This window comes from Spinacia oleracea, chromosome 3 (assembly GCF_020520425.1).
Source record: "Spinacia oleracea cultivar Varoflay chromosome 3, BTI_SOV_V1, whole genome shotgun sequence".
Lineage (NCBI taxonomy): Eukaryota > Viridiplantae > Streptophyta > Magnoliopsida > Caryophyllales > Amaranthaceae > Spinacia > Spinacia oleracea.
The window spans coordinates 67208892-67280980 of record NC_079489.1 but is presented as its reverse complement, the minus strand read 5'-3'; the positions used below and the strand labels follow the sequence as shown (position 1 = coordinate 67280980).

Genomic DNA, 72089 nt, shown 5'->3' with positions numbered 1-72089 from the left:
CGAAGCATTTGTGATTAAGCGCGCTTTTAGACGCTTCATTGTTTTTTTTAAAAAAATTACTTTATGTTGAAAGCTTTTTTTATATGTTGTTATTCTATTTTGGACCATACCCTATTAATCCTTAACAACAGAAAGTGGGCCATGAGTCCAAAAGAAAAAAAGAAGAAGAAAACAATAACAACAGCCAGCCCTAACTTCCTGATAAACACTATGTTATACTTCGTATGCTTTATTTTTGTTAAAACAAAGAGTAGCCTATTTTTGGAAGCAAATCTAATGTTTATATATTTTTGTGGTTATTTTAGTGAGATATATATGCATAATAGTTAAAAAAACATCTATACTAATATATTAAAAGGCGTTGCGAAAAATGTTTATGTGTCACATAGAACTCTCCTGCTTACGCCACATCATCCACTCACCAAGGTTATGTGATGTTATTGACAACCAAAACTCAATACAATAAGGTTCGAACACAAGACCTCAAGTTTGGAGAATAACTTTCATTACCATCTTAACCAACCACTAATTGTTGTTTATCCATGCACGTTAATTTATAATACATGTTAACATGAAGTCTAAAACAACTAAATTTTTATGTTACATCTTATTTCGTATGGACTATATTAGAATAAAATTAACCGTTACAATATTAGGAAAACCGTGAATTAAACAATTAAAACATTAGGAAAATTACTTAGCATGGTGCAGGTAATGTACATGTGTAGTTGATGAACTTAATGAATCTTTTCACTTTTATGCTCTACACGTATCTTAGTCAAATATTGAGTTGAAAAAAAAATCGAATTTTAATTATTCAAAGTAGCAACCGGGGCATCGCTCGGGCTACACACTAGTTTAATTCTTAAAAAGTGCGCTTTACTTTGATGAAGCGCACCTTGCTCTTTGCGCTTAGGCTCTAAGACTCATATCGCTTTGGTGCGCTTTGCACTTTTTTATACACTGGTGTATATTTCTGGGATGCACTTTATGCCTTTGCTTCATCTGGAATACATCCGTGATTGGTGTTGTGTGGTCTATTCCTGTTTTTGTCATGAGTTTGAGTGAAAATATGTTGTTTGCCTATGTTTCATGCCAGATTCACACAATTATCCATATTTGATGGCATACACATGCAGACGTGCGGGCAGCCTGAAGCCCCAGCTTCTATGTCTACATCTGTGAAATATGAAATAGATGCTTAGCTTTTAGCATGACGTACAACATTAATCGTCTTAGGATTGTTGAAACTTGCAAGGATTGTTGCTTTGTCATTTCTGCTGAAGGAGTAGTATCTTTACTAAGTAGTGTGTTCATTTTTTAACTATTCCATCTTAGATTTGGTAGCATTCCAGGAGTTGACTCTTAGCTTATTAATTGGAGCCTCGACTTGTGAATTTTTCTCTAGTTTAAAGGAGATTCTTCTACAAAAGCGCAAATACTCATCTTTATCCTTCAGTTATCAATTAGGCTTTTTATGAATTAGTGACAAAGTTGCGCAACAACCCAATCATTTTATTGTTGTTTTAGAGTAAAGTGTGCTAGTGGCTACATGTCTCTTGCTAGTATGGAAAACGCTTGATCTCCAAGAGTTTGACCCCTTCCTTATCCCTTGTCTACTATCCCTTGTGTAGTGTCATAGAATTGAGTCAAGAGGAAAAAAAAGTATCGCTTGTGTATTCTCCCATGATTAACGACTAGTTGGAGTGCATCATAAGCCTCCAAACAATTTTCGAGGGTATTTATTTCCAAACGAAATATAGCTAGAAAATCGAGGGCAACGAGGGCAGCAACGCTGCATCACATCACAGGCCCATGGCTGTGTGGCTATGTGCGCGCGCGGGACAAGCAACATGGGAGGAACAACAGCGCAACGGCACAGCGCGGCCCATGGCCCAACACCTGCGCCCACGCGCGTGTTCGGTTGCTCGTGCAAGCTGGTCGACCAAGCCCATGGTCGGTTAGCTTGTATACTTGCCTAGGTTTATTAACTTAAATCTATTGTTTTCTAATCCCTAATTCAGATGTTACACACAAACCTAGGAAAAAGTTAGAACCCTAGTTCTACTTTTTCCTCCCAAGTGTATTCTTCCCAAAAGCCTAAAAACCTTGATTAATATCTAAGCTATCAATCATCAAGGCAGATTTGCACTGTTGGTGAACCAAGTAGAGGAACTACAATTGGAGTTCTAGTTCGTGTTCGTAGACATAAGAGGAAAACACGCTACAGACGTATGTACTGCTTAATCCGTACTTTATACATGTTTCCTAACTTTGGGGTTGTTCGGCTAATGATATTTGTTTAACTGTAAACACGTACAGTGGTATCATGAGCTTCATGTGAATTAAGTACTTTTTAGCATATTTTATATGTTTGTGTGCTATCAAAATTTTCTGAATTTTTTGTTACTTATATTTTTATTTTTTCTTGACTAGTTGTTGGACCGTGTGCTAGCGCGCACGGTCCCCCAAGTTATAGTAAACTATTTCTCAAAACTCTATACAAATCACGAGCCTAATTAGTGTATGAAGATAGGTGAAAACATAAATAGATAATAAGAAACATTGATAATTACTTAATGTAGGTTACATACATAAGCCATAAGGGCTCCAAAAGGTACAATGGGTATTCCCAATAATATAAAATCACAAGTGTTGTATATTTCTCTAAAAATAAACATCAGATAAGATAGTTTTAGATGCTAATGTCACCATAAACGATGAGTGCTTGCAAAAGACGTACATGGTTGTGGCACTTAGCTTCCCCCCGCCCCCTACCTATGTTCATGGTTGTGGCACCACTTAAAGGCGTACAATATATTCCATCAACAAGAGTGAATGATCTTAGCTATTAGACTCATGAACCTTGTTTCAAGCAACCCTCAACTGTAACCAAAATCACATTAGACATCTTACATAAATTCAAATGCCTATATAGTCATGTACCGTAACCATAATCACTCAATCATACTTCTCTGCCACTTTCTTCCAAAACAATAAATCTAATTAACTCATCAAAGTTGCACTCTTTCCTCTTTTGGTGATATCTATTAAGAATGCCTCCCACTGGTCATTGTGTCAAGGATATACCTCGTCATACTCCCCATACCCTCCTAAAGCCAATAAAAGTGCTTCAACCTACTGTAATACCTCGTATTTTTATAATATTTACAAATATATTTTATTATATTTATAAAGCATTTTACGATTTATTAGCATTTAAATAATATTTAAATGTATTTAATGTATTTTAATTAATTAGAATATTTATTATTTTAATTAATTACGAAACGAATTTAATTCTTGAGTCGGGAAATTAAATGAGTTGCAAATGATTTTTTAAAGCTTCGGGTTTTAAATAAAAAGTCCAGTTCGTTTTATTAAACGAGCCCAATCCAAACAGTTCAATTTAAATCCTAAACTAGCCCAATTCATTTAATTCCTAAGCCCAACTCAAATATCCTAAGCCTAGCCCATCAAGGGATTAGGGAGCCTATAAATAGGACTCCCCATCATTAAAAAAACCCCTAAAATTTCATAAAACCCCTTTTTGATTTCTTGCCCAACACTCCTCTCTCTCTCCTCTTTGGTTCGATCCGCCCGCACGCACATCACGAGCACGGTCGTGCCTCGTGTGCTGCTCGTGTGTTGCTCGCCCCTTGTTGCTCGCCCCTTGTTGCTCGCCCCTCCCTCTTGCTCGAGCCCAGCCAGCGCGCCCTCGCGTGCTGCTGTGCTGTTGTTGTTGCTGCTGTGTGCGTTGCTCGCGCCAGCCACACCCACACTCCCTCTATCGCCCTCGCGCGCCAGCGCCCACACTCGCCCTCTCTCGCTCTCTCCTCGCGCATAGCGCGCGCCTGCAGCCCTCGCGCCCAGCCCCTGCGCGCAGCCCCTGCTCGTCGCCCCTCTCGCCCGCGCGCGCGCACACACGACGTGTGTGTGTGTGTGTGTGTTGTTCATTGTTCGTAATTCAATTCCTTTTTTCGCCCAATCACCCTAATTCGTGATTGTTCCGTGCTATAGGCCAGATTGGTATAATTCTCTTCTTCCTTACCTATTCTATTTAAATTCCGTATTTTAAATTATTATATTAATATTATTTTGAGTAATTAAAATGCTGGGAACCGGTTATGAATACCGTGGTTTGAGGATTTGTGTGTTGTGATTCATTAGGTTTGTTTTAATTATTAAAGAATGAATTTTCAGATTTGTTTATTTAATAAAGCATGGATTTTTATGATATTAAACTAGTGTTATTGGGATTTTCAAGTAAGGGTTTTAACCTAAACCTAATGAGTCAATTAATTAGCATAATTAGGTGATGATTTTAATTATGATAATCAATTATATTTTCAGATTTGAATAAAGGTTTAAAGTGTTGATTTTTATTGATTTTAAATGCGGAAAAAGTATGTTTTTGTACTAGGGATTGATTTTGCAAATTGAGACGACTTTATTATTGAAAAACGATTGAATTCTAAAGTCTAAAGGAAGTTTTAATTTTTATAAAGTTGCTGGAAATTTAATGAACATGGAAATAATTTAAGTTTCATTATTTTGATGATAGGAGGTGATTTCTAGTTGAGTGCTCGTTATTGCAAAGTGGCCCCTACGCTTAGGTATTCAAGGTACGTACAAGTCTAGGGCGACCTAACCCTTTTGTCAATGACATTACATGATTGTTGATGATGTGAATTACATTATGTGGAATCATGTTTATTTTGATGAACGAGCATGTGATTTGTGATGTTGGATTTGTTGGAATAATTGTTGAACAAGCATGTTGAAATTATTATGAGTATGGATTTCATTGTCAATCATGTTGTTCAATATTTATGCATGTATGGTTTAATTCACATGCAAGGGATAGATTATTTACTTGTATGCTATTGTACGGGATGTCTAGCATACTTTGAGCCATTTATCTGTACCTCGTCGTACTATTTATTTTACCACATGTGAAGGGCTAGCTCACGTAAGCCACCGCACATGTAGGGTTCAGTTGGGAATATTATGTATGAAATGAATTAAGATTTATCGTGCAAGGGCACAACCCTCATGTTAATGTGCATGATGTGGAGTCTCACTTTGGTGAGGAGGAACATGGTAGTAATATCACAAGTGTCTTGCTTGGTTGATCACAAGTCCTAAAGCATTAAAATAAGATTTGTTTTGGTTGTTGTTTATTAATTGCATGTATGCATGTTGTCGAGTCTTGAGTTCGCCTTTAATAAAATATTAATAAACGTAAAGTGCAACCAGAACAAGCTTCAAAACTCTTGGAACGTATATACCTTGAGTATGAACAATGGGGGGAGTCTTGCCGGAAAGCTCGTACTCCTACTAATGATACAAGACGTTGTTTCATTTATATTATGCGCAGGAATTCCGTCGGTATGGCCCGACACTCGGTATGGCCCGATTTTATTGTTATTATTATATTTGGTGTATGGTTGGCTCCCATCACCTTTTTCCCTTTGTGGATTATTCTTTTGGCCCGTTCGAAGCTTATTCTAATTAAATTGTGAGTCAAGAGTCGAGTCACGAGTCGAGTCTTGTATTCATGATTGGTTGTTAATTATTATATGGCTTTGGCATGTTGATTAGTACTTAGTGAGTGATGCATGTATTAGTTTTGTTCCACTCTATTCTTGTAAGTACTCAGCTTTTGCTGACTACGTGCTTTGTGTGTTTCTGGTCATGGCCTTTGCCTTAATGACCCTATGATGATCCATCATTTGCACTTGCATTGTTGGGGAGTAGATTAATATAGCAGGTTGGTAGATCAAGTACGATCGAAATCATGTGGCTTGGGATGATTGAGAGAGTTACATGTTTTCGTTCTTTGAAACTATTTTATTTAATATTTTAATTATGTTTGAATTATTTATACTTTGGGTTTTGGGCCATTATGGTTCCAAATTGTAGGAGGCCTCGATATTTCACTTATTATGTTTTTAAAAGTTAGTTGACATTTAATTCCGCTGCGTAATTCTGGTAATAGCCTTAACCGTTATCACGGTGGCGGTAATGCTTTAGTAATTTCTTTATTTTAAGTTGGAAAATGGTTTTATAAAAGCAAGGAATTATTAGGGTGTTACAAAGTGGTATTTGCAGAGCTCTAGTTTGAGAGCTGCTTTGCATTAATTAATAGTGCAAAGTGGTAAATCCTTAAACTACGATTGCGGAACTTTAGGATTTTCGAAAATTATTTTCCTAAAGTCAAAACGTATTATTTTGAGTACTCAATATTTTAAAGGTCAAATACCAATTATTTTGGGTCGTTTGAAATAAGTTGAAAAGTTTGGATTATTATTTAATTTAATTAATTCTTCCGAATTTATTTTTATTTATTCAAAAAAAAAAAAAAAATTCGAATTAAATTCGAATTTATTTTCTTAATTTCGGAAATTATTTTATTTAATTACCCGAATTATTTTAATTATTTATTATTCTATTTATTTTATTCGAATATTATTTCGAATTTATGTTTAAAAAGTTCGGAAATTTTTCTTATTATTTATCCGAAATTTATTTATTTAATTAATCAATAATTCTTATTAATTTTCGATTTTAATTTAAATAATTTCAACAAAGTTAGGAGTTATTTCTTAATTAATTTCGAAAATTAATATTATTTTCAAGTGAGAAATGGGTAGACTAAGAAGGGCATATTAGTCTAAGAATGCATTTTATGTGATTATGTGGATTATTAATTGCCATGTATATGTTCTAACCATGTTTTATCTTGCTTTATGTGATTAATTGCATCATATTTCATGTTGAGCATATATTTGTGCATTGAAATTGTATGGCTCCACGAACTATTTATTGTATCCTTTTGGGGTTGGAATTTCTATGGAAACGCGTTAGTAAGACTTTTGAGTTGTGAATTTTCAGGAATTAAGGATGCTACCTTCTAAGTTCACCAGTTTAGGATACTTAGAGAAGATGGATAATGAGACTCCTCGCACGTATGTTCAGAAGATCGTGTTTGCTTGTGACTATTTGGCTTCGACCAAGAACATGCCCCACCTTAGGCACAAAGATATGATGGCTAGTATGATTATACATTGTTTACCCCATAAGAACCCCTACATAGACCTCAAGAATAGGTTCAGTGACATGCATTATGGTGATGGTACCCCTAATTGGTACAAATATGGGACTAGTGATGGTAGGTGGAAGTATGATTCTGAGGTTCTTGCTACTATCCTAGAGGTTGCGGAAATTAGCTATGAGGATGGAAAGTATTCTGCGGGTTTTGGTATGGGCTATGGAGGAATAGAAAGTGATGGTGAGGATGGCATGATCCATCATGAGCAAGCTAGTGATGTTGAGGAGGATAGTGATGATGATGTGGTAGAGATTGAGAATCCTAACCCTATAGTTCCTGAACCAACCATTGAGATATCCAGTGGATCTGAAGATGAGCTTGAAGAGAATAATGTGGTTGATAGTGATCCACAGCAAAATGATGAGGCTATGGATGAAGACTCGGATCCGAAAGAAGACTTGGATGATCCTAATGATCAAGACTTTACTCCAGAACAATACAAGGAAAGAAATGATCGTCGTGATGACGTTAGTCTCTAGAGAAATGTAATCCTTAGTTTTATTTTTTGTTGATTAATAAAGTGGCAAAGCTACTACTTATGGTTTTAGTTTATTATAGTTGGAGAATAAATGTTATGGCATTAGTGGATGTAAGACTTATTCATTGGAGTTTTAATAAAAGAATAGAATTTCCTTTTTCGTTATCCTTTAAGTTTAATCCACAATTCTAAGTCTTGTGGGTATCGCAAAAGGGATTATTTGTTATTTCTTCAATGAAATTTTATGTGCAAGGTGGTTTGTAGCAACCATCTAAATTTACTTGCATCGAATAGTGGGATGAGAAGGCCCGAAAGTGGCGCAAACTCTTCCCCTAGGTGGCGCCTAAGTGTGTTATTGTTGTGAGTAGGTTCGTTGTAGAACCAGTACCTTAGTAATGTCGTGTCCAACCAATATTAAAGTTAGCCTTTTTATTTATTCAGGAGAAGGGATATGGCTAGCCAAGAGATTTCTGAAGTGGTTAGACAACTAGCTGAGGTAGTTCGTGACCTAGCTCAAACCAGAGCAAACCCAATGCATGACCCGGCTGGGGAAATGTTTAAGAAAATAGCTCAAATCAAGCCTCCACTCTATAGCGGAGAGATTGAACCAAGTGTGTTGGAGAACTGGTTGAGAGAGTTTGATAAACTCATTGTAGCTGTGAATTGCCCCGAAAACCTTAGGGTGAATAGTGCTGTGTACTACCTGAGAGGTGAAGCTGATTTGTGGTGGCAACGATGTGAAAATACCCTTAGAGCCACACCTAACTTTGGATGGGAAGCATTCAAAACTGCACTAAGGAACAAGTTTTACCCACCCTACCTGAAGAAGCAAAAGGCGCAGGAGTTCATTGAACTCAAAATGGGAAGTCTGTCTGTGACGGAATACTATTCTAAGTTTATAGAGCTGTCTAGGTTTGCACCTGAAGTGGTGGCAACGGAAGAGCTCAGGGCTCAAAGATTTGAGAATGGTTTGACCATGGACTTACAGCTGTTGTTGTCTGGAGAGACCTTTACCTCATTAGACACGCTGTACGGAAAAGCTGCTCACCTGTATGGGTTACAGCAAAGGAAGAATGGTAGTGCTGAAAAGAGAAAGGATGGTGGAAACTCAATTCAAGGAAATAACCATCAGAATCAGGGAATTTTAAGAAGCACAAAGGAAATGGGAATTTCCAGTTTAGGGCTAACAATGGTGGTAATCGCAACAACCAAGGTGGTGGAAATCAGCCTGGAAGGAATGGAGTATGGACCTACGAATGTAGGCGCTGTAACATGAATCACCCTGGAAAAGATTGTGATGGGAATTTGGTGACTTGTAGATTCTGTCAGAAGTTAGGCCATAGGGAGTATGAATGCTATTCTAAGAATGGAAAGCCTAACCAAGGTAACCACCAAGGCAATAACCGGAATAATCAGAACCGGAACGGGGGAAATGGAGGTGGAAATCAAAGGAACTACCAAAGTGGTAACAATGGCAATAGCAATGGCAATCACCAGAACCATGGAAAGCCTGGAGGGAACCAACAGCAAAATGGGAATCGAAACAACAATGGGAACACCAATGGAGGTGGCTATAACAAGGGAGTTGCCCAAGGAAAGTTGAATGTGATATCTAGGCAAGAAGCGGAGACTTCCTCTGACGTCATAGCGGGTACTTTTTCTATTAATTCCGTTTCAGTTAAAGTTCTATTTGATTCTGGTGCGACTTATTCTTTTATATCAGTAGATGCTTTGGGGAAATTAGGGTTGAAAGAGCCTGAATCGATTGAAGTACCTATAGTCATACCTACTGGTAGTATAGTGAAGTGTACCAAAATCCATAGAGATGTGCCTATGACCATAGCCAAGACCGTATTCTTATCTAACCTAATCGAATTCGAGTTAGGAGAGCTAGATGTAATTCTAGGAATGGATTGGTTGGCCAAGTTCAAAGCCAAAATAGATTGTGAGAAGCAGAAGGTTCACTTGAGGTCTAGCCTAGGCAAAGTAGTATCATATCGCCGTTTTGGTAAACCTAAGAACATAGGAATCATCACGGCAATGGAACTCGTGAAGCTAGTCAGTAAAGGGAACCCAGCTTTCTTATGTAATGTAAGGAACTTAGAGCATGTGATCAAGGATCAGCCTGAGGATATTGCAGTAGTCAATGAATTCCTTGATGTATTTCCAGAAGAGATCCCGAGAATGCCTCCCAATCGACGTATTGACTTCACCATAGATTTAGTGCCTGGAACCGCCCCTATTTCAAAAGCCCCTTATCGAATGGCTCCAGCAGAAATGAATGAGTTAAAAGGCCAACTAGAGGATCTATTGGAGAAAGGCTATATTAGGCCAAGTGCAATGCCTTGGGGAGCACCAGTGTTGTTTGTGAAGAAAAAGGATGGGAGTATGAGGCTCTGTATAGACTACAGGGAGCTCAATAAGGTCACAATCAAGAACAAATATCCATTACCTAGGATAGAATACCTATTTGACCAACTAAAAGGAGCGGGAATCTTTTCAAAGATCGATTTGCGTTCAGGTTATCATCAATTGAGAATCACTGACCATGACATACCAAAGACCGCATTCAGAACTAGATACGGACATTATGAGTTCACGGTTATGCCTTTTGGGTTAACCAATGCCCCTGCAATATTTATGGACTTAATGAACCGTGTATTCCATGCCTATTTGGACAAGTTTGTAGTGGTTTTCATATATGACATCCTAATGTATTCAAAGAGTGAAGAAGATCACGCGGAACACTTGAGATCGGTGTTGAGTACCTTGAGAGATAACCAGTTATATGCCAAATTCTCAAAGTGTGAGTTTTGGTTAGAAAGAGTTGCATTTTTGGGACATTTTGTGTCAAAAGAAGGAGTGGCAGTCGACCCTGCTAAGATCAAAGCTGTCAGTGAATGGCCTACGCCCAAGAGTGTGACTGACATTCGTAGTTTTCTGGGATTAGCTGGCTACTATAGACGATTTGTTCAAGACTTCTCTAGGATAGCCAAGCCCATGACTACCTTGATGAAGAAGGAAACCAAGTTTGAATGGAGTGACCAGTGTGAGGAAGCATTCCAAGCCTTAAAGACGCGATTGACAACCGCGCCAGTGTTAACCTTACCAGATGAGAGTGGTGCATACGATGTGTATAGTGATGCCTCTAAGAATGGTTTAGGGTGTGTATTGATGCAAAACGGGAAAGTTATTGCGTATGCGTCAAGGCAATTGAAGCCATATGAATCCAATTACCCTACCCATGATTTAGAGCTAGCAGCTATAGTATTTGCATTGAAGATATGGAGACATTATCTGTATAGTGTGATGTGTAGGATATTTACGGACCACAAGAGTTTGAAGTACATCTTCACATAGAAGGATTTAAATATGCGCCAACGAAGGTGGTTGGAGTTAATTAAGGACTATGATTTGGATATCCAGTACCATGAGGGAAAAGCCAATGTAGTTGCGGATGCCTTGAGTAGGAAATCAAGTCATAGTGTTAATGCGTTAGTAGTTGCTAACGAGCTGTGTAAGGACATGCAGCGTTTGAACCTTGAAATAGTAAGTGGTGAGAGCCTTGTGGGAATAATGAATGCCTTAACCATCCAACCGTCAATATTTGATGAGATTAGAGAGAATCAAGCTGGTGATGTGAAGTTGGAGCGAATCAAGGAAAAGATTTCGCAAGGTAAGGAGGTAGATTTCCGAATCCATGATGATGGAAGCTTGAGGTACAAAGGTAGGTGGTGCGTGCCTCAAAAGTGTGGAGAACTGAAAGAGAGATTGATGAAAGAAGGGCATAATACGCCATATTCTGTGCACCCAGGGGGTGACAAGTTGTATAAGGACTTGAAAAAGGTCTATTGGTGGCCAAGGATGAAGAACGAAGTGGCTGAAATTGTGGCTAGATGTCTGACTTGTCAGAAGGTTAAAATTGAGCATAGGAGAGCTCAAGGGAAGATCCAACCTTTAGAGATTCCAAGCTGGAAATGGGACTGTATTTCTATGGACTTTGTCACTTGTTTACCTAAGTCAAAGACTGGGAATGATACAATTTGGGTTGTGGTAGATAGGTTGACCAAGTCAGCAGTGTTTATACCAATGAAGGAAACCTGGAAAATGGAACAACTTGCTAAAGCCTACATTAAGAATGTTGTGAGGTTACATGGAGTTCCTAAGGATATCGTATCAGATAGGGATTCAAGGTTTCTTTCGAATTTCTGGAAAAGTGTGTAGAAGAGCTTTGGTACAACATTGAAAATGAGTACAGCCTTCCACCCAGCCACGGATAGCCAAACTGAAAGGACTATCCAAACCCTGGAGGACATGCTTTGGGCATGCGTTATTGATTTCCAAGGAAGTTGGGAAGATAGCCTAGATTTGATTGAGTTTTCCTATAACAATAGCTATCATGCTAGCATTGGAATGGCACCATTTGAGGCTTTGTATGGACGAAAGTGTAGAAGTCCACTTTGTTGGAACGATATTAGTGAAACCGTAGTGTTGGGACCTCAAATGATAGAGGACACCATGAACCAAATCCGAACCATCCAATCAAAGATTCAAGCGGCGCAGGATCGCCAAAAGAGTTATGCAGACTTGAAACGTAGGGATGAAGAGTTCAACATAGGTGATAAAGTGTTGCTCAAAGTGTCACCAATGAAAGGTGTCATGAGATTTGGGAAGAAAGGGAAGTTAAGCCCTAAGTACATAGGCCCATATGAGATCTTAGAAAGAATCGGAAAGGTAGCTTATAGACTAGCCTTGCCTATGGACTTGCATAGAGTGCATAATGTGCTCCACATATCTCAGTTAAGGAAATATATGCCGGATAAATCGCATGTGTTGCAACCGAAGACCATAGAATTAGACCAAAGTCTAACCTTTGAGGAAAGACCTGTCAAAATCCTTGATAGCAAAGTGCGTAGTACGCGTACTAAAGATGTGAAAATTGTCAAAGTGTTGTGGTCTAATCAAGAATCTAAGGAAGCCACTTGGGAAGCGGAGGACTAAATGAGAAAGAAATATCCCGATCTTTTTCCCGAGGTTAGTTGAGTTACGGGGTCGTAACTCGTGTCTTTTAAGGGGGGTAGAGTGCGGTAGAATTTCGCGCTTTTTACCTTGTTTTCCCCTATTTTATGCTTAAATTAGTGCTTCCTATTGAATTTGCGCTTATTATTGTCCTATTTAATCATGTAAAGAGTACATCAACTTAAAACTTTTGTAAATGAACGTATTGAAAGTCTCAGAAAGTCTCAAGTTTTGAGTGAATTTTGATTTCCGAACCCAAGTTTCGGGATGAAACTTCTTTTAAGGAGGGTAGACTGTAATACCTCGTATTTTTATAATATTTATAAATATATTTTATTATATTTATAAAGCATTTTACGATTTATTAGCATTTAAATAATATTTAAATGTATTTAATGTATTTTAATTAATTAGAATATTTATTATTTTAATTAATTACGAAATGAATTTAATTCTTGAGTCGGGAAATTAAATGAGTTGCAAATGATTTTTTAAAGCTTCGGGTTTTAAATAAAAAGTCCAGTTCGTTTTATTAAACGAGCCCAATCCAAACAGTTCAATTTCAATCCTAAACTAGCCCAATTCATTTAATTCCTAAGCCCAACTCAAATATCCTAAGCCTAGCCCATCAAGGGATTAGGGATCCTATAAATAGGACTCTCCATCATTAAAAAAACCCCTAAAATTTCATAAAGCCCCTTTTTGATTTCTTGCCCAACACTCCTCTCTCTCTCCTCTTTGGTTCGGTCCGCCCGCACGCACAGCACGAGCACGGTCGTGCCTCGTGTGTTGCTCGTGTGTTGCTCGCCCCTTGTTGCTCGCCCCTTGTTGCTCGCCCCTCCCTCTTGCTCGAGCCCAGCCAGCGCGCCCTCGCGTGCTGCTGTGCTGTTGTTGTTGCTGCTGTGTGCGTTGCTCGCGCCAGCCACACCCACACTCCCTCTCTCGCCCTCGCGCGCCAGCGCCCACACTCGCCCTCTCTCGCTCTCTCCTTGCGCACAGCGCGCGCCTGCAGCCCTTGCGCCCAGCCCCTGCGCGCAGCCCCTGCTCGTCGCCCCTCTCGCCCACGCGCGCGCACACACGACGTGTGTGTGTGTGTGTGTGTGTGTTGTTCGTTGTTCGTAATTCAATTCCTTTTTTCGCCCAATCACCCTAATTCGTGATTGTTCCGTGCTATAGGCCGGATTGGTATAATTCTCTTCTTCCTTACCTATTCTATTTAAATTCCGTATTTTAAATTATTATATTAATATTGTTTTGAGTAATTAAAATGCTGGGAACCGGTTATGAATACCGTGGTTTGAGGATTTGTGTGTTGTGATTCATTAGGTTTGTTTTAATTATTAAAGAATGAATTTTCAGATTTGTTTATTTAATAAAGCATGGATTTTTATGATATTAAACTAGTGTTATTGGGATTTTCAAGTTAGGGTTTTAACCTAGACCTAATGAGTCAATTGATTAGCATAATTAGGTGATGATTTTAATTATGATAATCAATTATATTTTCAGATTTGAATAAAGGTTTAAAGTGTTGATTTTTATTGATTTTAAATGCGGAGAAAGTATGTTTTTGTACTAGGGATTGATTTTGCAAATTGAGACGACTTTATTATTGAAAAACGATTGAATTCTAAATTCTAAAGGAAGTTTTAATTTTTATAAAGTTGCTGGAAATTTAATGAACATGGAAATAATTTAAGTTTCATTATTTTGATGATAGGAGGTGATTTCTAGTTGAGTGCTCGTTATTGCAAAGTGGCCCCTACGCTTAGGTATTCAAGGTACGTACAAGTCTAGGGCGACCACACCTTTTGTCAATGACATTGATTGTTGATGATGTGAATTACATTATGTGGAATCATGTTTATTTTGATGAACGAGCATGTGATTTGTGATGTTGGATTTGTTGGATTAATTGTTGAACAAGCATGTTGAAATTATTATGAGTATGGATTTCATTGTCAATCATGTTGTTCAATATTTATGCATGTATGGTTCAATTCACATGCAAGGGATAGATTATTTATTTGTATGCTATTGTACGAGATGTCTAGCATACTTTGAGCCATTTATCTGTACCTCGTCGTACTATTTATTTTACCACATGTGAAGGGTTAGCTCACGTAAGCCACCGCACATGTAGGGTGTTGGGAATATTATGTATGAAATGAATTAGGATTTGTCGTGCAAGGGCACAACCCTCATGTTAATGTGCATGATGTGGAGTCTCACTTTGGTGAGGAGGAACATGGTAGTAATATCACAAGTGTCTTGCTTGGTTGATCACAAGTCCTAAAGCATTAAAATAAAATTTGTTTTGGTTTTTGTTTATTAATTGCATGTATGCATGTTGTCAAGTCTTGAGTTCGCCTTTAATAAAATATTAATAAACGTAAAGTGCAACCAGAACAAGATTCAAAACTCTTGGAACGTATATACCTTGAGTATGAACAATGGGGGGAGTCTTGCCGGAAAGCTCGTACTCCTACTAATGATACAAGACGTTGTTTCATTTATATTATGCGCAGGAATTCCGTCGGTATGGCCCGACACTCGGTATGGCCCGATTTTATTGTTATTATTATATTTGGTGTATGGTTGGCTCCCATCACCTTTTTCCCTTTGTGGATTATTCTTTTGGCCCGTTCGAAGCTTATTCTAATTAAATTGTGAGTCAAGAGTCGAGTCACGAGTCGAGTCTTGTATTCATGATTGGTTGTTAATTATTATATGGCTTTGGCATGTTGATTAGTACTTAGTGAGTGATGCATGTATTAGTTTTGTTCCACTCTATTCTTGTAAGTACTCAGCTTTTGCTGACTACGTGCTTTGTGTGTTTCTGGTCATGGCCTTTGCCTTAATGACCCTATGATGATCCATCATTTGCACTTGCATTGTTGGGGAGTAGATTAATATAGCAGGTTGGTAGATCAAGTACGATCGAAATCATGTGGCTTGGGATGATTGAGAGAGTTACATGTTTTCGTTCTTTGAAACTATTTTATTTAATATTTTAATTATGTTTGAATTATTTATACTTTGGGTTTTGGGCCATTATGGTTCCAAATTGTAGGAGGCCTCGATATTTCACTTATTATGTTTTTAAAAGTTAGTTGACATTTAATTCCGCTGCGTAATTCTATAATAGCCTTAACTGTTATCACGGTGGCGGTAATGCTTTAGTAATTCCTTTATTTTAAGTTGGAAAATGGTTTTATAAAAGCAAGGAATTATTAGGGTGTTACACCTACGATAATCAAATAATTTAATAATTACTTCCTCCTTTTAATAATCTAAAATATCTAAAACATATAATTCAGATCATACAATAATGGACGAAATAAAAAAAATTGTTGAGCATAATGAATCAGTCTATCTCACCTGAAGGTTACCCTCTCAACTACATCAAAGATGGATGAATGAAGTAATCAAGCTTACTATCAAACTTTTATATCTAAAATAAGTAGGCCAAGCTGATCTAAAGTTAAATTAATGAGTTCTCTTGAAAAAAAATTGTTAAAATAGTCATCTTTCCATAGTTCACACAACCTTTCATACAACTCACAAGTAAGAGACCTAAATACTGATAATAGTTTATCTTAAATTTATGACAACCAAGTTGGTTTATACAGATAGCCATAAAAATCGCAAAATATTTACGTGTTTCCTTCCTTTCCCCTTATCTTATACCAGTATGACACACACATTAACCAAATTCCAAAATAAAAATAAAAATGGATAATAGATCCCAAAGAGTCTAGCTAAACAAATTACTATAAACAAATAAACATGCACTCCAACTTCCCAAATCATAAGTTGCAAAATTAGAAGAACAACATGAGAAAAAAAAAACAGGTGACATACCCAACAAAATACTACCATATATACTGGAAAAACTGATTTGACCATTACCATGTAACTTTTAAATTCAAAAGAATTAAACAACATAATAATTTTTTGCACAAACAGTAGATATCAATAAATTTACCCAACCCAAAGGAGAATTCAAGATTATGAAAGCAGAAAAGTCAATACCTGAAACTTTACAAAGTGGATGATACTCCCTCCGTCCCTTAATACTTGCACCGCTTTCCTTTTCGGGCCGTCCCTTAATACTTGCACCGTTTCTATAAATGGAAATTCTTACCAATATTATATTATTTCTCACACTTACCTACTAACTCACCTACACCACTATTCCCTACATAAAATCATTTAAAAATTCACATACCTCACTCACCACTCCCCATCCCTTACACATTTTCCACTAACTATATTAAAAAAATGTTCCACTATCAACTAACACTATTAAATTAATAAGTCAATTCAAGTGTCTTAAACTCCGCACCGGTCAAACCGGTGCGAGTATTAAGGGACGGAGGGAGTATCTGACAATTTTGTTTCCAGTGCTTGGGAATAATAGAAAAACACATTGACTACATAAATTTCTAGCAACCATGGGACAATAACCCAGCACAAGAGGTGAAAGAGGATAAATAGGTACTTGCGGGCTGTTTATCCCTTCAGGAGTAGCCATGTGCTGGTCGGCTTCTGGAGGTCTTTGAGGGACTTACGGGCTGTTTCAGGCCTCAACTGGGGTAGCTTGGCATATAGCCACCTTTTGTACGAGATGAAGAATGCTTCGAGGATTGCCCCGGAGAGCTCGATTGGCATAACCGCCACGTGGAGAGTGCTAGAGGTTTGGGAACTCCTTGAACTTGTATTTTGTACTTGTATTTTGCATGTTGTATTTCGTATGCATAAGACTGATTAATGTCTCGTTTGCTTTTGTAGATTTGGGCGTATAAGCATTTTCCTGGCTTGGCGCCTGCTCGCCCTAGAGTTGCGGCTTACCAGTTTGCTGCCTCTTGAGAAGGAGTGGAGCTAGTAGGATGACTATAGCATCTTTCGGCGGAGCTTTGCGGGTCACACCTTTTGAGGAGGTGCGTTTGTATCTTGTAAGATCTTGTACCAATTGTACTTTGTATATTGACTGAGCTGCCTGCTTTGTAGGCGCGGTTGCTCCCTTTTTCTAGCGTACCCACACCTTCTTCGGCTATGCGAGCCTACTTCTTGTCTAGGCGGCGGGTGCTGATCCCTGGGATTTATCGCCCCATGTGGTATTTGAGTGAGCGGGTGACTCTTCAACATAGTACTGCAAGTTGGCTCGTTCCTTTGGATCCTTCAGAGTCTATGATGCTGAAGGTTGCCGGGGTTGCTCAAGTGTATGTGGAGGCCATGGAGGCGGATGGTGATTCCCTTTGTCTTCCATGGGAGAACTTTGTAGACAGGGGTGCTAGCTACAGAGACTTCCTGTCGAGGCTTGCTCCGGCCGTTCGCTTTGTGCCACCGGTAAGCTTTGGGTTTGAATCTTGTATTCTCGTATCCTTGTATTCTTTCTCTCTTGTGTAATTTGAATCTTTTATGTGTGCTTGTAGGTCGAGGAGGTCGAACCAGAGGATGTCCCCTATGCTGACATGGTCCTCCGTTACATAGACTCGGAAGGGGAGCAAGTAAAGGTCACTGTCCTGATGGCCTTTCCCTCAGAGCGGATGTTGGCCAATGCTCTTCCTGAGCATTATGCTGTTGTGAGTTCTTTTGTATTCTTGAAATGGTTCTAGTCTTGTATATAGAAATTGACTTTGAATTTTGTATGTATGCAGGCGCCTCGAGCAAGAGTGCATCGTTGAATGCTCGTAATTGATTCCTTGAAGAAGCAGTGTGTCAAGATGACCAGGAAGCTCGCAGGTAGAGATTGAGCTGTAGTTTTATCATTTCTGTGATGTTTGTATCTTGAAACTTGTATATAGATATCTGAAGTTTGAATTTTGAACTTTGTACAGGAGCGCCGTCGGGGCCGTAGAGAATTTGAGGATAGGACTCCTCGGACTGGTGTTTCGATGAAGTAGACCTGGCGAAACTTGGGTTGGGGCCCTGACTCTAGTGTTGAGACTCCTCGGAGGCATTCAGATGTTAGTCAGAGGGATGTTCCCTCTTCTTCTACTCAGACCGTACTCCTTTGGAGATGCAGGGGGTCAGGGCCTTATATGACTCCTCCTGGTGGTCACTTGGGAATGAGCAGCTCTCAACCCTGGGGACCTGGCTATGGTGTTGTGCCTTGGGCTCAGTTCCAGGAAATGGAGCAGATACGCTTGTTTGAGGAGCTGGAAAGACGACGCAGACTTGTCGTGGCCCATGAGTCTTATCAGTTCTTTGTCCGTCAGCAGGAACCTCAGTAGTTTCCCATTATCCTTCTATTCCTGGATGGTAGCGAGTCCTAGCTTTGCCTCATATAGGTTTTTGTATGTGGGATTTTGTATGGATATTTGTAGGTTGTATGGATATTTGTACGGGTAGTATATGAATTTTGGATTTTTACTTGTATGGTTTTTGAATTTCGGATTTTGTATTTGTATGGTATGAATTTTTGCTATGTGTTTTTTTTTGCATGGTTTGAATTTGAACTTGTATGCGTTGTGTCGGAATTTTGAATTTTGTGGCTATATGCATGCATGCAAAATGAAAACAATTGCCCATTTTTTGGGTGTATATACCCAGCATAAGCCCCCACTTTGACTGAGGATTTTTGGTTAGAAAAAGCGCAAGTCAAAGTATATTCAACTTTTTCTTATGCATATGATGACTCGACCTATGACGCCGATCTAGGACTAAAATGCTTGATTTTTTGGACAAATAACCCGTAATTGACTCGATGCTGATTCGAACTGCTTGAATTTGCGCAACTTGCGGCTTTTGGAACATCCGACACAAATCATTGAAGCTGATTCGGTTGTACAATGTAATGAAGGCGTACTCCATGCCATAGTGGGGGAAGTTGGGCTAATCCTTCTGGCAGGTCCTGCGCCCGGCGCAGGCATTGTGCCCAGCGCTGGTGGTACTTCCAAGTACCGCCATAAATGTAGGCTCTTGTATAAATAGAGGGCTTTTGAATCATTTTCTTTGCACCTCGCCTTCCCTGTTACGTCTCGCCTTCTACTTCCTCTCAAAAAAGAAAGCAAATGACTGGGTCTTTTGAAAATGCCTTGAACTCGTGGCTTGGTTCGCTAGGCAAATTGGAGAAAAGAGAGCTAGATGCCATGTATCTTGGAGTGCTTGCCTCTTTCCGGTTCGTGAAACTTGATATGCATTTTGTCTATGGTGCATTGGAGGCTTGGGATCCGATGCACCATGTTTTCCGCTTTGGTAACAACGAGTTATGTCCCCTCCCTGAAGAGTTTAGTGCTATATTGGGCTAGCCGCTTATGATAGAGCCTTGCTTGCCTAGTGTTGAGGAACACTTCTTTTCGACTTTTGAGAGGCACTTGGGTCTTAAGCCCCCACTTTTGAGTGCTGTTGTATATGGGCGAGAGGTGGAGTTATCCCTCTTTATTACCCATTTTATTGGAATGGATATCCCCAAGGTCTACCGCTTGAGGGCTTTGAGTTTTTGTATCTTTGCTCGCTTCCTCTTTTCGAAGCATGGGTTTGGCAAAGGCGATGCCTCCATAATAGAGATCGTAGAGCAGTTTTCTTGTGATAGAGACCCAAAGACGTGCGTGATTGGCGAGACATTTCTAGACCTTGATATGTTGAAGTCGGACCCCTCTTCCATGCCTTCCGGAAGCCCATCTCTACTCCGAGTAAGAATCTGGAGTTTCTTGTATATTGAAATTTGTATTTGTATTTAGAACATCGAATATTGAATTGATTTCTTGTACTCTCTCCAAGGCCTAGTTTATGGAGAGACTCATGTTGGTGGCACCACCAGAGAACATGGAAAGCTATAATAGAAAGGGGTTCATTGTGCGGCCCATGCTGTATGGCCGGCTTTCTTTGGATGAGTGGCATTGCACACTCTCGGGGATTGGATGTTCCATCTGTTGGGTAATTCCGTAGTGAGGAATTGTTTCCATAAGACATGCACTTGGCTCTACTGTTTTGAGGGTGCCTAGCCTTTCTACATTGGTCTTCTACTCTGCTACTCGAGTGATGAGACAATATGGCTTGAGGCAAGAGATTCCGGATTGTGCTATGGAGCATCCGAAGCCCGTTGTACATAACATTGACCGTCTTACACGGTGGAGGAGGTATTGGGTTGCCAAGCCATTCTTGAGCATTCAATTCCTGCCTGAGCCTGTTACTCTGTCTGCGGGGTATGTTGTATGGATGAAAGGTCCAAGCCTGTAATACCCCGACAATTCTCTCTTTTCTAAAATAATCTTTTAATATAAAACGTAGAGAATTATCAAGGCATTATCGCCCGTGTGAAAACGTAACGGCTTATTCAGAATTTTGCAGCGGAAAACATAAAACTAACTTTAGGTTTATAAATAATCCATTACATATTGGGTCCAAAACAATTAACTGAAATAAGGAAATACGAATAGTACGACAAAGTTCGAATCCAAGTTAACAAATCAAATCACTTAATTAAAAACATAGACTACAAGCTCTCTAATCCCGATCCCAATGATGCATCATCTTCAAACCTGTAGATGGGCAACGCTTATTGATCCTTAGAGACTGCTCACCAAAGATGGGTCATCACAGGATCAATAGGCATAGCCATGATCAACACACACAAACAAGGCACATAAAATCAGCAAAGCTGAGTACTACATACTAAAGCAATAATAATCCTAACATAATACTATTAAACATAATTAAGGGCAGACAAAGCATGATAATCTGACGACCATACTTAACTAGACTAGGCTAGACTGGGCTAGACTTTATAACAATAATATTATTTTAATTGAAATAGGCAATGGACCGAGTTTTCTAGCTAGGCGAGGTACGGGCGCGACTCCGTAACCTCAGTGACCTGCGATATCGAGGAACGTTTGACTGAAAATAGGATGCGGTGATCAATCCGGTCCGAATGAAAGGCCATGGGCTACCACCATGAACCCCAACTCCTGTTTGTCCGTCACTTTAGACGTGCACAGTCTAAAGCTATTGCTACTCAGTTTCACTTTACATGATTTACAAATTGACACCCTGTTATGACTCAACAATCACATAAGGCATGCAACTCACATTTATTTATAACTGTTTTTATCTTGGAATTGAGTAAGTGATCACAAGGGCATCAAACAAGACTCATTCCAATTAACTCCAATCTTTTCTTTAATACTGATCAACCCCTGAATATGGGTATAAGGTTTCAACTTACTAAATAAGGTCCTCCGCCCTCATAAAGTAGTGAAAAGCTAAAAAGGGAACAACAATTAACTGATCTGAATTAAATACTAAATAATCTAGTGTTCCCAATCAAACATGTTTGCATCAATATTCCATACTAACATGTTATAATCCTCAAAATGCAATAAAGGTTTAATATGTTCATCCAACAGTATCAAACATGCAATTTCAACCTGACTAAGTTAATCAACAACATTAACATAACCAAGTTTATCAACAATTCAACATGGTTTCAACAATTAGCACACATTCCAAGCACACAGGTATGTACGTACCTTGTGTAAACAAACTGATAGGCCACTTTAACACTTTCAAAAGTCGCCTAAAGAGAATTCTCCGCCTAAAACAACCAACAAGTAATCCCAATCAACTTCTAGTCATTGGCAACCATAATAAAGCATTCTAAACGTATCCTAAACATATTTAGAGCTTTCCCCAATCTCAAAACTTAACCATTTGCTTTCCTAGCATCATAATTATTGAACTAGTGATTGAAATTCGTTGAAAACTTTTGCAAACATCGTACTTTAAATTTTCAGCAATATAAATTCATTTAAAAGCTTCACCAAGGTCAACCTACGTTCCTAGTATCTCAAAACAATCAATTCAATAATCCATACTCAACCTATCATGATTAATAATTATAAAAAGCTTGAATTTCATGCTTTAAACAATCAAAAACCAATATTTCAATGTAACTTGATAATCTGAAAATTAATAACTTTATTATAAAATCCATATAATCTCAAATTTATAATTTAAATCACAAAACCCATAACTTTAATTCAAGAAAACATAATTCAAGTTAATAAATTATGATTAAGCCCTAATCTTAATTTTAATTAATCAAAACTGAAAATTAATTCGTTTTTAATCTCAACATCAAATCTGAAAATCACATTTACCATAAAAATTATAAATTTAATTTAAGAACATAATCTAAATTAACAAACTTTAATTTAAAATAATTAGTTACTTAGGGTTTAAGAAAGTAACCAATTCAAGGAGGAGGAGAGAGAGTTGGCCGGCGGACAGAGGTGGCTTGCGGCAGGGCTGAGCGACGGCGGCACACGGTGGTGCTACCTGCGGTGGCTGCGCGAATGAGTGGTGGTCAGCCACAATCAGTTGAATACACAACCACAACAAAAGAATGAAATAGAAAAGAGAAAGGGAGGAGAGAACTACCGCGCAAGGTGGACGGCGAGGGCGCAGGGCGACGGTTACAGCCAGGCTACGAATGCTCGGCGCGGTGGTGATGCTGTGCGAAACAAAAATCGGCTGAGGAGGAGAGCAAGAAACGAACGAGTGGAGAAGAAGCAAAAAGGAAAAAGGAAGGAGGAGTTACCGGCGGCGGCTGGGCAACCGCAAGGTCGACGGTGAGGAGAGCAGGAGGTGGACGGCAGCGAGAGGGAGGGAGTTCTTGAGGGTTTGAAATCCACGTGAAAGTGAAAGAGAAGGGAAGGGGTTTTGGGTTTTTTTTGCTTTTCACGTGAAATAGAAAGAGGAGGGAGTAAAGAATTTGAGTTTTTGTTATTTGGGCTTTATCAATTTGGGCTAGAACTAGGATTGAGTTTAAGTATTTGAATCCAAAACCAATTAGGATTGTTTTCCAAATTCAAACGGTTTTCGTAATTCGATTTCTTTTCAACAAAAAGTTCTAAAATTATTTTAATTTCATAAATCGTTGAAATATTTAAAACGTATAAAAATAAATATTCGTTACTTAAATATTTATTTCAAAATTCGTAAATTCTATTTTAATATAATTACTTATACGTTAAAATATATTAATAAAATGTATAAAATTACGGGGGATTACAAAGCCAGAGGAACATTTCTTTTTCCGAGTATGTGGGAGTCAGAGGTTCTACAGCTAGACATCCTGCATCAATTGCTTATGAGGAGGGAGATGAGAGTGTGGCCCATTCGTTGCTTGACCGTTCGGGGTTCAGAGGAGGCTCATCATCATCCCGCCTTGGAAGATTTGCTAGTTCCTTCTCCCGCGGCTTGGGTAAGGGGAAGATGGATGAATGATTGCGAGGAGGGCAAGGGGATAGTACTCGAGGTTCTAAGACTCAAGAGTATGGTCGCCCAACCCCAGATCTTTGTAGGCTTGAAGTGTTTGGAATTGTATTTGCAGGGAACGTGTTTTAGAGTGTGTTTATAAATGTGTTTAGAAAATGTGCTTAGTGGAAGTGAAAAAGTCTTTGAATAACTTTGCTTCACTTGATCCCAACCTTGTAATCGAATTAGCTTGGATTGAGGCTTTAGAGCCAAAATAACAGTTATTTGAAAGTTGTGCCAAATTCCGCTTGAACATGCTTTTTATTTGATTTGCACATTTGGAATAATAACAACAACAACATTGAACTTTGAATTTGATTTGATTTTTAGGATGCCCTTGATTGAGGAGACTTTGATTTTTTTTTTTTTTGTATTAAGGTGGTCGGGCCTCGGAATGAGGTTGCTATAAAAGTAGGTAAAAAGCGCGAATTTCTATCGCATTCTACCCCCTTAAAGAAAACGAGTTACGCCCTCGTAACTCATCTCAGGGAATAACTTTGGATACTTCCACTTCATCGAATTATGTCCCCAATACAATATTTTCACTCAAATCATTCCAGCAATGGACTTCTACACTTTTTCCACACAATGCCTCAACATGTGACATCGTAATGCTCGCATGGTAACTATCGATGCATGACAATTCAATCAAATCTAAATGATCTCCCAACTTCTCTTTAAAGTCAATAGTACATGCTCTCAACATATCTCCCATGGTTTGGTTAGTGCTCTCAAGCTGACCATCGGTTACAGGGTGGAAAGCAGTATCATTTTCAATGTTGTCCCCAAGCTTCAACTGGACCTTATTGCCAAAATTTCAGACTTTTGTGCTCGGTAAGGATCTTACATGTTGCCCTATAAAGGTAATGTCTCCGAATATTCGCATATAACACAATAACAGCTAGCTTTAGGTCATGAGTAGGTTAATTAGCCTCGTAAGGTTTCAACTGACGTGACAACGAGTGCGGGGGTCAAATGCTCTTTTACAATCTGGAAAGCTTTCACACATTTCTCCCTTCACTCAAACTTTGATTCCTTTTTCATCAGATTGGTCATTGGTCTTGCTATCTTCGAAAAGTCTCTCGGAAACCTCCTATAATAGTCAAATAGGCCTAGGAAACTTCAAACATTAGACACGTTCTTTGGAGTAGGTCACTCACTCACAGCTTGAACCTTAGCAGGATCTACAGACACTCCTTCTGCTCCACTTTCCTTTTCTACTGAACCTCATCACGCCTTTCATGGATGCATAACTTTTGGGCTTAACTCTTAGCTCTTTCCACCAATTCATATAATTCCTTCCATCTTTTCGAGACACAAATGATTTCTAACAATCCTGGACAATTCAAATCCTCTCTTAAATTTGTCATAGTTTTCAATCAATTTAGTCCTAAAACCCTTTTTTTTCGTCGGTGTCAATCTACACACATGACTTCAAGATTTGTATACTTCATTTAATAAAACTATATTCTTTCTAAGCGTCCCCAAAATAATCCACAAGTGTTTGTCTTGCTCTTTCTCATTCCTTAAAAAAATCAGGATATCATCAATAATATAATAACGAACTTAATTCGGAATTCGTGGAAAATCTTATTCATCAAATCCATAATTATGGCAGGTGCATTGGTTAACCCAAAAGGCGTTACTGTAAACTCATAATGACCATAACGAGTCCTAAATGCAGTCTTAGGTATGTCTTTCTCAGCTACTCTCAACTGGTGATACCTCAAACACAAATCAGTCTTCGAGAACACACTCGCCCAATTCAATTGATCCAATATGTCATCTATCCTAGGCAAAGGGTATTTGTTCTTTATGGTGTTTAGTTCCCTAAAATCGATGCATAATTCCATACTCTTATCTTTCTCCTTAACAAACCACACAGGAGCTCCCTACGGCGATGCACTATGCCTAATATACCCCTTAACGAAACAACTCTGGCAACTATGTGTCTTAATTCGCTCATTTCAGGAGGTGTCATGCTATAAGGTGCCTTGGATATAGGTGTCGTTTCAGGATCTAAGTCTATAGTGAACTCAAAAGCTCTAACAGGTAACATACTTGTAATTTCACTCGGAAACACATCAATGAATCCACTCACAATGGCAACATCCTCGATTGTCACTAACTTCTTTAATCACCTCTGACACACTACAGAAAATAGTTCGTACTCCCTATTCATCAATTTCCTCACTTGCATTACGGAAATAAGTAAAGGTTCTTGGACTTTTCAAAACATCTATATGAGGTCAATTTTCCAATAAGGTTCCTTAAACTTACTTTCTGAACTTCACAATCTACCTTAGCCTTGTACACACTTAGCTAGTCCATCCCCGAAATTACATCTAGGTCCCTCAGACTAAACTTTATCAAATCAGAAGGAAAAACACAATCTTTTGTCTTCAAAGGCAAGTTCTTAAACAACTTGGTACACTTTATGGTTACACCAGTAGGTAGACTAACAGGTAAATCAATCGCCTCAAAATCTACTAACTTCAACTTTTAACAATAGAGGACGAAATAAAAGAGCATGTTGCCTCTGAATCAAACAATGTTTTAACTGGCACGGAGTTAATAGAAAAGTACCATAAACTACATCTGCAAAACGTTCAGCTTCACTTCTACTCATAACGAATAGTTTATCCGGAACCTTATTATGGTTGTTATTCTCATTAGCAGACTTATGGAAGTTCTCTTAGTTGTTCTACGCCCCTAAAGGCTTCGACCCTAATTTCCTGACTGGTTAAATCCCTACTTCACCTGGTTACCACTCCCATTACCATTTTCATTCATATTTCTCTTGAAATTTCCTTGGTTTTCCCAGCATTAAACTCTTTTCTTTTCTCCCCAACAACAATATTTTTCTTGTCCATTCTAGACTGCAACCCATAAATCTGAGCAGCTCCCCCATACACAAAATCCAAAGATGTAGAGGTTTCCCCACCTAATCCTAAGGTGGTCATGCTATAAATCTGCAATAGTATTCATCGATGGTCATGCTCCCCATACTAATGTTTATGAATTCCTAAACTTTCTGCTTTCTCATAAAAGGTAGGGTAAACCTTTCCCTTAAGGCAGTAACAATTGAATCCTAATTGAATCTCTTAGCAACGCTAAGCCTAACTCTATTTCTCTCCACTGTAAATCGGCTTCATCTTTCAAATACATGACAACTTGACCCACTCTCATATTCTCAAGACAATTCAAATCCCCAAACAATTTCTCAAACTCTCCAACCCGGTTTTCTAAAAAGGTAGGGTCAGCTTTTCCGCCAAGAGGCGAATAGCAACAACTAAGTCATTATTGTTGGCCATTCCAGAACGCGACCTGCAATTAGTATACTCTACTTTAGGTTTGAAACATCACCTATACGTTATCCCATACAATTTAATACTTGAATTGACCATAAAGTTCGCCTCAACCAACAATGTTCACATTAATACACATCATTTATGAAGGCACGACAATCGTTTATGAAGGTGCAACGATCGTCTACAAGATGCAATAATCATTGAAAAATAATCATCCTCAATAATTCACGAAAGACATTCACACACTGCACATAAGGCATAACATTTTGAATCATATTGGTCATGAGGGTCTAGATTGGCCCTCACTTCCTTTATGTACTCAAATCATTTAATATTATTGTGGCAATTAAATTGATCCACAATTCACACTGAGTATGCAACCAATGGAAAATTAATCCATGACGTGTTACCTAAAGGTTGGGGTACTATGGAATCCTCAAAATAGAATAAAGAACAATTCCTTGAAAACTTTAACTTTTATTGCTAACTCCATAAAGATTTATTACATCCTTCAAAATAATAAAGAACATTTCAAACTTCAATAAACTTTAACCTTAAACTGTTGTAGCTTTGCTACTTATTCTTTAAAACATAAAAGAGCTAATTAACTATTTATGACTTCAAAATATTTGTGGCCTCTTGCCTATCCATTGCTCCTGAAACTTGCGGAGTGACATTTAGATCTCAAGATCATCGAACTCTTCTTCAGGGTCTTCATCGGGGTCTTCCTCAGGGTTCGCATCTTCTCCCATGTCTTCATCTTGATTAGGCTCACTTGCAATCTCCTGTTCACTTTCGAGCTCTGCATCTGAGTCACTAGAAATTTCGATGGTTGGCTCATGGGCCACTAGGTTAGGATTCTCTGCCTCAACACCTACATTCTCATTCTCCACAGCTACATCATTTTCCTCTAGGTCATTATTTACACTTATTCCCATAGGTTCTTCTGTAACTGAATCCCCAACATGACTCCCTACGATTTTACCGTCTCTAAACCCACTTTCTGCCGCTTCAATAATGGTGGTCAGAATTTCTGAATCATATTTCCATCTACCATCCCAAGTCCCATACTTAGTCAAGTTTGGAGTTCCATTATCAGAATGCATGTCTTTAAACTTTTCCTTGAGTTCTAGATATGGAAATTTGTTAGGTAAGCAATTAATGATAGTGGCTGCTATGATATCCTTTCTCATTAAGATAGGTTGCCCTTGAACTTTAGCATAATATTCACATCCAAACATGATTTTCTTCACGTAAATATCAGGGGTTTCTATATCAAGTTTCTCGAAGGATCCTATGTTGGTATACTTGGAAAGAAACATTTTATTCCTGAAATAAACAATTCAAGGTCTCACTAACGATTTTCCAGCCAAAACATAAACAAGGTTCAATGATCAATAAGTTTGGTGGAATCAAACAATTCTTTATGCACATGTAAATGTAACACTTAAACAATTAGCACACGCACGTACATAACAATCAATTTCTAATGCTAGCGTTGACTAGCCACTAATGCACATATAATTCTATCTTATATGCCCTTCTTATACTACCCATCTCTCATAAGCTAAAGCATTGAAATAATTTAAATAACAAGGTAAAAGGACGCTAATATAATAACATAAATAAAAATATAAAATAAATAAAGTAAAATAAATTAAGGAAATGCGTAGCGAATAAATTAGAAAATAAAGTTATTAATTCGAAAAAGATTTATATTTTCTAATAACGAATTCTAACTCTTGAAACAACTAAAAAAAATGTACTCATTTTTTTTTTTTTTGAATGATTTATAATAAGAAAAATAAAAATGTCGAAAGTATCACTTTAACTTTAATAATAATTTGATTTCGAACTTAAATAAGAAATATTATATACTTTCAAACAGGATAAAAGGAAATCGGCCCCCCAAAAAAAAATACCAATTTTTGAACACTATAATCCGTAGAAGCTCGATTTTTAAGAAGTTGATTTTAAATTACTAGATAGTTAGGCGCCTAAAAATTTATTAAAGTAAAACCTTAGCTTCTAGATACCACTTTGTAATACCCCGACAATTCTCTCTTTTCTAAAATAATCTTTTAATATAAAACGTAGAGAATTATCAAGGCATTATCGCCCGTGTGAAAACGTAACGGCTTATTCAGAATTTTGCAGCGGAAAACATAAAACTAACTTTAGGTTTATAAATAATCCATTACATATTGGGTCCAAAACAATTAACTGAAATAAGGAAATACGAATAGTACGACAAAGTTCGAATCCAAGTTAACAAATCAAATCACTTAATTAAACAAATAGACTACAAGCTCTCTAATCCCGATCCCAATGATGCATCATCTTCAAACCTGTAGATGGGCAACGCTTATTGATCCTTAGATACTGCTCACCAAAGATGGGTCATCACAGGATCAATAGGCATAGCCATGATCAACACACACAAACAAGGCACGTAATCAGCAAAGCTGAGTACTACATACTAAAGCAATAATAATCCTAACATGATACTATTAAACATAATTAAGGGCAGACAAAGCATGATAATCTGACGACCATACTTAACTAGACTAGGCTAGACTGGACTAGACTTTATAACAATAATATTATTTTAATTGAAATAGGCAATGGACCGAGTTTTCTAGCTAGGCGAGGTACGGGCGCGACTCCGTAACCTCAGTGACCTGCGATATCGAGGAACGTTTGACTGAAAATAGGACGCGGTGATCAATCCGGTCCGAATGAAAGGCCATGGGCTACCACCATGAACCCCAACTCCTGTTTGTCCGTCACTTTAGACGTGCACAGTCTAAAGCTATTGCTACTCAGTTTCACTTTACATGATTTACAAATTGACACCCTGTTATGACTCAACAATCACATAAGGCATGCAACTCACATTTATTTATAACTGTTTTTATCTTGGAATTGAGTAAGTGATCACAAGGGCATCAAACAAGACTCATTCCAATTAACTCCAATCTTTTCTTTAATACTGATCAACCCCTGAATATGGGTATAAGGTTTCAACTTACTAAATAAGGTCCTCCGCCCTCATAAAGTAGTGAAAAGCTAAAAAGGGAACAACAATTAACTGATCTGAATTAAATACTAAATAATCTAGTGTTCCCAATCAAACATGTTTGCATCAATATTCCATACTAACATGTTATAATCCTCAAAATGCAATAAAGGTTTAATATGTTCATCCAACAGTATCAAACATGCAATTTCAACCTGACTAAGTTAATCAACAACATTAACATAACCAAGTTTATCAACAATTCAACATGGTTTCAACAATTAGCACACATTCCAAGCACACAGGTATGTACGTACCTTGTGTAAACAAACTGATAGGCCACTTTAACACTTTCAAAAGTCGCCTAAAGAGAATTCTCCGCCTAAAACAACCAACAAGTAATCCCAATCAACTTCTAGTCATTGGCAACCATAATAAAGCATTCTAAACGTATCCTAAACATATTTAGAGCTTTCCCCAATCTCAAAACTTAACCATTTGCTTTCCTAGCATCATAATTATTGAACTAGTGATTGAAATTCGTTGAAAACTTTTGCAAACATCGTACTTTAAATTTTCAGCAATATAAATTCATTTAAAAGCTTCACCAAGGTCAACCTACGTTCCTAGTATCTCAAAACAATCAATTCAATAATCCATACTCAACCTATCATGATTAATAATTATAAAAAGCTTGAATTTCATGCTTTAAACAATCAAAAACCAATATTTCAATGTAACTTGATAATCTGAAAATTAATAACTTTATTATAAAATCCATATAATCTCAAATTTATAATTTAAATCACAAAACCCATAACTTTAATTCAAGAAAACATAATTCAAGTTAATAAATTATGATTAAGCCCTAATCTTAATTTTAATTAATCAAAACTGAAAATTAATTCGTTTTTAATCTCAACATCAAATCTGAAAATCACATTTACCATAAAAATTATAAATTTAATTTAAGAACATAATCTAAATTAACAAACTTTAATTTAAAATAATTAGTTACTTAGGGTTTAAGAAAGTAACCAATTCAAGGAGGAGGAGAGAGAGTTGGCCGGCGGACAGAGGTGGCTTGCGGCAGGGCTGAGCGACGGCGGCACACGGTGGTGCTACCTGCGGTGGCTGCGCGAATGAGTGGTGGTCAGCCACAATCAGTTGAATACACAACCACAACAAAAGAATGAAATAGAAAAGAGAAAGGGAGGAGAGAACTACCGCGCAAGGTGGACGGCGAGGGCGCAGGGCGACGGTTACAGCCAGGCTACGAATGCTCGGCGCGGTGGTGATGCTGTGCGAAACAAAAATCGGCTGAGGAGGAGAGCAAGAAACGAACGAGTGGAGAAGAAGCAAAAAGGAAAAAGGAAGGAGGAGTTACCGGCGGCGGCTGGGCAACCGCAAGGTCGACGGTGAGGAGAGCAGGAGGTGGACGGCAGCGAGAGGGAGGGAGTTCTTGAGGGTTTGAAATCCACGTGAAAGTGAAAGAGAAGGGAAGGGGTTTTGGGTTTTTTTGCTTTTCACGTGAAATAGAAAGAGGAGGGAGTAAAGAATTTGAGTTTTTGTTATTTGGGCTTTATCAATTTGGGCTAGAACTAGGATTGAGTTTAAGTATTTGAATCCAAAACCAATTAGGATTGTTTTCCAAATTCAAACGGTTTTCGTAATTCGATTTCTTTTCAACAAAAAGTTCTAAAATTATTTTAATTTCATAAATCGTTGAAATATTTAAAACGTATAAAAATAAATATTCGTTACTTAAATATTTATTTCAAAATTCGTAAATTCTATTTTAATATAATTACTTATACGTTAAAATATATTAATAAAATGTATAAAATTACGGGGGATTACAAAGCCAGAGGAACATTTCTTTTTCCGAGTATGTGGGAGTCAGAGGTTCTACAGCTAGACATCCTGCATCAATTGCTTATGAGGAGGGAGATGAGAGTGTGGCCCATTCGTTGCTTGACCGTTCGGGGTTCAGAGGAGGCTCATCATCATCCCGCCTTGGAAGATTTGCTAGTTCCTTCTCCCGCGGCTTGGGTAAGGGGAAGATGGATGAATGATTGCGAGGAGGGCAAGGGGATAGTACTCGAGGTGCTAAGACTCAAGAGTATGGTCGCCCAACCCCAGATCTTTGTAGGCTTGAAGTGTTTGGAATTGTATTTGCAGGGAACGTGTTTTAGAGTGTGTTTATAAATGTGTTTATAAAATGTGCTTAGTGGAAGTGAAAAAGTCTTTGAATAACTTTGCTTCACTTGATCCCAACCTTGTAATCGAATTAGCTTGGATTGAGGCTTTAGAGCCAAAATAACAGTTATTTGAAAGTTGTGCCAAATTCCGCTTGAACATGCTTTTTATTTGATTTGCACATTTGGAATAATAACAACAACAACATTGAACTTTGAATTTGATTTGATTTTTAGGAAGCCCTTGATTGAGGAGACTTTGATTTTTTTTTTTGTATTAAGGTGGTCGGGCCTCGGAATGAGGTTGCTTACGTGTCCCGTTAAGGAATCAGGCCGAACGTAGTTCTAACTTACAAAACTTTTTGAACATTGAATTTGAATTTTGAATTTAGACATAGAACTTTTTGAGTTGATCTAGGTACGTCAAAGAAAGAAACTATTGGAATTTGTACTTGTAACGGGATTCACGACCCTTTGGAAATATTTGAAAATGAGCTTCATTCTTTTATGGAGACTACCTTCTTTTGAATAAGCACTTGGAATATTTAAAGGGAATTTCAACCCAACAATAGAATTTGGAATATTTTAGGGGAATTTCAACCCGACATTAGAATTTGGAATGTTTAAAGGGAATTTCAACTTGGCATTAGAACTTGGAGTACTTCAAGGGAATTTCAACCCGGTAGAATTTAGAAATTGAATTTGTGCTATTTCAAGGGACTTTCAACCCGGGATAGAATTTGGAAATTGAATTTGTATTATTTCAAGGGACTTTCAACCCCTCATTAGAACTTTGAGTATTTCAAGGGAATTTCAACCCGGCATTAGAACTTGGAATATTTAAAGGGAATTTCAACCCGATATTAGAACTTGGAATATTTAAAGGGAATTTCAACCCGGCATTAGAGCTTGGAGTATTTCAAGGGAATTTCAACCCGACATTAGAACTTGGAGTATTTCAAGGGAATTTCAACCCGACATTAGAATTTGAAATATTTAAGGGAATTTCAACCCGTTGGAATTTTGGAAATCGAATTTGTATTATTTCAAGGGACTTTCAACCCAAGATAGAATTTGGAATATTTTAGGGGAAATTTAACCAAATAGGAATGTTTTTGAATTTTGTATTATTTCTAGGGATTTTCAACCCATTGGGATTAAATTTTGTACTATTTCTAGAGAATTTCAACCCCCTTGGAAATGTTTTTGGAATTTTGTATTATTTCTAGGGATTTTCAACCCGTTGGAAGTGTTTTTGGAATTTTGCATTTGAGAGTAATGGTAGATAAGAATTGAATTTTGATACTTGAGTTTGATTTGAGATATTGGATTCAGAATTCGAAAAGAGAAGTTTTGTATGGTAGACGAAACCATGAATTTGGAATTTGGAATTTTTGAACTTGAAAATCCAGCATTATGCCACCATAGGTTTGGGGCATTTGAAGCTGGAACCTGATTCTTGAAAGGTTTTGAGTCAGGATTTGAAAATCGGCATTACGCCACCATAGATTTGGACATTTGAACTTAGGGTTTTGGACATAGGACTTGACTCGGAAATTTGACTCGAAAATCCGGGATTACGACGCCGTTTGGATTGGATTTTTGGAACTTGGACTTGGAAACCCGACATTATGACGCCGATGGATTGGAATTTTAAAACTTGGATTTGGAAATTTGACTTGGAAATCCTGCATTATGACGCCGTTGGATTGGAATTTGTGCGTGAGGCGTGTTTAGGGGTTTTGAATCAAATGGAGTGGCACTCCTAGAAGACCCTAAATTGGCGATTTTAGATGCATGAGGTTTGAATGATGCTCCTAGGGGTTAGGTTTCCTAGTTGGAGGCTAATGGTTTTGGCAAAGCTAGAACTCGAGGTTAGTCATTCACGCGTGCAAAGACGCCAACACAATGCACAAATAGCACGTTGTCACACTAACATGAATATGAATGCGACATGCAAAGTTCTCAACCTAAGGTCGGTCTAAGTTTTGCATGATGCAAGTGGTCGACTTAGGAGGCAAAAGGTCCTTGAATAAGAAGCGGATCCGGCAACAATCGTTTTACCTCCACCTTGGGGAAGTGTTTGTTGGCAGACGGCCTCCATGCAAGATGTCAGGAACACCAAGAAAATGTCAAGGTTCGGTGGGCTCGGAAGTGGTCAAACACTTTGGTTAGGAACCGTATGGAGAGTGACCACTCCTTTACCTCCGGGGCTAACCCGAATGTAGAACACATTCATGTTTGGAAAGGTAGAAATTCGTTTTGCACAAATTGTATTTTCGAAAACATGCACGAGATGCCTAGAATCACAATTGTATTTGAATGTTGTATTTTAAAATCTTACCTTTCAGCGTTCGTTCTCAAAGTTTGGGAGCGATCTTTTGAAGTTCAAAATCTGAGCTAAACTCCCACTCGAATATTTGGGCAGAATGGGCAACCAGCCACTGGAAGCCACTATGCTGAAAGCAGGCAGCAGCGCCGACGCAAGGCCTGCGACCAACGCTACTTCTGGCATCCAAAACTTGAGCGTAGCAGTGGCAGATTGCTTATAAGTTGCTCGTATACTCGAATTTGAAATTTAGAACTCCATAGCGGAGTCGCCAGATTGTAGGGGGATTTTTTTTGTATATGGACTTTCCCTACGACTTTTAAAAATTTGAACTTGAAGGAGTCTCCACCAAACATTTTAAGGGTCAGGTTTGGAATGACCAAAAATTGACTCCTTTGGATAAGGCATTGAATCTTGAATATGAATGTGTGAGATTCGGGTACGGGAATGAACCGCTTATTTTGGCAAGCTTTAAAAATACATTCGAATACAGACAAGGATCGTTTTCGTGAAATCCTAATCATGGCACTAGGTTGAATCATGCATTTTAGAACATTGAAATTGCTACTTGTACGTGGTCACTTTGCTTTAAAGTTAAATAAGGGAACCTAAGGCCGGTTTGTCCAAAAATTATCTTTGTTAAGCGTGATGTAACCTTTGTATATTGTTGTATTTAACATGTTAGGTGATGAAAGCGATAAAAATGTAAAGCATCATCACAAAATAAAGGAATTATCAAAATCCGTACAAAACCACATCGCCTTGAAAAGACGAGTAAAGAGTGCGGAATCGAAATTGCGGAATTGAAATTGCGGTATTGAAATTGCGATATTGAAACTACGATATTAAAAGTGCGGAATTGAAAGTGAGATATTGAAGGTGCAATATTGAAAGTGCGATATTGAAATGGTGGTATGGAAATTGTACTATCGTATTTGAAATCCGAACGCCAAAAAACTTCTTAATAATAAGTGCGTCCGACACAGATTCAATTCTCTAGAAAATCTTAACTTTAGATGAGTTGCTCATCTTGAAGCGTCATTGATTTTGAACATAGAATTTTAAATGAAACTTGAAATTGAATGTAGAACTTGAATATTGAACTTGAATATTGATATTAGGAGTTTTGGATCTTAAAGATTAGACCTTTCCATGTTAAAAGGCCTCACCTTTAATATGCTCCATGACTTGAAATTGATTCTAGTTTAAGGAGAAGTTGATCTCACTTAAACATCATTGAATATAGAACTTGAGTATTGATGATAGAAATTGAAATTCTCATGTGTTCTAGTTTGGAAAAGGGTTTGCACTTGCCCAAACATCCTTGAACTTGTATAAAGTTGAGGTTTTTGTAGATTTGATGATGATTGCTAATACTTACAAGGATGAAAGCTTCAACTTACTAATCATGTTTTTTGAAAACAAAGCATAAAGATTAAAACTTAAAACTTGTAGAAGGAATTTGGATGATCATTTAAGGGGGGGGGGGGGGGGGGGGGGGGGGGAGGGTTTCAAGTATGAAATCCCCTCAAAGATTACTCCTTTTTGACATTTCCTAGTTCAAGTGTGTATGAATCAACACAAGAACATCATGGGATTAGTAAACTTGAAATTAGAAAGGTAGAAACTTTGATTGAATCATGATAATTTGTATTAGGGATCGGTTTACCTTGCTAGATTTACGCTAGTTTTCCGATTTGTACTCCCAATTGCTTTGATATTTTAGAAAATTGTAGGAAAATTGAAAATTAAAGATTGAATTTGTGTTTGAATTTTGAGAGGAAAAACCAGTATTATGACGTTGTAATAATTGTTCATCCCCCTTCATTTGGGTGAAAATGAGGGGTTTAAATATAAGATTATGCGGCTAAACGCCAAGCCACGTCAGCGCCCAGCGTGACGTGTCTTAGGTTCCGCCAAAAAAACGACGATGACACAATCCTTTTCTTTTGTATTGTAGCTTTGTACCTTGTACGAATTTGTACGAATTTGGAGCGTAGCTTTGCTTGGTGGTTAAGGCATTTTGCGACTAAAAACACACCTTTTCGCTTACGGGTTTTGTATTTTGGACTTGGTTTTATGGGATGGGGCCTGACATGCTCAGTTTTATGGGTCGACGCCCGATTTTTTTATTGCTTAATGGCATTTCGACTGGAAACGGCATTGTAAAACCAATGGAGAGGTCCATTGGGTGAGATTGTGTTTGGATTTTGAATTTGATTTTTGGAAATTGAAATTTTGTACCGAGTTCCGAAATGGGAACAGTCTCGGGAATTGGACATTGGATTTTGGAATATATCTTAGCAATCGGGACTTCCGCATGGAGTTGTACCAACCACCTAGCAAGGGTAATGGTTTTGTCATTATCCCATTAGCGGAGACACAAATTAGGTGTTTACAACCACCGTTTTCACGAGGATTCAAATATGCTATTATTGTGATTCATGCGAATCGAATTGTTATGAATTCATGTTTGATGTTGTGAACGAACATGTTGTATTATTATGGATTCATGTTTGATGTTGCGAACGAACATGTTTGGATTATTGTGGAACTATGGTTTTTATTGAACAAGCATGTTGTGACTATCTACGATCGTTGAATTAAATATCAAGCATGTTGTTCAAGTACTATATGCATATATGGGTTGTTTCACATGCAAGGGATTATTTTAATGCTACCGTACGTAATGTCTAGAATATTTTGAGCCAAGTATTCGTACCTCGTTGCACTATTTATTCTACCCCGTTTGCAGGCTATGTTTGGGAAGTATATGTGAATTGAATTAAGGATTTTTTCGTGCCTAGTGCACAACCCGCATGTTAACAGGCATGTCGTGGAATCTCAATAGTATATTGAGAAGGAACAATGGGAGTAATATCACTTGAGTCTTGTATGTTTGATCACAAGTCCTAATGGATTTAAAGGGAGTATTCTTTGGTTGTCTGTTTATTAAATGCCTTGTTGTTGTGTCTTGAGTTCACCTTGTGAGAAAATATTAATAAACGTAAAGTGCAACCTGAACAAGCTTCAAAACTCTTGGAACGTATATACCTTGAGTATGAACAATGGGGGGAGTATGTTACCAAGGAGTTTGTACTTCTATTAATGATACAATACGTTGTTTCATTTTATTTTTATGCGCTGGAGTTCTGTCAGTATGGTCCAACAAGTGGGTTATTTTTATTATTATTTATCTTGGTGTTTGGCTGGCTCCCAACACCCTTCCGTAATGGATATTTATTTTAGTGTTTGGTTGGCTCCCAACACTCTTCCGTATTGGATATTTCTTTTGGGCCTGTTCGAAGCTTATTTTAATTAATCTAGATCTATGAGTCAAGAGTCATGTCGAGAGTGGAGTCTTGTCTTCATGATTAATTGTTTACTTAGTTGGCTTTCGCATGCGATATAATTTATCGTTAGAATGAAGCATGATAGATATAGGATTTCATTCTAGCTTGTTTGTACTCAGCTTTCGCTGATTACGTGCTTTATGTTTTGGTCATGGCCTTTGCCGTAATAACTCTACGATGATCCATAATTTGCACTTGCATTGTTGGGGAGTAGAATATTAATAAACAAGTTTCTAGAGGTGACTTGCAGGCCAAGTAATCTTTCAAGGGGTTGAATGAGAGAGTTTATTTACTCGCAATGTTTAAAACTCTATTTATTTTATTTAGTCTAGACTATAATGATTTAAAATCAGTTTATGAATTTCGCTGAGTAATTCTGGTACTAGCCTTAGCCGCTATCACGGTGGTGGTAATACTATAGTAATTCCTTTATTTTAAGTTGGAAAATGATTTTATAAAAGCAATGAACTATTAGGGTGTTACACCTCGCGTCGTTTTGTTCGGGTAGGTGTAAGAAAATGTTCACCCTGGTCATTCAATTCAGGGGAGGGTACTGAAGATCACTATCTCTCTTCGATCTTCGTGCTCCACTTCCCAAGTCTAGCATCATCCACTCATACAAGCTACCTCCCTCGAGATTACAACATAATCCCATTCTCCTTTTCTGCCACAACATAAGAAATCATTTCATTCAAAAAATCACAAAATAATTTTGCAAAAAAACCAATTAATTCAAATATTGCAACCAATCTATTCAAACTATTATACAGACCTTGCAATTACCCACTTTTAGTACTCGCATAAACCACTACCCATTTTTGCTTAAAACTAACAAAACATGGTCTAAAAAAATAAAGTTAACCATATATATTTCAAAAAGCATATGGAGTACTAATTGTTCCGAGTGTTCTTAGAGTAATTAGTCTTATTCTGCACAACAAGTTACATATCAAAGTATAAAACACATATCAGAATATGAAAATTTGTACCATCTTCTAGTTTCACCACTCAAAAATTGCCAAATGTTCCTACTCGAGTACCACATTCCATAAAACAAGAACATCCATTCTAAAGGTTCCATGTATAACAATAAATCTGAATGTCATCAAAATTCTAACACGTCTAATTCTAGAAGTACCCACTAATATAAAAGGGAAAAACATTTCAACAACTAGATTTTTGTACGTTTTCTCGTCAATTTAATAATCTGGCCAGTAGAAGCAAAGGGAAAAATGACGAGTCCCAAACACCAGAAGCAAGAATGTGACACATAATTTTCTCGCAAAAAACGTTTTTCTAAAATTATATCAACGTCATTTGTTTTTTGTTTTCTATCCTTTTTTATAAACTGTTTATGTATGGCAAAACAAATATTGGAATATAAAGTATGAAAGTTAATAGATACCACATAATAATAATAATAATTTGTTTAAAATGGTTTTGGTAACATTTAATGGATAAATTAGCAAATTAAGTATATAAAATATGTAATAAGTATAGGATGAGAATTGCATTTTAAATGATTAAATGAGAATGTTCAAAATTTATTAATTAATCACTTTATGAGGAAAAATATATTAGTTTTTTATAAATAAATAAAATAATTTTATATATCTATGCGTACACGGAATCTAATCTAGTTTTACCTATTTTATGTGCATTGTGCGTAATTAGATAGAGAAAGTATATTTGCATATAGATATGTGTTTGCAAATACATATCACAACAAAAGGCGAAATAGGAAAAAAGACAAAAAAAATTGAATGGTACTTTTTTTAAAAAGAAATGGTACTTTAAAAAAAAGAATTGGTTGTTATGAAATATAATATGGATGCCTATTATACCCCCGTTAATATCTCCGGAATATTCTAGGGTTTTGCAGAACCCTAACTGTTGTATCCTATATATATCCGGTACTATATGGAATAAGATACACAACACTATTCTCTCTCTTATCTCTCCTGTTTATTTACAACACGTTATCAACATCAAACCCTAACCGACTGAGCAGACAAGAAACAAAGGGAAACCCTAGCCGTCCATCAAAAAGAAAAGCAAGAAAATATCATACAATCCGTGTAACTTTACTTTAACTATTTTATTATTTAAATTTGATCAATATAATCATGGTAAAATAATATTACTCGATAGTTCTGTATTATGGAATTTGCAATTTATATAGTTCAATATGTGCCGCAAATTTACATACTTCGATAGTCTTGATCCATATATATATCTATTGTTTTAATTGGCCGTTTTTTTATTTATTTTAATTATCAACGCAGTTGGCTATTTTTATGATTTGATGTCTCTAAAACAATGTTTCTAAACCATGTACTCGTAGTACATATTATTTTATTTATACAAAGCATAATTATTTTGTATGACATGCGTAATGCATATTATTTTGTTTGTTATGCGTAGTAGTAGTTTTGAGAAGGAACTCTATGGCCCGGTTAGATATTTGTTTTTAGTCTAATTCGATCTACAGAATACATGATTATTGCTCTATTTTATTTTACATCTAAACGTATGCTTCTTATCAAGTTTTAGATTGTCGTTCGAAAACCCTAATTAGTATCATTAACTTGTATAGTGAATGTCGAACCTTACGAAACTTGAATTTGCGACCCTTGATATTACTGGAAAGAACTATTTGTCTTTGGTATTATAAAAGACCTTGGTGAAACAATCAAAGAAGGAAATAAAGCAACATGTCAAAACAAAGCTTAGGCTATGATATTTCTTCGCCATCACCTCTATGAGGGTCTTAAGATAGAGTACTTGACTGTAAAAGATCCACAAGTCCTTTGGAGTAATCTAAAGGAGATGTATGACCACCAGAAAACTATAATATTACTTCACAATTGAAATTATGTGGAGAGAAAATCACTGATGCAGAAATGCTAGAGAAAACATACTCTACCTTTCACGCAAATAACATTGTCCTGCAGACACAATACCGTGAAAAGGGATTTAAGAAATATTCTGAACTTATATCTTGTCTCCTTGTGGCTGAGCAAAATAACTAGATATTGATGAAAAATCATGAATCATGTCCAACTGGTTCTAATCTATTCCCTGAAGCGAATGTGACATCCCATAATGGAAAAGAAAAATATCATGCCAACAATTGTGGTCGAGGACGTGGTCAAGGACGTGAACGTGGACGTGGACGTGGACGTGGATACGGATATGGTTGAGGTCGAGGTCGAGGCCGAGGTGATTCTTTCAAGACCCATATTCCCGCCAGAATTGGGACAATAAAGATGGTAACAATCAAGAAAAAGATAAAAGCAAGAATGTGACCAATGTATGTTATCGATGTGGAGGAAAATGTCATTGGTCTCGTACATGTCGTACACCGAAACACTTGGTTGAACTCTATCAATAATCAATGAAGCAAAAGGAAAAGAAAGTAGAAACAAATCTTGTGTACGAAGATGGCGAAGGTGGCGTTGATTGTGGTGATACAACTCACCTGGAAGTTGCTGATTCTTCACCACCCCTGAAGGGAATAATTAATCCTTAGGGTCGTTTATGGTCATTTAAAGAATAAAACTTTGTTTTCTTGGATTCATCTTATTTTATTTTGGATTTTATTTGTTTGAACTCTGATTTTATATGACATTGTTAAATTTCGATTTTTAAATTATTCTTATATATTATTGTCATTTCATTTATTTGAAGAACATGAATACCCCTCAAGTTCAGTTAGCAATGAATGATGAAGATTTATGCCTAGCGGACAATGCAACTACTAATACCATACTGAAAAGCAAGAGATATTTCTCTCATTTGATAATGAAAGAAACTAGTGTAAGTACTATATCAGGTAGAACAAAGATAACTGAAGGCTCCAAAAGAGCAAATATATTATTGCCTATGGGAACGAAATTTGAAATGATTGATGCATTATATTCTCCCAATTCTCAAAGAAATTTATTGAGCTTTAAAGATATTCGACATAATGGATATCACGTTGAGACAATAAGTGAAGGAAATATTGAATACCTTCACATCACGAGTATTACCCAAGGCACTAAGCATATTTTGGAGAAATTACCTGCATTTTCCACTGGTTTGTACTACACTAAAATCAATAAAATTGAAACATATGTATAGTAAACCAGAAGTTTACAGATAATTTTATTGTTTGGCATAACCGGTTGGGCCACCCCGGTTCAATAATGATCATGCAAAAAACAATTGAAAGTTCATGTGGACATTCATTGAAGAACAAGAAGATTCTTCCTAATGATTTCTCATGTGCTGCTTGCTCACAAGGCAAGTTGATAGTACGGCCTTCACCACCCAAAATAAATTTTGAATCTATCAATTTTCTGGTACGTATACAAGGAGATATTTGTGGGTCAATTCACCCACCGCATGGAACATTTAGATATTTTATGGTTTTAATTGACGCATCAAGTAGACAGACATGTATCCTTGTTATCAACTCGCAACCTAGCGTTTTCGAGACTACTTGCTCAATTCATTAGATTACGAGCACATTTTCCAGATTTTCCTATGAAGGCCATTCGTCTTGATAATGCTGGTGAATTCACTTCTCAAGCATTTGATGATTATTTCATGTCCAATGGGATAAGTGTTGAACATCCTGTAACACATGTTCATACACAAAATGGTCTAGCTGAATCATTAATCAAGTGTCTCCAGTTGATAGCTAGACCATTACATATAAAGTTCAAACTCCCAATCTCTGATTGGGGACATGCTATATAACGTGCAGCAGCATTACTTCTCATCAGGCCAACAAGCAATCAAAATTTCTACCCATCACAATTGGTTTTTGGTCAGGAACCAAATATTTCCCACCTGAAAGTTTTTGGATGTGCTGTATATGTTCCAATTGCTCCACAAGATGGGTCCTCAAAGGATATTAGGAATGTATGTTGGATTTGAATCTCCATCAATAATTAAATATCTAGAGCCACCTACAGGGGATCTATTTAAGGCTCAATTTGCAGGCTGTCATTTAATGAGTTAGTCTTTCCAACATTAGGGGGAGAAAATAAACAACTGGAGAAGTAAATCAATTAGAATGAATTATCATTGTCTCATCTTGACCCTCGTACTAAACAATGTGAATTAGAAGTACAAAAGATAATTCATTTACAAAGCTTAGCAAATCAATTGCCAGGCGCATTTACTGACCCAAATAGAGTGACCAAGTCACATATACTAGCTGTAAATGCTCCAACTAAAATTGATGTCCCAGCAGGACAATATCAAATTGCTAGTGAGTCTACAACACGCCTGAAGCGTGGTAGACCTATTGGTTCCAAAGATAAGAATCCTCGGAAAAGAAAAGGAGCGGCGATTGATAATGGCCAGATCGAGGAAGCAAAGAATTATGAAGGATCTCCAGAAGAGACATTATACATGACGAATGAAGAAATTAAGGTACCTGACAATGAAGAGATCTCAACTAATTATGTCATGTCTGGAATAAAATGGAATCGAAATAAAATCGACGTCGATGAAAATTTTGCATGCAATGTAGCAGTTGATGTTATGGATGAAAATGAGGATCAAGAACAAAAGTCTATTGAAGAGTTTACACAAAGTGATAATTGGAAAAAATGGAAGGAAGCAATTGAGGCAGAATTAAAATCTCTTGCAAAGAGAGAAGTATTTGGACCAGTAGTTCGTACACCTAAAGGCGTAAAACCAGTGGGACATAAATGGGTCTCTGTGCGAAAGAGGAATGAAGATGGAGAAATTGTGCGATACAAAGCACCTTTAGTTGCACAAGGATTCTCACAAAGACCTGGAATTGATTATGAAGAAACTTACTCTCCTATGGTGGATGGAACTACTTTCAAATTTCTTATCAGTCTGGCAATAAGAGAAGGACTTGATTTACGTTTAATGAATGTAGTCACAGCTACTTGTGTGGGCCACTGGACAATGACATTTATATGAAAGTCCCGGAAGGATTTAAACTGCCAGAAGCAGCTAATTCTAGTTCTCGAGAACATTACTGCATAAAATTAAATAAGTCTCTTTATGGATTGAAACCATCAGGGCGTATGTGGTATAATCGCCTAAGTGAGTACTTGCTAAAAAAAGGCTATAAGAATGACCCCATCAGTCCATGTATTTTTATAATGAGATTTGGGGAAGGATTTGTAATAATTGTAGTGTATGTTGATGATTTAAACATTGTTGGTACTCATGAAGAGATTTCACTTACAGTGGAATATTTGAAGAAAGAATTTGAAATGAAAGATCTTGGAAAGACAAAAATTTTCTTAGGGATAAAAATTGAGCACCTAAAGAATGGAATTCTTTTGCATCAAACAACATGCACAGGAAAGGTACTAAAAAGGTTCTCTTGGATCAAGCACATTCGCTGAGTAGCTTAATGGTTGTAAGATCACTAGATGTGGATAAAGAACCATTCCGACCTCGGGAAAATGATGAAGAAATCTTTGGTCCTGAAGTATCATCATTAAGTGCAATAGGGGTATTGATGTACCTTGCTAGTCATACGAGACCTGACATATCATTTACAGTAAATCTATTAGCAAGGTTTAGCTCATGTCCAACTCGAAGGCATTGGAATGGGATAAAACATGTACTTAGTTACCTCCAAGGAACGAAAGATATGGGATTATTCTTTTGTAGCCAGACCAAAGAAGACTTAATTGGCTTTGCAGATGCATGATATTTGTTTGATCCCCATAATGCTTGATCACAAATAGGATATGTGTTCACATGTGGTGGTACTGCCATTTCTTGGCGTTCCATGAAGCAAACTATTGCAACTACTTCTTCTAACCATGCAGAAATTTTAGCTATCCACAAAGCTAGTCGTGAATGTGTATGGTTAGGTCTGTAATTCAACATATACGAGAAGATTGTGGCATATCCACAGGGAAAGAAGCTCCCACAGTTATGTATGAGGATAATGCAGCATGCATTGCAGAACTCAAGAAAGGATACATCAAAGGTGATAGAACAAAGCACATTTTACCAAAATTCTTCTTCACCCACAAATTGCAGAAAAATGGTGATGTACAGGTTCTACAGATTCGTTCAAGTGAAAGTTTGGCAGACCTATTTACCAAGGCGCTTACTTTCAAGAAATTAGTTTACCAGATTGGATTGCGTTGTCTCAAAGATCTCAAGTTATGTAATCATGAGGGGGAGTAGATGTGCGTTGCACTCTTTTTCCCTTAACCATGATTTTTCCCACTAGGTTTTCCTGGTAAGGTTTTTAATAAGGCAGCATCGTACGCACATTAGGAAATATTTTATTTTAAGAGAGAAATTTTATTTTTGTATAATAGACATCCAAGGGGGAGTGTTATGAAATATAACATGGATGCCTATTATACCCCCGTTAATATCTCCGAAATATTCTAGGGTTCAGCAAAACCCTAACTGTTGTATCCTATATATATATATGGTATTATATGAAATAAGATACATAACACTATTCTCTCTCTTACCTCTCCTGTTTATTCACAACAATGGTACATTTTTAAAAAAAATAAATGGTACTTTTTTTTAAAGAAATGGTACTTTACCCTTTCCCTATTTTGTCTTGTTGTTGGATGATATGTGTTTGCAACACTGATGAGCGACATTTATGACGCTCCAAACCTTTATTTCTTTATTATTTTCTTTTAGTTTTCGTTCTTATTTCTTCTTTTACTTATATTTTTAGTTTTAGTTGAATTCCTAATAATTCTTAATTCTTAGTTTAGATCGTTTTTCCTTAGTTTTATTTCTTTTTTATACGTTTATTTTACCTTAGTAGGAACTTGGACAAATTCAAAGGAAGAAAAAGGAATTTAAGCAAGTGGTGCGCCGGCACCAACATCTAAGCTCCGACACCACCTCATAGAAGAGATTCCAGATATTATAGAGTTTGCAGAACGGTGCGCCCGCACCCAAATGGGTGCGCCTGCACACGAAGGGAGATTCCTTTGTAGATTTTTGGCAGAAGCTACTGTAAATTGCCATTTTGAGCTTTCAAGCGAGGTGCGCCCGCACCATAAAGATGTGTGCCAGTACCGATCTCCGTAGCTGACTTCTCATTTCTCTTATGCGCCTTGAAACACATCAGCGCCTCATAGGTGTGCGCCCGCACCCCAATTGGTGAGCCCGCACCTTTATCGTGATTTTGGATTCCTTATTTTCTCTCACTCATTTGTGCGCCCGCTCTGACATCCAGTTTTATTTATTTATTTTGTAGTTTATTTTGTCATTTTTAGGAAAGAGTATAAATACTCAGTTTTTCCAAAATTTTGGGGTATTCCATTATTGTTCTAAGTTTCAGAATTCTTAGAAGTTATAGAGAGAGAAACACTTAGCCTTAGGTTTATTGCCTTTGAAGATCAATTTCAAGTGTAGAATTCTTTTAAGCTTCTAGTAAATTTCTTTCTCCTTAATCTCGATTGCTCTTCAATCTTTGTTGATTTTTTATTTATTTTTGATGATTTCCTCCATACTAAGAAAACCCCAAAAATATGTTTGTTTGATTTTCTTGATTTTAATTTCGTTTTTGATTAATTAGCATGATTCGTTGTTTGATTTCAATACTTAGTTTGCTTTCTATTTCCATGGCTCTTGAGTAATATCTTGCTAGGGGTAGGGGTGAAGCTTGGGTAGTAATTGGGATATTACATGGGAATTCATGATATTGTTGTGATTAAATTGTTACTCGGTAATTAGGATTTCCATGTCTTACTAGATTAGTAGTTGCAAATGCTATTTATAGTTGGTTGATTAGAATGTTTTATGCTAATTTGCCAAGAGATTGAGAATTAGTAGGCATATGGGCTAAACTTGTTGCAATTTTGAGTTTCTCTAGTCTCGAGGTTATGCAAAAGCTTTACATCGGGATTACATGACTAGTGCTTTTTAATCGAAAGGTGATGAAAGCTATATGCGTGGTTTTCCCCCTAATTATCATTTCTTTTCAATGTTTAGTGAACCTTTCGTCTTATCCTAGCGAACCCTTGTTGAACCCCCATTCCCCTAGTTGTTTCCATCTTGATTCTCTTATTAATTAGCCATTAGAATTGTTAGTTTGTTGCAAACCTAATCCCCTTTCCTTTCTAAACTAGCTCGAGCTTTAGTTGGTTGAATTCTTACTCACCATTCTCTTGGGATGATCCCGAAACTTACCACTATAACCAATATATTGTGTAGACTAGGAGTTTATAAATTTGGTTTGATTAAGTGGTATTCGTTAACGACACGAAAATCATCCTATCAAACACATATAAGATAGCCACCTCGCCGAGCTTTAATTAGATATGATATGTACTTCGTAGTTGTAAATATACACGGAACACTTCCCATATCATTACATGCTAGATCACATCACAAATACACAAGCTCTATTTGGCAATTATTTGGTAGATCATTTAACTTAGCTATTAAAAGGTAGTTGTTCTGTATTAGTTGGTTTGACTATTTGATCGAGTTATTTGTTTGTCTAAAATATTTGGTAAATTAGTTGTTAGTTTAATTTTCAAATGACCATTAATGACGTTGAATGAAATGTAGGTTGGTCAGCGTTGTAGTTTTCATCAATATTATGAAAAATTTGTCATTTTACACCAACTTCTTCAAACCTATAATGCAAAAAGCTCATATTTTGGGCTTTTTGGGAATTAGTTTTTATTATCCCAAAACTCTCTTCCAAACGTCTCCTACCAAACACTCCCATTAGCTTTTTGAAACGGTCAAACCTCTATTCACTTCTAAAAACATTTTTTCTCTCTAAACCTAGCTCTCATAACCAAACACCTCTACAATATATATATGGTAACCATGTAAATAATTTTTTGGTCAACTTAAATGAATTGACCACAAATTCTCAATAATCTATAAGAAGTAATACAATGATAAATATATTGTATATATTGTTAATTATAGCAAGTAAAATATCTTGTAAACCCTAGTAGTATCTTTGTATAAATACTCTAGTAAATGAATAAACAAAGCAAGGGATCATTTCTACATGGTATCAGGCCCCTTTCCTGAACCATAATACAGTTTATGCCGTCTTTTCTCTCCCTCCCTTCTTCTTTTGCCCATGGCAGACAACTCCAATCCAACTCTCTCCAATATCAAAAATGTTGTTCCCATTGTTTTGGAGTTGAATAAAGGCTAATACTCTCACTGGAAAGAACTGTTCAAATTACATTGCCATGTGCATCGGGTTATCGATCACATTATTCCGGCTCCTCCTCCGGCAGCTGGCGAATTAGTCAAAGAGAAAACAGTTGCTGAACAATACGAATGGCACCGTCTTGATGCTGTTGTCCTACAATGGATATATGGGACCATCTCTCACGATCTCTTGGGAACCATTATCGTCCCCGACACCACCGCCATGCAGACTTGGGAAAGCCTTTGATTGATTTTTCAAGACAACGAAATCTCACGGGCAGTTTACTTGGAATAACGATTCAACGATGTCAAACTCGACAACTTTCCTAACATGGATGCCTATTTCCTCGAGCTTAAGACTCTTGCCGACCAACTTGCTGGCGTCGGTGCTCTGGTGTCTAATAATAGGCTCATGTTGCGTCTCATTGCAGGGATGAACGCGAATTATGATGGAATGGCAATATCTCTTTCTCGTGCCAAACCAATCCCCCCCTTCACGGAGGCTTGTTCTAGCTTGTGTATGGAAGAACGCTGCAAACCCACCAAGCGGATCACGGTGCGGCCATTGAATCCACTGCTCTCCTTACCACATACGACTCTAACAAACACTCTCCATCCGTAAACTGTCACAATCAGCCTCGAAGGGGAGGTCACAATGGCGGTCTTGGTAATCATGGCCGCAAGAAAGGTGGTCGTGGAAAGAATAGAGGCGGCCACAATAACAGAAATTCCTCCAGGACACCGGCCGCCGACGGTCAGCAGGTGCAGCAGCAGTGGGGATCTTGGCAGTGGGTTCCGCATGTCGGTCCTCCAATGCAATAGAATTGGGCAGTGCCTCCTTGTCCATATCCCATGCAACATCAAGTACGTGGGTCTAGGATTCTTGGTGCAAGGTCCACACAAGCTTATTCTGCTCAAGGCCCACCTACCTACTCTCCCACTAACATAGAGGCGGCAATGCATACAATGTCCCTTCAAGCACTGGATGATGATAATTGATATATGGACACCGGTGCCACGTCACATATTACTGCAAATGGAGGTACTCTCTCTCCTTATTTTAATACGAGCACGAAACATAATATTATTGTTGGCAATGGTCATGAAATTCCAATTCGAGGTTATGGTCATAAGTCTCTTCCTAATCCGTCTCTTCATCTTAAAAATTTCCTTCATGCCCCTAAACTCATCAAAAACTTAATTTTCGTTCGTAAATTTACCATTGATAATAATATTACAGTTGAGTTCAGACGGGGATACATCGAATGCGATGTAATAGCACGGGTGATCTTTATCCTCTTATCTCCACAAATCAAGCCAACCGACCTTCTGCTTCACTTCCTTGTCTTCATCATTATGGCACGACCGATTGGGTCATCCGGGGTCTTTAGTTTTAAATTCTCTCTAAAATAATAAACTTATTGATTGTACTCGGAATTCTTTACCTTTGGTTTGTCGGTCGTGTATTTTGGGTAAACATGTTAATTACCTTTTCTTGATTCAAATTCTCGAACTTTAATGCCATTTGATATTTTCCATAGTGATTTATGGACCTCTCCGGTCTTAAGCTCTTCCGCTCGCAAATACTATTTTCTATTTTTGGATGATTTCACAAACTTCTTGTGGAATTTTCCCTTAGGTGCAAAATCTCAAGTTTTTCTCCGTATTTCTCAAATTTAGCAGCTTCATTCAAACTCAATTTGAATGCACAATCAAGTGTTTTCAATGTGACAATGGCTGGGAATATTACAATGAATCGTTTAAATTATTTTGTTTAAAAAATGGTATGGCTTTCCGTTTCTCATGTCCTCATACATCCTCCCAAAATGGAAAAGCCGAGCAAAAAATTCGAACAATTAATAATTTAATTCAAACTCTCCTTGTGCATTCCTCTAGGACACCCTCTTTTTGGCATCATGCGCTCAAATGGCTACCTATCTTCTTAACATTTTACCTACCAAACTTCTAAACCAAAAATCTCCTACTCAACTCCTTTCCTGTAAAGATCCATCATATTCTCACCTACGAGTATTCGGGTGTTTGTGTTTTCCATTGATTCCTTCCTCCAAAATCAATAAATTGCAATCCCGATCTACTCCATGTGTTTTCTTGGGCTATCCTAGTAATCATAGGGGGTATAAATGTTATGATCTCTCGAGTGGAAAAATTATCATCTCTCGGCATGTATTATTTGATGAGACAACATTCCCATTTTCAAAAATTCACAAACCAACTGCCACAAGTTTGGATTTTCTAAATATGGGAATCCCATCTCCTCTTAATTCACCCCTTCAGCCGGCCCAGCCCACTCCAACCACAATCCCCCTTATCTCCCCTAGCCCAAACCACAAACTCCTCTCTTCCACTGGACCACTCCCCAACGGTCCAGCAACTGCCAGATCACATCAAGTCTCCTCTGTTGGACCAGTCCTCCACGGACAGTCCGCATCCCAGCCCACCAATGAGTTCCTCCCAGCCCAATGCGCCCCGTGTGCCTGCTGCTCCTGAGCGGTCCACACATCGCATGGCCACTCGTTCTTCTCATGGAATATTCAAGCCCAAATGTCATCTTAATTTGACCGCTTCGATGAACGTGTTCTCCCATTCCACATAACCCGAAAGCGGCCCTATCAGACCCAAATTGGAAAGAAGCCATGCTAGATGAATATAATGCTCTTATTAAAAATGAGACACGGGAGTTAGTACCTTGTCATGTTGATGTTAATATTATTCGCTCTTTGTGGATTTTTTTTTTGTCATAAACGCAAATCTAATGGTGATTTTGAGCGGCATAAAGCCCGTCTTGTAGGTGATAGGCAATCTCAACAGGTTGGTGTAGATTGTTATGAGACAATCAGTCTCGTTGTGAAGCCTGCTACTATTCGATCTGTTCTTAGCATTGCATTGTATAAATCTTAGCCCATTCATCAGTTGTATGTAAAAAATGCTTTCTTACATGGTCACTTGTAGGAAACAGTTTACATGCACCAATCTATGGGTTTTCGTGACCCAAATCGTCCAGATTATGTATGCTTGTTGAAGAAATCTCTATATGGTCTGAAACAAGCCCCCGCGGGCATGGTATCAGAGGTTTGCTGATTATGTTTACACCATTGGCTTTACTCACAGCAAATTTGATCATTCTCTATTAATTTTTTATCATGTGCTGAAACAGCTTACATCTTATTATATGTTGATGATATCATTCTCACTGCCTTCTCTGATGCTCTACGACTTCACATTATGTCTCTTCTCAGCTCCGAATTTGACATGAAGGACTTAGGTCTCCTCAGCTACTTTCTAGGCATCGTTGTGACCCGACATGCCGCTGGTTTATTTCTCTCTCAGCGCACATATGCCGAAGAAATCATAGAGCGAGCTGGTATTTCAACTTGTGCCCCTGTTTCGACACCTGTCGAAACTCATCCTAAGCTCAACGTAACCTTAGGCTCCCCTTGCGCTGATCAATCTCAGTATCGATGTCTTATCGGAGCTCTTCAATACCTCACATTCACTAGACCATACATCTCTTATGTTGTTCAAGAGGTTTGTCTCCATAGTCATGATCCTCGTGATGAACATCTTCGCGCCTTGAAACGTATTATCAGATATATTCAAGGTACTCATTCTCTTGGCTTGCATTTATACATATCCCCTACCTCTAGTCTAGTGTCTTACTCGGATGCCGACTGGGGTGGTTGTCCGGATACGAGGCAATCCACTTCTGGGTATTGTGTATTTCTTAGGGATAATCTCATATCGTGGTCGTCAAAACGCCATCCCCTCTCTCCCGTTCCAGTGTCAAAGCTGAATACATAGGGGTAAATAATGTTGTTTCTGAGTCTTGTTGGATACGCAATCTGCTCTTGGAACTCAAAAACCCTATTCACAAGGCTACTTTGGTCAACTATGAGAATGTTAGTGCAATTTATCTTTCCGGAAATCTAGTTCAACATCAACGCACTAAACATATTGAGATGGATATACACTTGGTATGTGAAAAAGTTGCTAAAGGACATGTTCGTGTTCTTCATGTTCCGTCCCGTTATCAGATAGCTGATATTTTCACTAAAGGTCTTCTGCGCGTACTCTTCAATGATTTTCGGGACAGACTAAGGGTATGAGAACCTCATGCTTTGACTGCGGGAGTGTGATAAATGTATTGTATAAATTAACAATTATAGCAAGTAGAATATCTTGTAAACCCTAGTATCTTTGTAAACCCTAGTAGTATCTTTGTATAAATACTCTAGTAAATGAATAAACAAAGCAAGGGATCATTTCCTATATATATATATATATATATATATATATATATATATATATATATATATATAGAGGATGCCTAGAGGGTCACCATGGGCTATGGCGCACCAGGCCACACTATGATAGGGAGTAGAGAACATATGGTCCTCAACATACCATGTTTTTTTGTTGTTTTTTTTTTGACATAGATAGCATGATACTATGTGTAGTTCTAATGATTACTTCTCCAAAGCGTTTTCTATTCCAAATATTGTCCTACTCCTAACTACTTCGTCCTTGAGCATATGCATATAACCCCAACGTCAACTATTAAAGGTCAATTTTCACAAATTTCAAATATCTATATGCACTACAAGTGTACAACATAATTATTGATGGGTACGTAACAAATTCCTATTTTTATAAGTGGACTTTTTGGTGTTTATGTATTGTCTTCAATGTTGACTTTAGCTAATATATTAATGATATATATTTAAGGGTGAGGTTCCGGTGAGAACTGTCTTACGGTGAGAACTCCCCTTAGGGTGAGAACTGCATTGGCCATTTAGTGCGTATTTTTTAAACTGTATATGCATATAATTTGAACTATATGTTACTAGGATGGGTGACCTCCTGGAAGTCTTCGTGTTGCACACCTTTTTCGCCAAATTTCGTTTCCCGTCAAAAAAAAAATTTGAACTATATGTGCATATTTTTTAAACTGTATGTGCACGATTGCTTTTCTTATGTTGTTTTCTAAAAGTGAAAAAAAATGCACATTATACTAAAAAATATGCACCTTTCTAGTTCCTATAACTCAAGTGGATCGAGCTAACTCCCCCAGTAGCTTGTAATTCTCACTACAAGAAAACGACAAATTGACGACTGCTGAAAGTAGTCGTTAAAACAGCTTTTTTGGTCGCAAAAAAATTTACCGACCAAAAGTAGTCGATAAAGGGTTGTCGGTGATAACCTGGTCGGAGTTTGGCCAAATTCCGACTAAAAAGTAGTGAGTAAAAAATTTCGACTACTTTACCGACTAAAGATAGTCGGAAAATCACCGACTAACTAAGTAGTAGGTAAATTACCGACTAAAAAAAAGTGGTCGTAATTCACCGACTAACTTAGTCGGTAAATTACGACCACTTTTTTTTAGTCGGTAATTTACCTACTACTCAGTTAGTCGTAAATTAACGACTCCTTTTTAGTAGTCGTAATTTACCTACTAAAAAAGTAGTCGGTAAAATGATTTTTTTTTAAAAAAAAAAAAATTGAAACCTTACTGGTTTCCATTTGAAGCTTCTACAAGAAAACCAAAACCATCAACTGAAAAATACTAGCAATGGTTTTTATATCTCCAGATTTCAAATCAAACATATAACAAATTGAAATAAAACTCAAAAGTAATCAAAATTTTATATCCCATATGTTAATACAAGTACAGATGATGAAAATTAAAGAATATAAAAAAAGCTCAACCAATTTTGATCTGTCTTGCTCTTCAATTTCTTGTTCTTCTAATAAAAAAAATCTACTTCAATTCTTCAATTTCTTGAAAAAAATTTCCAATAAAAAACTCCAATTTCTTGCTCTTCTATCTTCTTCTTTGAGAAGCATCCAAAATAAACAAAATAAACAAATTATAAAAGTAAAAAAAAATGAAATTCGCACAGATAAATCAATAAAATAACAAATACCAATCAAACCTAAAGCTGGATCCCCTAATAAAAGAAATATATTTTTGAAAGAAGAAAGTCATTAAGAGTGATCAAAACCATCAACTGAAAAACCAATCAACTGAAAAATACCAGACTACTTTTTAGGAAAAAAAACCAATCAAACCCGAAAAAAAGATTAACCCAGAAATTTACCTTGAGTTTATGAATCTCCGCCTACAAGGAGCGAGAAAAGAAATTGGTCTGGAATTCACCCGATCTTCAATTGCGAGTTCGGTGATTGCTCCTTCGAGGTTGGCTCCATATTTGCTTAAAAGGTTGTATCTTCCATAGTTATCGTAACAATTATGGTGAATCTATGAAATTAAGTTTATTTTTGGCAATAATAGAAAGGATGAAATGCATGATGATAAGAAAGGAGAAATGATGAAGAGATTGAATATTATGAAGAACGGTTGGGAGGAGACAGAAAAAAGAGGGAGGTGAGAGAAGAAATTAAGGAGGACGGCTGTGAGTAGGAGTGAGAGGAGGGTTGTTAAGGTTTTTTTCTCTTTTATATGGCTAGGGTTAGGGGGGGAGGAAGCCCAAAGTAAACAAATGTAATAAATTATACCGACTAACCTACGATTTTCGGGAAAATAAATTAGCCATACAGTCGGCAAACGTTTTAATATAGTCGGTAATTTACCGACTATTCTAAAAATAGTCGGTAATTTACCGACTACCCTAAAAAATGGTCGGTAATTTACCGACTACTCTAAAAATGGTCGTTATTTTACCGACTACCCTAAAAATGGTCGTTATTTTACCGACTACCCTAAAAATGGTCGGTAATCACCGACTACTTTTTAAATGGTCGGTAAATAATTTTTTAATGACTACGTTTATAGTGGTCGTTAATTTTAGTCGGTAACAGCCCGGTTTCTTGTAGTGTCTTTCATGGCCTATGAAGTGTCAGTTATGACATTATAGCCTTATTTTTGGCCTTCGACTGCATAATTTCCGTATTATGGGTCTGCCTCCATTGTTTCGAATGAAATTAATATGTATATACATCTTCAAATCGCTAGATGCAACTAACCACTGATTTACAGTACACCTTCCTAGTTCCTATAACTAAACTTCAAGTGGAGCTAACTCCCCCAACCCCCCCTTCTTCCAACGTACTATAAGGTGTATATGACTACTAAATTATGGTTGATTCTCGCTAATAGATTAACCTAACATAAGACTCTGTTTAGTTGCATTCTACAGATCATAAATATTATGCACATTTAGTTAAAAAAATATGCACAGTGAGTTGATAAAATATGCACATATGAGGTTCACCATATTGATTAAACGGCATATGTAGAAAGCAATACATATTGTTTTGGGTCACAGAGGCATGCGATCAGGATACTGGACAAGGAACAAAGCACTCAAGGCCAATATAGGTAAGAGAAGCATGCAAATAACCTGAATATTTCTTCATCGTTGATCTTTAAAAAATAAAAAAGACATAAAAGTATACATCATGTTTTAGGATATATACACCGGAGTAATGGAGAGAGAAAGGAAAGAGAAACCGAGGTTGATTAAGCGGCAGTGGATGAGCGTTGGTGGTGGAGGATGTTGGGGGTGAGGAGAAAGATGGTGAGAGTGTGGAAGTATATCAATGGCGGAAACGGGGTGAAGATTGCTAAAACAAGATGACACATATATCTTCTATTCAAATCCATATGGGCTTTGTCGGTGTTTGTGTAGGGAGATAAAAAAGATTAACGGTCAAGATGAAAATAAGGACCTGTGAGGATGAGGGTTCTCACCCTAAGATGGTTCTCACGTTAACCTAAATCATATATTGAATTAGCTTTTAGCTTGTTGTATTACTTAGTTTACCTTGTTAATTATTGTACTAGTGTTTCATATACAAATTAATTTTGACCAACTTATAATAAAATATCATTGACATTACATTAAGAAACCTCTCTTCCAAAAGGCTGTCTTGTTTGATTAGAAGCTTATTGGAGTATAAGAGGTTTTGTAGCTTGTTGGTCATTTAAAAAATCTATTTGGGGTGTTCAGTCAGGACTCGGGAGTTGTTTAAAAGAACTATTTGGGTCCAACAACTTAGCTATGTAGAAAAGGGAGTAGAGCTGATCATCATGGGCCCGAACAGCTGACTCGACCCGAAATATAGTGGGTTTTGGGCAGAATATTTCGGCCTGATTTTCGGGCCCGACCCGACCCGACCTGAACTTTTAAAAAAATTGCGGGTTTTGGGCATCGTTAAACAACAATTTTAGTTATAAATTTGGCCCGACCCAAAAGTGGCCCAAAAATCTCGCTAATTTTGGCCCGAAATAGCGGGTTTAGGCAAACAAAATTGGCCCGAAACTTGGCCCACCCGACCCTACATAATGGACATCTTTTTATTCCCTCGGCCCGGCCCGCCTTTTGATTAGGTCTAAAAGGGAGGGAGGATACATCGTTGTCCTCTAGCGGGTTTCCTTCGCATACCCACCCAAATAAAAAAGTAAAAGAAAAAAATAGAAAAGATGTCCCACCCTTAAATAAATGGGTAAAATTGTTGCTAACTTGTTATATATTGTCAACGGTTATACAAGTATTGTCATTGTTGTATATAACTGTCATCTATCTATACAAATATATTAAAAGGCGTTTTGAAAAACGTATACGTGTCAGTACGTAGACCTCTCCTTATTACGCCACGTCACCACTAATTAGCATCATGACACGTCATTACAACAAAAAAACATCTACCAAGGATCAAACACCAAACCTCTTTGTTAAAAGTTACACTTCTTACCATCTTAACCAACTAGATCTTATGTAATATCTTTCCATATAAGCCTATATATTCTTTTTACAATAAACAAATACATTGAATAAAAGTGAATGCCAAAAAAGGAATGATTACTTAATTCATAAATGTATAATTATTACTTTGAAGAAAAAGATCCAACTTTGTATATATTTTTGGATGTGGGGTTTAATCGGGCAGGTTGTTGATCGGCCACTAATCTTATGTCACCACCGTAATTTGAAGATGACACCATCTCTACGTGCACATATTTAAAAAAAAACCCGAATAAAAGTCAAAACCTGGGGCAACGCCGGGTTACATACTAGTTGTTTTATTAAAATCTGTCATAATCACCCAATAAAAAGGAAATGAAATGAAATATAAAAAGTAAAGGGACCATTTAAATGAATGGGAAAAAGTGTTGCATATTAAGTGATTGAGTAAAAGTATGTATACGAAGTGTTATATAAGTATTGTCATCGTTTGCATAAATATTGTCATTTATGTATTAACATACTGTCATTGTTGTATAAATTACTATAATTGTTTCCGATACTTAGTATTTGTTTGACTTTTCAACGCAATAAGCGAAAACACTATTTTACCCCTGAGTATTGGGGGAAAATCTGTTGGGAGACAGCGGTGTATATTGCCTCGTAGAAAAGGCTATTATGAGATTTTGGAAAACATTTTATCTTATTGATTGTTTCATACATTGATGGTTAATAGTGTCTTCTTCTCTACCGCTTTTCTTCCTCATATCCTTTCTTAATTTGTTGATGGGTTCTTAATCCTAAAAGTTTAGTGGCCTCTATTTATTTAGTTTGTCTCTTTTGTTTTATGGAAATTCAAGCAACACTTTCTTGATTTTCGAGTGTGTTATAGCCACGGGTAGCACCTAAGATGGTTATGACATTAAAAAATGTAGGAATACATATGGTGTGTAAGGGAATCTTGTACACCACCACTTATATTTTGACACCTCATAAATCCCACGTGGAAAAGAGAGGGAAACAAAAATTTCAATCAACAAATTAAGAAGGATAATTTTTTAGCGTATTGCGCCATCATCACCCTTCAGAGCGAGAAAATTTCATTGAATGCCAAGAATAACGTTCTACCATCCCCAAGTAATTGTAAAAAGCATTTTATCTCCTTTAATTTACCTTCATGATTTCATCTTCAAGTTCATCATTCTGCCATTAATGGCCAAAGAAACCTTCCATGTCAATTCTAAGGTATTACTCCCTCCGTCCCAGATTAGTTGTTACACTTTCCTTTTTCGTGCGTCCCAGATTAGTTGTTACACTTCTAAATTAGGAATGACCCCACAATTATTATATTGTCTCTCTCTTCCCACTAAATCTTTTTTTGTCCCCACACCCTCTCTCATTCAATTAAAAAAATACCCCACTAACTCCTGTCACATCTACTTTTTCAATAAAATAATAATTGATAACCACACTACTACTTATCGCATTAAACTGTGTGTCCAGGAAAGTGTAACAACTATTCTGGGACAGAGGGAGTATTTTTTCACAAAATAAATGTGATGCAATTCTATTATCCATCCTTATTTACATGAATCATTTGTGGATCGCAATAAATTTGTTGGTTTAATCGACATTTGTGGCATATAAATTAGAGCTTTCATTAAAAAAAACTTTTTTTTATGAGTATTGCACATAAAGTGTTTGATGAAATTACCAAGAGAGTTTTATTCAAGTTTATACACCCATTTGATTATTTGAGAAAATATTGTTGACGTTGTTCAAGGTAATGGGCTTCCTGGATTCTAAAATATATTAGGAGGCCTATTTGGTTCATGCCTATAAATTTCACACTCTCTTTGATTTGTTATTGTCAGGATCGGTCAGCCATTAAGCTAATTAATAAAGCCTTTTGTGAGCATTAGTTGCCGAAGGATTTTGCCGATGATGTTATTTTCTCCCCTAATTAGTTTGATGTAAAACATATAATAATTAGAAACTAATTTTTTGGCCCGGGCGATGCCTCGGGTTACTGCATTAGTAACATTTATATTATTCTTATTTGAAAATGTTATTAATAAATTCCCTTTTTTTTTTACATTTATTAGTATTTTTTTTGCAAGAACACATAACATGTTATAGCTCAATGTTAAACAATTCATTATTTAAACGTGAGATCGGGGGTTCAAGCCTTATACATGCTCCATTTCTAAATTTTTAATAAATAAAATTTACATGAAATGAAATACCCATAAATAGCGCGCCACGTGACACATAAACTTCTTTAGAAACGCCTTTTAATATATAGTATAGATTGAAAAATAGTAACATGAAATCTCTTAGGTTGTATAGGTTTCAAAGTAACGGTAGCTAGCTTAGATAGTGGCACGCAGTTGAACAAACATTAATTCAAGAAAAAAATATCTGAATCTTGTTAAGCGTCCAATATGATATTAACTTATATTTAATGATTCTCTAATAACGAGATTGATACTTAAAATATAAATTAAATTATTCAGTACTATTTTGAAGATGGATGAAGAACTGGTGTTTAGTTGTTGGTTGTAACCAGTTACAATTACAATTCTGTAAAATGTTTTGCAAGTTGAATCTAAATTTCAATTAGGACTAAAGATTGTAAGTTGATTAAATATGGATTTCAATTTGGACTAATGATTATTTGTTTATTCAATCTGAATTGAATTGGATTTCTCAATTTCAATTGGTAATCTTCAACCTTTGTTGTTTCACAATCAGAGAAATCGTCAAAATCTCAGGCCAAAATTTTGTCTTTGAATGACAATCACCCATATCTTAACGTATAACTCAAATTAATTAAAAAAAAGGAAGAGAAAATAAAGAGCACAAAATTATTTAATTCAGTTGCTACAATTTACTGGTTGAAAAAAAGGTGTAGTAGAGAACGAGATATGTCATCGTATCATTTTTCAACGTCACCCGAAAGGCTGAAACTGGACATGATAAATTAGAATGGCAACCAGCTGCTTTGTGAAATGACAATGAGATGTTTTCTAAAAGTGTATAACATGAAATCATATAGGTTATGTTGCTTGATTCCAGAAATTATATAACATATACCCATAAAATATAATCAAAAAAAAAGTTACAATGCCAAAAAAAAAAATCTGACGAAAACAATATTTTTTTTAAATTACCCCACAGGAGGATCGATCACGGGTTAACCGTAGTGTGTAGTAGGATGATCAAGCAATCAATTTAGATGGGGGTATCATATTATCTTTAAAGAAAAAGTAATTTAAACTAAAATTCAACTAAAATAGACGTGTAACTTCCAACATCTTTAGAATAACTTAAATTATTCACATTGTTTGTGATACAAAATAACTATGTCACCATCATGATTGGAAAAATTAGCTGCAAGAAAGTTTTATTAACTTTGACTCGATTATACAAGATCATTTTACCTTTAAAGAAATCATAACCTAAAACTCTCAAACTCAAATAGATTAGATTAAAACTATTTCATTTCCAAATATTAATGTGCTGATACCCCTTGTCACAATGGTCATTTCTACAGTGATTTAACATCTACTCTAATGGTGATCTACCCGTGTTCGATTCCTAACAAGAGCTAAAAATAACTTTTTTTAGGTGATTACAACCATTTTTCGGGGTCATTTTAGTCATAAAAAAATCAAAATATTGGATGTACTTTTTCAACATACCTTAATGTGGATTTTTTGGCAACTAGTTGCTTTTATGGGGACTATCAGATAATTTAATTTATTGTCCTCAATATCGAAGGGGATTAATTGGAAAGATAGTATTGATTGTATTTTATGATTACACAAGAACTATTAATTAATATATAACGATACTAGAAAATAGTTACCAATTTCGAATGTGATTTTTCATGACGTATGTTTAACCCTTTTATGATATGTAGAGAAATTTTTATGATCTCCGGAACTTAATATGTTGTAAATAAGTTGTTTCGATCGAAACTTGGCGTGTAATTGTCCAAATGAGATACATAACTCTAGATACTTCTATGGGTGTGTTAATGATCTAAGTTGTTTACATCTATTATAGCACAAAAATACGATTCACCAATATAGAAAAATAAATACGCGTACCACTCGATCTTCTGATCTCTTTGGTAATTTTTTTTATAAACTCCAACAATGATTATATATAGGATCATTACAACTTTTAAAAAAATACTTATTTAAATAAATAAAACATAACTATTATAGATTTAAACTATTTCTTTTGCATAGGATGATGTGCCGACACCCTTGCCACAATGGTCACTACTACACTCCTTTAACTTCTACAATAGTTGCGTGCAAATGTGTTCGAATCATGACAAGAGCCAAAAAACAATGATTTTTTTACTCGTAACTAAGATTTTGTAAGATCATTTCACGTATAAAAAAAATTAAAACATTAGATTTTTTTTTCAACTTTAACTATGATTTTTTGGCAAGTCTTTACTTTTACAGGGACTAATAGAATATTTATTGTCCCGTTATCAAAGGCACATATTAAAAATATAAAATTGGTTGTATTTTATAATGTATACTTTTATGATTATACAAGGGCAAATAATAAAAAATAACGATAACCTATATAGTTACCGATCTCAAAAGTGAATTTTCATGACTTATGTGTTGTAAGGTTATGAATAATATAAACAATATAATTCATGCGGAAAAACCAAAAAGCCAGGAATTCAAATTAATTGACACATAGTCAATTAGCATAAATAGTATACATACAATGTGATGCGTGCCTTCCCTAGCTGCTCCCGAACCGAACAAGAACAAGTATAGGACTCCAAATGTCGCCCCTCCGTAGATAGTTCACAGCACGTTCGGATCCGCCTTAGATTCAACCAACTAGAATATTCTCTAAGGTTTTATGTGCACTCGGGAAACTCACAATAATGATAGGCAAGTATTAAATTCTCTCTTGAATTTAATGTGTTATAAGTATATTGAATTGCATTATAAATTGTGATCATGAACCACATATTTATAGGGTGGAAATAGAGGAGTTTGAATCCTACTAGGAATCAATTAACTAAATCCATTAGGATTCTAATTAATTAATAACATTAGAATTTTAGGGACAGTCAAACACTAAGTATTTCAGATTTACCCTAAACATCTAATTTTAGTAGAATTAGGAAAACACATGATTACTTGACTCGCAAGCAACATGGCCGGCCAAGGCTTTGCACGTGTGGCCTTGAGCCGACGTTGCTTGGCGTGCAGCAAGCAGGCCGCGGCCCACGGATGGGCGCTGCTGCCTTGCTCGGCCCATGCGCGCTGGGCGTAGCAGCAAGAAGCACGCGGCCCACGCTGTGGGCGCTGCTGCCTTTGCTCGGCCCATGCCTTGCTGCTCCGCGCGGGCTTGCTTAGCGCTTGCGCTGGGCCTTGCGTCTCGCAAGCTCGTTCGTCGAGCGTTTGCATGTCGCCCTTCCGATTCGTTTTCTAATTCCGAAATTCATTTCCGATTCGAACAAATATTTACGTTTCCGTTAATATTTCCGATTCCGGAATTTATTTCCGATTCGAACAAATATTTACGTTTCCGTAAATATTTCCGATTCCGGAATTTATTTCCGATTCCGATAATACTTCTGTTTCCGGCAATATTTCCGATTCCGGCAATATTTCTATTTCCGATAATATTTTCCGATTCGAACCATGTTTCCGTTTCCGGCAACATCTATGACTTGGATAATATTTATATTTCCGTCATGATCCATATTTCCGTTTCCGGCAATATCATCATTTTCGGAGCATTCTATATTTTGCCTTTTGACGATTTCAGCTCCCACTGGAACCGAGATCCGTCGTTTCCGAATGTTCATAAATGGAGTATTTAATGAATAATATATTCACTTAAATACTTGATCCGTTCACGTACTATTTGTGTGACCCTACGGGTTCAGTCAAGAATAAGTTGTGGATTAATATTATTAATTCCACTTGAACTGAAGCGGCCTCTAGCTAGGCATTCAGCTCACTTGATCTCACTGAATTTATTTCTTGTTAAATTAATTAATACTGAACCGCATTTATTAGACTTAGCATTGAATGCATACTTGGACCAAAGGCATTATTTCCTTCATTCTCCCACTTTTCCTTAGGGACAAGTGTGCATTGCCTAATTCTTTTATCGCTTGATGCTTGCTCATGAACATAAGGTAAGAGTAGTCATCCTTATTATGTCCAGAGGTATTTCTCGGTTTCAGAGTTCAACTGATCAAATAAACATATAATCATATCCTATGATTCACCTAAGCACGGCCATGCATTTTACATTTTCTAGCTCTCCGAGTGGCCTTGTACAACTTTCAGCATCTCATCCCGATTTATGGGAGGACAATCCCAATCTTGTGATCTTGAGGTTAGACTTCGTTTGATAGGTGATCACCTAAGTGTTGCCGTTATAGTCTCCTTTTACGGCGTGATGCTTGACAATGTCAAAGTAACCAGTTCTCAAACAAGTAATCTCAAATGACTCAGGTATTGAGGATTAGTGTCTAATAATATAATGAAAGTTACTTATGACAGATTTTCATCTCTTACAGTGAAGTTTCATAGGTTTGTCCGATAATAATCTTGTCAAGTAAGTATCTATCCAAATGATTGCGACATTGCCATGTCCACATAGTTCAAGAAACAGAACTACTAGTCATCTTGCATTCTAGTCGTCTAGCGTTTTCTATACGTCCACTTTTATAGAAAACTTCCGACCAGGGACCTTTTTCAACTTTTGACCTTCAAGTTCACTTGATAGACATTTCTTAGTCACAGGACTGGTCCTGACATTCTATCTTGAATATATCGTCAAATTTGAAAGGACTCATCATTTAATAAACCATAAAATTAAATGGAAAAATGAATTCTATGTTAGGTTATGATACATATGACAATACATAAATCATGCGGAAAAACCATAAAGCCAGGAAAGCATATTATTTACACATAATCATTTAGCATAGTATAGATGCATACACTTTGTAGCGTGCCTTCCCTAGCTGCGCCCGAACCGAACAAGAACAAGTCTTTAGGACTCCAAGTGTCGTCCCTCCGTAGATAGTCCACAGTACGTCCGGATCCGCCTCAAGATTGACCAACTAGAATCGCCCTTAAGGTGCTTAGGAATTTTCGGTTATTATTGTGCAAGAGTGTGGCTGAATTTTCTTTCAAAACTTACCCTTTTGAATACTTCAATCGTGTTTATAAATTATGACCCTAGGCCCTTATTTATAGAGGTTTGGAAAGGGAATTGGAATCTTAGTAGGATACGTTTTAATTAAACTTAGAATCCTACGAGGACTCTAATTAATTTAAATAATCCTAATAGGAATAGAAATTTAATCATACACCAAATCCTAATAGATTTAGGAATTGTGCATGGACACAAACACACACGCACGGAGCCACGAGGGCGCCCGCACGTGTGCGCTCGGCCCACGCAGCCCACGCTGGGCAGCCTTGCCTTGGCGCGCTGGGCCTGCCTTGCGGTGGGCCTGGCGCTGCCTTGGGCTGGGCGTTGGAGCGCGTCTTTGCTTGCTGGGTGATGGCCTGGCTTCGTGCTAGGCCTTCGTCCGGCAGGCCTCGTCCGATTCTTATTCGTACGATACGCTTCCCATTAAATTCCCGGTTCCGGAATTCATTTCCGATACGAACAATATTTAATATTTTCGATTCCGGAATTAATTTCCGTTTCGAACAAATATTTAATATTTCCGTTTCCGGAACTATTTTCCGATTCCGATAATATTTCCGATTCTGACAATATTTCCGTTTCCGGCAATATTTCCGATTCCGGCAATATTTCCATTTCCGATAATATTTTCCGATACGTACCATGTTTCCGTTTCCGGCAACATCTACGACTTGGATAATATTTATATTTCCGATACGATCCATATTTCCGTTTCCGGCAATATCATCGTTTCCGGAGTATTCATTTCTTGCTTGTGACGATCTCAGCTCCCACTGAAACCAAGATCCGTCGATTCCGAATATCCATAGATAGAGCATGATGCCATTTAATACGTGATCCGTTTACGTACTATTTGTGTGACCCTACGGGTTCAGTCAAGAGTAAGCTGTGGATTAATATCATTAATTCCACTTGAACTGAAGCGGCCTCTAGCTAGGCATTCAGCTCACTTGATCTCACTGAATTATTAACTTGTTAATTAATACTGAACCGCATTTATTAGACTTAACATTGAATGCATACTTGGACCAAGGGCATTATTTCCTTCAGTCTCCCACTTGTCCTTAGGGACGAGTGTGCATTTCCTAATTCCTTTGTCGCTCGATGCTTGCTCTTGAACATAAGGTAAGAGCTGTCATCCTTATTATGTCCAGAGGTGTTTCTCGGTTTCAGATTTCAACTGATCAAATAAGCAGATAATCATAGCCTATGATTCATCTGAGCACGGCCATGCATTTCACAGTTTCTAGCTCTCCGAGTGGCCTTGTACAACTTTTAAGCATCTCATCCCGACTTATGGGAGGACAATCCCAATCTTGCGATCTTGAGATTAGACTTCGTTTTATAGGTGATTACCTGAGCGTTGCCTTTATAGCCTCCTTTTACGGTGCGACGGTTGGTCAACGTCAAAGCAACCAGTTCTCAAACAAGTAATCTCAAATCATTCAGGTATTGAGGATTTTAGTGTCTAATAATTTTAATGAAATTTACTTATGACAGATTTTCATCTCTTACAGTAAAGTTTCATAGGTCTGTCCGATACTAGTCTTCCCAAAGTAAGTATCTATGCAAATGTTTATGACATTGCCATGTCCACATAGTTCAAGAAACAGAACTACTAGTCATCTTGCATTCTAGTCGTCTAACATTTTCTATGCGTCCAATTTTATAGAAACTCCGACAGGGACCATTTTCAACTTTTGACATTCAAGTTCACTTGATAGACATTTCTTAGTCACAGGACTGGTCCTGACAGTCTATCTTGAATATATCGTCAAATTGAAGGGACTCATCATTTAATAAACCACAAATTAAATGGAAAAATGAATTCTATTCATTTATTGTGAATGGTTAACCAATAATGTTTTACAAAGATTTAAACTCTAAAACTCTAAAACTTTAAAACATTAAATAAGGATATCAAAGCCATTCTCCAATATGCTTGATTCCCATGGCTGCAGTGTGCGAGTTGTGCTTCGCCTGCGGCAGAGGTTTAGTCAATGGATCTGATATGTTGTCATCAGTTCCAATCTTGCTTATCTCGACTTATTTTCTTTCAACGAACTCTCGTAGAAGGTGAAATCTACGAAGTACATGCTTGACTCTTTGGTGGTGTCTAGGCTCCTTTGCCTGTGCAATAGCTCCGTTATTATCACAATACAGGGCTATTGGTCCTTTAATGGAGGGGACTACACCTAGTTCACCTATGAACTTCCTTGGCCATATAGCTTCCTTTGCTTCTTCATGTGCAGCAATGTACTCCGCTTCAGTTGTAGAATCCGCAATGGTGCTTTGCTTAGCACTTTTCCAGCTTACTGCACCTCCGTTAAGGCAGAAGACAAACCCAAACTGTGATCTGAAATCATCTTTGTCGGTTTGGAAACTTGCGTCCGTATAGCCTTTAAAAATTAATTCATCATCTCCACCATAGACCAGGAAGTCATCTTTGTGCCTTTTCAGGTACTTCAGAATATTCTTGGCAGCAGTACAATGTGCCTCTCCTGGGTCTGACTGGTATCTGCTCGTAGCACTGAGTGCGTACGCAACATCCGGGCGTGTACATATCATAGCATACATTATTGAACCAATCAATGATGCATATGGAATCCCATTCATTCGTCTACGCTCATCAAGTGTTTTTGGGCACTGAGTCTTGCTTAGAGTTATTCCATGAGACATGGGTAGGTAGCCTCGCTTGGAGTCTGCCATCTTGAACCTATCAAGCACCTTATTGATATAAGTGCTTTGACTAAGTCCAATCATCTTTTTAGATCTATCTCTGTAAATCTTGATGCCCAATATGTACTGTGCTTCTCCTAGATCCTTCATCGAAAAACATTTCCCAAGCCAAATCTTGACAGAGTTCAACATAGGAATGTCATTTCCGATAAGTAATATGTCGTCGACATATAATACTAGGAAAGCAATTTTGCTCCCACTGACCTTCTTGTATACACAAGATTCGTCTGCGTTCTTGATGAAACCAAAGTCACTGACTGCTTCATCAAAACGTATCTTCCAGCTCTTGGATGCCTGCTTCAATCCGTAGATTGATTTCTTTAGCTTGCATACCTTTTTAGCATTCTTTGGATCCTCAAAACCTTCAGGCTGTGTCATGAACACAGTTTCTGTTAAAACGCCGTTTAAGAAAGCGACTTTGACATCCATCTGCCATATTTCGTAATCGTAATAAGCAGCGATTGCTAACATTATTCGAATAGACTTTAGCATTGCAACTGGTGAAAAGGTTTCATCGTAATCCACACCGTGGACTTGCCTGTAACCTTTTGCAACCAATCTAGCTTTGAAAACTTCAAGTTTCCCATCCTTGTCCTTTTTCAGTTTGAAAACCCATTTGCTTCCAATGGCTTGGTAGCCATCTGGCAAATCGACCAAATCCCATACTTGGTTTTCAGACATGGAGTCTAATTCAGATTGCATGGCTTCTTGCCATTGCTTGGAGCTAGGGCTCGTCATAGCTTGTTTGTAAGTCGCAGGTTCATCACTTTCAAGTAATAGAACGTCATAGCTCTCGTTCGTCAAAATACCTAAGTACCTTTCCTATTGAGATCTATATCTTTGCGATCTACGCGGGGTAACATTTCTAGACTGACCATGATTCTCACCAGATTCTTCTAAAGATCTCTGAGTTTCATCCTGAATGTCATCTTGAGCATTCTCTAGAGTTTGTTGTTCGACTCGAATTTCTTCGAGGTCTACTTTTCTCCCACTTGTCATTTTGGAAATGTGATCTTTCTCCAAAAAGACACCATCTCGATCAACAAACACCTTGTTCTCAGATGTATTGTAGAAGTAATACCCCTTTGTTTCCTTTGGATAGCCCACAAGGATACATTTGTCAGATTTTGGATGAAGTTTGTCTGAAATTAATCGTTTGACGTATACTTCACATCCCCAAATCTTAAGAAAAGACACATTTGGAGGCTTTCCAAACCATAACTCATATGAAGTCTTTTCGACAGCTTTAGATGGAGCTCTATTTATAGTGAGTGCAGCTGTATTTAGTGCATGTCCCAAAATTCTATTGGAAGTTCGGCCTGACCCATCATTGACCTGACCATGTCTAGCAAGGTTCTGTTCCTCCGTTCCGACACACCATTCCATTGTGGTGTTCCAGGAGGAGTCAATTCTGACAGAATTCCACATTCTTTCAGATGGTCATCAAATTCATAGCTCAGATATTCACCGCCTCTATCAGACCGCAGTGCCTTAATCTTCTTGCCTAATTGATTCTCTACTTCACTCTGAAATTCCTTGAATTTGTCAAAGGATTCAGACTTATGCTTCATTAGGTAGACATAACCATATCTACTGAAGTCATCAGTGAAAGTGATAAAGTAGCTGAAACCACCTCTAGCATTTGTACTCATTGGTCCACATACATCTGTATGGATTAAACCCAATAGTTCAGTTGCTCTTTCTCCAACTTTAGAGAAAGGTTGCTTTGTCATTTTTCCAAGTAAACATGATACGCATTTACCATAATCCTCTAAGTCAAATGGTTCTAGAATTCCTTCCTTTTGAAGTCTTTCTAAGCGTTTCAAGTTTATATGGCCTAATCGACAATGCCACAGATATGTGAGATCTGAATCATCCTTTTTGGCCTTTTTGGTATTTATGTTATAAACTTGTTTGTCGTGATCTAATAAATAAAGTCCATTGACTAATCTAGCAGATCCATAAAACATCTCTTTAAAATAAAACGAACAACTGTTGTCTTTTATTAAAAAGGAAAATCCCTTAGCATCTAAGCAAGAAACTGAAATGATGTTTTTAGTAAGACTTGGAACATGGAAACATTCTTCCAGTTCCAAAACTAGCCCAGAGGGCAACGACAAATAATAAGTTCCTACAGCTAATGCAGCAATCTGTGCTCCATTTCCCACTCGTAGGTCGACTTCACCCTTGCTTAACTTTCTACTTCTTCTTAGTCCCTGTGGATTGGAACATCAGTGTAATCCACAACCTGTATCTAATACCCAAGAAGTTGAATTAGCAAGTATACAGTCTATAACGAAAATACCTGAAGATGGAACGACTGTTCCGTTCTTCTGATCTTCCTTTAGCTTTGGACATCCTCTTTTGTAATGGCCTACTCCATTACAATAAAGACAGCTTGATGTGGACTTGTCCTGCATTGATTTAGCATTGCCCTTGGACTTTCCACTTTTCTTGAACGGTCTCCCTCTAGCCTTGAGTAAATCTTTGGCTTCACAGTCCAGTATTATCTCAGCCTTTCTAACAAGGTGAACAAATTCTGCAACTGTTTCTTCTCTTGGTTCACTTAGGTATAGTTGCTTGAAGCGACCAAACCCACTGTGTAGTGAATTGAGCAAGATAGAGACTGCCATCCTTTCGCTTATTGGTGTTCCTAGTAGACTTAGGCGATCAAAGTATGAACGCATAAGATCCACATGGAACCTCAGTGGGACGCCTATCCTCTGTTTAGTGCGAAGGAGCTGAACATGTGTTTCTTGGACTTCCATCCTATAACACCTGTTGGGAGAACTAACCTTTAGACCAGACATTGATTCAATCAACTCATGGACGTTTAGGTCCCTGTCTTCCGTGCTTCCACGACAGATATCCCTCAGATTCTTGATGAGCGTAAAAGGTTCATAAGCTACAAACCTTCTAGCCCATTCATCAGGGATATTGTTCAGCATGAGACTCATAACCTTTTTGAGATCCGCATCCCAGGCGAAAAATCTTTCAGGGGTTATGTCTCTAGCATAGTAGCTTGGCATGGGATGTAACAGTACATACTCAAGTCCATTGAGTCTGACTATTTCAACTAGCTTAGCTTCCCATTCAAGAAAATTTGATAGGTTCAGCTTGACCATAAGCTCAAAACCCATGATGATGTTTTGATTGTTGTTTGCCATAATTAAAACTACAATTGAAAAGAATAAACAAATAAATAACCATTCACAGTTTCTCTTAATAAACTTAAATTCTAGCATACATGCATAATTCAATGTTCATTAAGCATTTTATTCAAGTTATGTGTTCCGGCAGGTGTGAATAAAATGATTCCAAGATCCTAAAATCAATTGAAAAATTAAGCACAGTTTGTCGACTCAATCCTAAAACATCTTAGGTAAGCAAAAACCTTTTGCTAATAGTCTAGAAACTATTCTTGGTTGATAGGCACGTCTAAGAACTTATTAGGTAAACCTATCAATTTTGCCACGACATAAAAGGACTCCTTATATCGTTGAGTTTCACCAAAACTAACATGTATTCACAATTATTTGTGTACCTTGCCCCTTTAGGACCAATAAGTAACACCTCGCTGAGCGAAAACTATTACTAGATTGATGTAAAGGATATCCAAGCAAGTGTATATTTTGGCATGGCACCTTTTAACTCAATTTTTAAGTTTGGAACTTAAGGCTCTTACTATGTTGGTTAGATTTTAAGTGAACTAAAATCCTTAATCATGCAACATAATCAAGCCACAATCTCATGCATAATTAAGACATATTTAAAGCAATAAATAACTTAAAGCATGCATAAGATAAATGTGATTTAGTATGGCCCGACTTCATCTTGAAGCTTCAACTTCAAAGTCCGTCTCGAAAATCTCCGTGGGAGGCACCATTTTCTTCAAATAGGATAAGCTATAATTAAACTAATTACAACTATTTGATGGTACGCAGACCATATTTAAATTGAAAAACAATTTTGGTACTTTAGACCAATTACATTCAAATTAATGGTACGCAGACCATATTTTCTATCCTATTTGGGCCATACTAGTCACTTCATAACCTGCAAAACAGTACATATACAATATATAACATTCACCCATTCATTATCATAAATGGCCCACATAGCTGGTTAGTAAAACACGTTATGCATCACATAAATATTTGCAGCAATTAATCAAGGGCACCAATAATCTACAAATTATTCAGTCCTTCTTAATTTTAATCAAGTTGTTTTAACCTTAAGGATTTGTAGACCTAATCAAGAGTTTATGACTAAAAGGGCTCCCACTTAAACCAATAAATTCATACGCTTTACTAATTTTAAACATAAAAATGTATTTCTAGTCAAACCGGAAACATACAAATTTAATTAAAATTTAAAGCTCATATAAATTTATAATTGAATCCACAAATTTAATTTATTTTCAGTCGTATTTAAATTAATTCATGATTTTAATTTTAGTAAAATAATTAGAATAAATGAAATTTATTATAATTATAATATTCAAAATTAAAATCCAAGAAAATAATTTAAATTATTAATTTTAAAATTAATTAAAATTACGTAACTGAAAATTTCAAATTAAAATTTTAAAACGATCTAATCGTAACATGAGGTGCGCAACATCATCACGCAATGCACAACCATAGGCCACACGCACGCAGCCATCGCTGGCCATGTGCGCGCAGCCTATGTGCTGCGTCGCATTCGTCGCTGCACACCATCGCAAGGTACCATCGAAGCACACGAGGCAACTGCTCGCTGCGCGCGCCAGCGATCGATGCACGCGAGCCATCACTCGTTGCGCGCTGTCGTTCGATGCTGGGCGTAGCGCTCGTCGCACGCGAGCCAGCGCTCGCTGCGCGCGAGGCAGTGCGCGTTGCACGCGACTGCTCTCTGCCTTGCTCTCGCCCTTGCCCACTCGCCCATCGCTCACAGCACACGACACAAGGCAGGGCTGCTGCCTTGTGCTCGTGCACCATAGCCTTGCTCATTGCATTCGTACCGCAGGGCGACGAGCTCCCTTGCTCGTCGTCGCATGCCCGCACTATACAACACCCCTTAAGGGTAACACGTAGCGTCCATTGCTTTGTGCGTGCAAGTTATATGAGCGAATCGCATAAAAATTAAAATTTTATTTTCAAAATTAATGACAA

The 72089-nt window shown here is 37.2% G+C and overlaps 4 long non-coding RNA genes across 4 annotated transcripts; 1 reads left to right on the top strand and 3 right to left on the bottom strand.

The window, feature by feature from the left end:
* Positions 1-21390: 21390 nt before the first annotated feature.
* On the bottom strand, positions 21391-26380 carry LOC130469091 (uncharacterized). The gene is made up of 4 exons (XR_008929466.1): positions 23161-26380; positions 23001-23073; positions 22812-22907; positions 21391-22155 (listed from the first exon to the last, which is right to left on the bottom strand). It is a non-coding gene; the product is annotated as an uncharacterized lncRNA (long non-coding RNA).
* Positions 26381-29099: 2719 nt separating this feature from the next.
* On the bottom strand, positions 29100-36233 carry LOC130470375 (uncharacterized). Its single transcript, XR_008930585.1, has 5 exons — positions 31597-36233; positions 31437-31509; positions 31248-31343; positions 30527-30591; positions 29100-29572 (listed from the first exon to the last, which is right to left on the bottom strand). It is a non-coding gene; the product is annotated as an uncharacterized lncRNA (long non-coding RNA).
* Positions 36234-38493: 2260 nt separating this feature from the next.
* On the bottom strand, positions 38494-55040 carry LOC110783503 (uncharacterized). The gene is made up of 2 exons (XR_008930584.1): positions 54364-55040; positions 38494-38753 (listed from the first exon to the last, which is right to left on the bottom strand). It is a non-coding gene; the product is annotated as an uncharacterized lncRNA (long non-coding RNA).
* Positions 55041-57851: 2811 nt separating this feature from the next.
* LOC130469090 (uncharacterized) lies at positions 57852-59162 on the top strand. Its single transcript, XR_008929465.1, has 2 exons — positions 57852-58215; positions 58845-59162. It is a non-coding gene; the product is annotated as an uncharacterized lncRNA (long non-coding RNA).
* Positions 59163-72089: the final 12927 nt, after the last annotated feature.